The sequence below is a fragment of the Meriones unguiculatus genome (genome assembly GCF_030254825.1).
Source record: "Meriones unguiculatus strain TT.TT164.6M chromosome 13 unlocalized genomic scaffold, Bangor_MerUng_6.1 Chr13_unordered_Scaffold_28, whole genome shotgun sequence".
Classification (NCBI taxonomy): Eukaryota; Metazoa; Chordata; class Mammalia; order Rodentia; family Muridae; genus Meriones; species Meriones unguiculatus.
In genome coordinates, this window is record NW_026843644.1 from 9,448,859 (window position 1) to 9,520,947 (window position 72,089).

The window sequence follows — 72,089 nt, forward strand, 5'->3', positions numbered from 1 at the left end:
ATCTCCATCCCTGACTTCAAGTTGTACTACAGAGCAATAATAATAAAATCTTAAGAGACAAAATGAAAGCAGTGCTAAGAGGAAGTTCCTAGCACAAAGTGCCACCAGAGAGAAGTTTGAGACATCTCATACAAGCAACTTAATGACACACCTAAAATCCCTAGGAAAAAAAGTAAGCAGTCACACCCAATAGGAATAGACAATTGGAAATAATCAAACTCAGAGCTGTAATCAATGAATTAGAAACAAAGGAAACAATTCAAAGAATCAATGAGCCCCAGAGCTGGTTCTTTGAGAAAAATCAACAAGAGAAACTATCCAAATCAGCAAAATCAGAAAAATAAAGGGGACATAGTGACAGATACTGAGGAAATCCAAACAATCATTAGGTCTTACTACAAAAGACTACATGCCTTTCAGGATGGGGATTGACCATTTTAGTTAGGGTCCTCTCTCTTGCTTAGTTTCTTTCGATGCACAGATTTTAGTGGGTTTGTCCTATGTTGTATATCTATATGAGTGAGTATATACCATGTGTGTCTTTTTGCTTCTGGGACAACTCACTCAGGATGATCCTTTCCAGGTCCCACCATTTACCTGCAAATTTCATGATTTCCTTATTTTTCATCACTCCATTGTATAGATGTACCACAGTTACTGCATCCATTCTTCAGTTGAGGGGCTTCTGGGCTGTTTCCAGCTTCTGGCTATTACAAATAAAGCTGCTACAAAGATGGTTGAGCAAATGTCCTTTTTGTGTACTTGAGCCTCTTTTGGATGTATGCCCAGGAGTGGAATGGAATTTTATGTAAGAAGTGAGAAATAGTAAGAGCTGGGGAGGACAGGGTCTCCACAAGGAGAGCAACAGAACAAGAAAATTTGAACACAGGGAACTTCCCAGAGACTCATACTCCAACCAAGGACTATTCATGAAGATAACCTAGAACCCCTACACAGATGTAGCCGAAGGCAGTTCAAAGTCCAATTGGGTTACATAGTAATGGGAAGAGGGACTGCCTCTGACATAATCTGATTGGCCTGCTCTTTGATCACCTCCCTCTGGAGGGGGGGGAGCAGCCTTACCTGGCCACAGTAGAGGACAATACAGCCACTTTTGATGTGAACTGACAGACTAAGATCAGAAAGGAGAGGAGAACCTCCCCTATCAGTGGACTTGGGGAGTGGCATGCATGCAGTGGGAGGAGGGAAGATGGGATTGGGAGGGGAGGAGGAAGGGGCTTATGGGGGAATGCAGAATGAATAAAGTGTAATTGATGAAATATTTAAAAAAAAGGGAAAATATTTTAAGAACCTTAATGACTTTTAAAAGTGGAGGAAAACATGGAGTTAGTCAATTTACATGGAGCACGTCTCGCCCCTGGGGGCAATGGTCTCCTGAACCTACTCAGACCTCGGACACCACCACTGCTAGTTCTAGAACGGATGCAGGATGTTCCAACGAGGGGGTTAAGGCTTCTCATAATATTTCCTATAAGCCCACACCTGTTTGTTTATATCCCCCATTTCTATTCATTATTAGCCAGATAGAGCCAAGTAACTGTGGTAATGATACTTGCTTTTTTGCCCAATGCTGGAATGCTAGTGAATTTAAGTACGCCCTGGTTACTCGCATGCCTTGCTGGGTGCCTGTGCCCATTGATGGCCCTCACGCTATGACTCTCTTCAGACAGAAAAGGGATCTTGGAATTACAGCCGCCATTGTTACTGCCATCTCATTGGCGGCTGTTGGAGCTACCACCGCGGCATTAGCCAGGAGTCATACTGTGCAGAGTGCTCAGACCCTGAATAACCTTTTAGCCATGCCTTAGATCTACAAAAAGGAATTAATACTCAACTAACAGGAGGCTTGATGGTGTTCAATCAGAGGATTGACCTCGTGCAGGAGCAAATTGATACCCTATGGCAAATCGCTCAACTTGGCTGTCAATGGAAGTATGCTGGACTTTGTGTCACTAGCATACAACATGAGAATTTTCCCTGTGCTGCAAATCTGTCTAAACAATTGTAGATCTATATTTTAGGTAATTGGACTGGAGAATTCGATACTACGATGGAGCAGCTGAGAGTGGCCATTGTCACGGTAAATTCTACCAGAGTGGACGCAGGACTAGCCACAGGATTATCACCATGGATTGCTGCAGCCATGAATCATCTGAAGGAATGGGCGGGCATGGGAGCGTTAGCAGGCCTTCTGGTGTTGGTCACCTTGGTTTGCCTGTGGTATATATGCAAGATTAGAGCCTCACAACAGCGTCATGCAGCCATGACCATTCAGGCCTTTACAGCCATTGAAGCAGGACAGTCTCCCCAAGCATGGTTGGCTACCATAAAAAGTCAAAATGTTACGCTCAGGATACGAGGCTAAGCACTGCACTCAGGGTCAGCCGCTTTCGACCCAGAGAAGAGCATGTCTGATTGCATGCGGGTTGATGCCCCAGGTCCCGCCTCTGAGAAAAAGGTATCAGACGGGTCTGATGCTCTTTGGGTGGATGACACCTAAATGAACATCAGTACAAAGTCCAATTTATTTCTATTATCAGAGATCAGACCTATACTCTTGCCTGATTTATCTAAAACAAAAAGGGGGAACTGTAGAGAGCTGCGTAATGCCGCGCCTTAAAGATGGAGCTGGTTTCCACCTTCCACCTTCCCGATGGTGAGTGCTCTCTGTCACAAACAACTCCATATTTGCCTAAGGCTGAGGATCTGGCTTGCTTCCATGTATGTGGACCTATCTGCATTGCCCACGTGGCATGCTGGGGTTGGCTACCCAGAGGCTATTTAAGCTGTGGGCTGGCTTTCCCCAGGGTCAGATGATTGTTCAAGGTTCCTGAATAAACTGCATTGAAAAAAAAAGGCATGAGGCTTCTGTGCATGTTGAACCCTAACAAAGTATTAACATTTAATGAAAGAATGTTTAAAGATATGAAACTGAAGCAAACCTTTTTATAATTAGCCCTAGCTGACTATGCATTAACCTTTATCTCATCCCCTTGTTAAATGTCAAAATTCCAAATTCCAGGCTAAGTGGGAACACCCTCCTTTCTCACCAATGCCTTTAGTGATCTTTCTTGCTACTCAATGGAATTGTAATGTTTGACCAACTACCTGGATTTCTGCATACCTTGCTCAAGGAAGTAAGCCTCTATTCTCATTTAGATAACTCGTTAAAATTTTAGTAGATACATAATTTCTGAGAAGCCTTCTGACTGATACCTAAGATCCTCTTTAACTGCTGTGCTAGTCTGCTACATACATATGTTACGACATTGTATTATTCTTCCCGTGATTACTGAAGTTACTTCCCTGAGTGTATGAAAGAAAAACTATGTCTATTTATTTTCAAAACTTTGTTTTGTTGTAGAATTCTTTATCCATAGAAATAATCTAATAGCTATAGTTTGAATTAATGAATTAGTGAATAAAGAAACTTAAAGTCATACATGCAAGTACCTTAATGTGGCTTATTTTAACAAAACTTTAAAACAAACATTATATTTCATTTAAAGTTGCCAATACTGTCAAGTGTCCATCTTTCTTTTATTTTTTTTCTTTTTTATTATTATCATTTATTACAATTTATTCAATTTGTATCATGGATGTGGTCCCCTCCCTCATCTCCTCCCAATCCCACCCTCCCTCCTTCTCCCCTTATGCCTCTCCCCCAGTCCACAGATAGGGGAGGTCCTCCTTCCCTTCTGTTTTACCCTAGCCTATCAGGTCTCATCAGGACTGATTGCAGTGTCTTCCTCTGTGGCTTGGCAAGACTGTACTCCCCTACCACCAGGTGGAGGTGATCAGAGAACCTGTCACTGAGTTCATGCCAGAGAAAGCCCTGTTCTGTTTACTAGGGAACCTACTTGGATACTGAGTCTATGGGCTACATCTGAGCTGAGGATTTAGGTCTTCTCCATGCATTGTCCTTGGTTGGGGTATCAGTCTCTGCAGGGTTCCTTGGGTCCATGTTTTTTTTGCAATGTTGCTATCCTTGTGGAGCTCCTGTTGCCTCGACATCTTTCTGTCTCCTCCTTCTTTGATAAAATTCCATGCCCTCTGCCCAAAGTTTGGCTATCAGTCTCATATCTGCTTTAATACCCTGCTGGATAGAGTCTTTCAGAGGCCCTCTGTGGTAGGCTGCTGCCCTATTCCCTGTCTTCCTACTTCCAATGTCTAATTACATAGGGGGCAGGGAGGAGATGAGGGAGGGAGGATGGGATTGGGAGGAAAAGAAGAAGAGGGCTACAGCTGGGATACAAAGTGAAATGACATGTGATTAATATAAAAATAGACAAACATGATTAGCCATCTTTCTTTTAAATCTGTGTGTTTAAGATTTTGCCTGAAACACAAAGTTAGTTTAATCTTTTAAAAATTGTAATACATTTAAAAACTAAACTTAGAAACAGATAATATTCCTTAAAGAAAAACACTTCTGTAATCATAAATTCTATATTCATTAAAATGTTATTTTATCAAATGTCTAGAAGCATTATTTCTCAACACATTTCTGTTATTTTTGGATTATAAAATGTTAATCACAAGGAAGGAAGAGACTGGACTTCTAGGCCTCTTTCATTGAACTTCGTAAGCCAAGGCAAGTCATACAAAAGCTCACACTATACCATTAACACATGTTAAGATACATGAATTACAGTGAATTCTTTTCAAATGTTGAGGCTCTTCACATGATTTCTGCTTTTTAAAAACCAGTGTTCAAGTTTGGATTCTGGCACACAATATATTATTTTTCATTCACACGAGGAAAAGACATGTTTATGTCTTTAAAAGGAAAAGACATGTCTATAAAATTAAGAGCACTTTGCTACTGAAAGGGGGATCATTAATGAATTATGCTCTCTGTTCTCATTTACTTTTGTAATATTCATAAAAAAACAAGCTATTTATCCAGAAAAAAATACAGCCAACCATAAAGTGTATCAACCACATTTTCAATCTTCCTTACATTTAAGATGATTTAGTGATGTCAGGAATGGTGATGGGAAATGGTTCAGGTGACTTACAACTATTCCATTTTGTTTTTCCTGGTTTGGAAGTTGCTTAGCAGTAAACAGAATTATTCTGGGATAAGTGTACCTTATGGAAGATGGAGTTGGTAGGTGATGAAATCATAAGGTTTAACTATTTGTCACTTGCCAGACTGGTTGTTAATTATGTTGACTTTACTCTGTTATCAAGTGAAACCTGATTTTGAGCCCATTGTTACACTCTACAAGACAATGGGCCACTTGGTTATCTTTCTGTGTAGAATTTTATAAAGTCAGAAAAGATTCCTTACCCCAGAAGTTACAATTTCTCAGTTGGCCTCATTCAATACCCGACAGGCATCAGCATTTCTTCCTTAACTATTTTCTGTGCAGCTTTGCTATTGAAATGTTCTTTGACACCTCAGAAGAGTTGCTCAATGACATCTGGGCTAGTGTTTAAAAGTAGGACTAGTGCCTCTTCTGCTGTACAATCTTGTATGAAGCAATGAGACTGAATAGCTTCTTCTTTTCATGTAGACTAAGGGATCCACAGGATATAAAGCCATGTTGCCATCAAGGGACATATATGAAAGCTATGTCATTTATATCTTGGTCATTTATGTGAAAGATAGTTAGCTCTAGCAAGAACTGTGATCCATTATGGTTGAGCAACTGGACCTATGGTCTTCTTCTAGTGGGAAAGCTTATTTGGTACTTCCTGAGTTAAAAGGGGGAAAGAAAGCAGGAATCCAGAAAATATGCAGTGAGTCACACCCACAGCTCTGGAAGGAGACAATGGTGATACTTGTACTTTTCAGAAAGCTTCTTGCTTGCATGTATCTTCTTTCTCAGTTTAGAAACTTATTCAGCATATAATTGATAATGATGAAAAAAATACAAGCCAATAAATAAGTCACAGCAAAAACACACTCGAAGAGGGAAGCTCCACTCTTTAAACTCTTTTTTAGAGTACCTAGAAGTATAATTGCCTTCAATATGACATGCATGTGTTTCTAAACGTCTGTGGTGACTGCCAAGGGTTGATAGAAGATGAGGTCATCAGTGAAACAGAATCCCTTACTTTGATCCTGCACTGTATTTTTTTAAATCTTGTTTGTATGTTTGATACAGGTTCTTGATACCTATCCCACACTGGCCTGAAAATCTCTAGGCCATTGTCTACAGACTTATGAATATACAGTTTTGTCATGCTAAGTGGTGAGACTACGTGTACAAGTTACAGTGGCTGACAGTTTAGTGTCTATTGATAGCTTTATTTGAAGTTTATTGTTAACTGTTGTTGTCAATAAAAATCTCAATATTTTGATTTTACCAATGAAGACTCGGGAGACAGCTGCTGAGGTGAAAGCCTGCTAGCTCAGAGAGGTAGAGAAAGCACCTAGTTCATCTTCCTCCTCAGCCATCCCAAAAGAAAAAAGAAGCTTCCTTCCCCATGCCTTCTCAAAACACCCACAGATCTGAATGTCCTCCCCTTCTACTTACTGTGAGTCTCTCTGTCTTTCCTTCTGACTTCCTCTTACTTTCTGTTTGTTTGTTTGTTTCCTATGTTTACTCCCTGCCAACTGTTTGCTTCTTTGCTCTGCCTCTTTAACCTATGGTTGAGTTTTTTAAATTCAATCAGAAATGTCTTGGATTAAAGGTGTGTTCTAGTGCCCAATGACACCACAATTAAAAATGGGTATTTCCAGTAAACAGCACAATCTATAGGTTCACAGTGTGATCAAATATCCTGCAACAACAACAACAACAAAAATCTCCACAGTGATTCATGTTCATAACCTAGTGATTTCAAGTGACTTCTCCAGACACACAAACCATAACTGACAGTGACTGGACTATCTAGCTCTATTTCTGTATAAGGTTGCAGCTTTTAAGCATAAAAATGAAAAAAAAAAAAAAAAAAACAAAAAACAAAGCTATAATACAGATTCGCAGGTAGCTCCAAAACAAAAATGAGCACATTCCTTCAACAAAAGATAGAAGAGCAGAAGAGGAAATACTCCAGTTACTTTTTAATGGATAACATTATTCCAGTGTTCATCATAGTGTAGTTGTTTGTGGATAGTAAAATCTTCAGGTAATAGGGGCATAAAAAATGAGTGTTCCTTCATATACAAATATTCATATAATAAAAAAAAAACCTTACGTCATTCAAAAAAATAAAAAAGTTCAGCTCAGGTTTTGCACATAGGCTCTAGAAGTTCTAAAATTAGCTTTGTTCCTGAGGCATGGATCTTCATAATTTCAATTGCAAATGTGCCATTAAAGCTTCCCAGCACATTGCAGAGGTCATGCTATTTACCTGTACAGTAATGTAAAATTCTTCACTGTACATTTTCCTCAAAATTGGCTGATCCCTGGCATCAGCTCAGAAAATGAATATGGTTCTTTTATATTAAAATCATCAACTCACAGCATTTACCAAAATTACAAGAGAACTCTGGCATTGCTGATGATGGAAATGTAAACATATATGCAAAAATTATACTACAAGCAAGATAAAGTCATTCTTAGTACCTTACAAAGTATGAAAAGAGATGAAGCATAAATAAGCCTATGTGAAAAAAGACAATATTCACTAAAGAAAATTCTCTTAAAATAGTGGTTAGCTAGAACCCTTGTCACACTAGAGAATCAAGAGCTACCTTACTCAACAAGAGTTTTGATTTGAAATGCATTTTGAGAAGAACCTCATAGTGAAGAACCAGGAGATTTCATGTCCAAAAGAAAGACATACAAATGCTATTGTAGTCTTAAAGTTATACAAATTTTGATGTAAATTTAAAACCAAGATATAACTTTTGTTAGACTATTATACAAAGTTAAATGTAACTTTGGTAAAGTAACATTTATTTGCCTGCGTAATTGTCATCTAAAGACCTACTGCCTTTATCTGCTAACCTTGGCCTAGTCTTGAGAACTTCTAGTTTTTGCACAATCTAATCTAGGTCAAGAATGCTTTTAGCCTCTGAGAATTATGGCTGCATAAGCTTACCCTTTCTTGTACTTTCTGAGCTCTAGGCTGACTGGTTCAATTCAGCTGTTCTGGGTCAAATGCCTCTCAAACTGACTGATTAAATCTGGCTTCTCACAGTTTCTCACTGCATAGCTCTACTTGGCATCCAATTAATTATAGAAACCTCTTCTAAGCTTCTGGCTCCTTCTCATTCTTTGGCTTGTTCTGTCTTCACCCCTGTCTAGCTTGTTCTCTCTTCAACCTCTCTGCAAAACCCACACAGTTTAAAATTGCCTCTCAATTCCACAAACTGAACTGCCACAAAATGAACTCCACCATACTATTTCCCAACTCACTCTCACCCAAACTGCTTGAAGAGAATTGAGTAGAACTCAGAGATCTGCTTGTCTCTGTCTCATGAGTGCTGGGATTAGAGGCATGTACCACCACACCTGAACCAAAGCTTTTCTTTACTTTAAACTTGCTCCATACTACACTGGTCTTGAACTCAGAGATCGAGTAAGGTCTTTGGATGTGATGTCTTTTCAAAACAGCCATATTCTGAATTAAAATTTCCCTACCCCCCTTGGCTTTATTCAATCTCAAACCTTTATTATTAAGATTTATTTCTTGTAAAGAAAATATTCAAGTTTATGATTCATTTTTCCTCATTCACTTGGATAATTTTTGAAGATAATATGATGTCAGTTGCACAATTAGAGAGGCTTTTAACAAGCCTGTTTAGCAAATTTTTAGCTTACTTTGATTGGCTTTTTATATAACATGCTGTTAGAGGTATTTTTTAAATGCTTAACAGTTTCAGGTTTGCATGCAAATTGAGAATATACAAATAAACACATGAGACAAAAATGCAACCTTGATGGATAAATGTTTTGTAAGACTGATGCTTCCTGAATTAGCACAATTTGCATTTTCTGAGATTGTAAGACTTCAAGTGCACCATGATCTTCCACACATGTGAAGCAGGTGACGAAGCACTGATAGAATTTAACAAACCTCCTCAGCCTTCTTCTAAGTGTCGGGATCATGCCCCAGGTCATAAATCTGGTTGCCATCTATTTAAGAATACATGAAGAAATCCAGGAATGAGGTACTAAGTCAATTGTATCAATTTAGCTTCCAAATTTAAAAAGTGAAGAGGATGAGATGCCTAACATTATTATTAAGACAACTATGAAATGAAGTTCCTGTACTCATGACAAGACTCAGACAGCAAGATCGAATGGAAATCAGTTACTTTCCTAACTGTCTGCTTGATATCAGTGGTCTGCCCTTCAGACTATCAAAGCAGATGCTGAGCCTGATGGGCAACTGTTGGGCAGAGTGAATGGAATTTTAGGTAAGAACTGGGAAATAGTAAGAGCTGGAGAGGACAGGGTCTCCACAAGGAGAGCAACAGAACAAGAAAATTTGAACACAGGGAACTTCCCAGAGACTCATACTCCAACCAAGGACTATTCATGGAGATAACCCAGAACCCCTGCACAGATGTAGTCCAGGGCAGTTCAGAGTCCAATTGGGTTACATAGTAATGTGAAGAGGGACTGCCTCTGACATAATCTGATTGGCCTGCTCTTTGATCACCTCCCTCTTTGGGGGAGCAGCCTTACCAGGCCATAGTAGAGGACAATGCAGCCACTTTTGATGTGAACTGACAGACTAAGATCATAAAGGAGAGGAGAACCTCCCCTATTAGTGGACTTGGGGAGTGGCATGCAAGCAGAGGGAGGAGGGAGGGTGGGATTGGGAGGGGAGGAGGGAGGGGCTTATGGGGGGATGCAGAATGAATAAAGTGTAATTGATGAAAAATTTAAAAAATAAAATAAAAATAAAATAATCAAAAAAAAAAAAACCAAATGAACCACAAAAACCTTTTCAAAAGACTTCACACACAAGTTTGGCACTGCGCTGCCATAGGAATGCACAGAGGCAATGGCAAGAAGGCACAATAGCTGCTTGTCACAGACTTGTCCTCAAGTTAAAACTGTCAAAAGAAAATCTTTCTTTTTTAAAAGCGTAAGTTTCCATGTATCATATGGAAAGTGTCGGAAAGGAGGCTTCAGCAGTGCACTTGAAAAGTTCCTTGTGGTTGGTAAAATAGATCTGGCAAGACGGCAGCCGCATCAATTACCCCTGTCTCTCTTGAATGGTGGCAAGGCAAGTGAGTAGGACAATGATTTATAGAACTACTTAACAGCTGTCCAGCTGTGTGGGTAGTATCTATGGGATGTGTCCATGGAGAAGAAAGTAAAATCAATCCCGTAATGAAATATTTGGCTGTACTTGGTGAAAGACAAGTGGCCTGAAATGGAGTCCTCCTAACAATTTGGTGAGAAATGGGGGTGCACATCCTAGATTCTGGTGCAGGTGAGAAAACACATAAAGAAATGGTGGAGGAAATTGTCTGCTCTAGTGTATGGGGCTGGGGATCCAGCACAATACAGGTTTTGCATCCTTAGAAATCTTGACAAAAGATATAGATAATTAGATAAGTGTAAATTGTTTCAAAGCCAAAATTTAGGAATTTAAAAAAGAAACCAATAGCTGTGGCACATGCCTGTAACCCCAGTACTCAGGGAGGCAGAGGAAGGTGGATCTCTGAGTTCGAGGACATCCTGGTCTAGAAAGTGAGTCCAGAACAGCCAAGGCTACACAGAGAAACCCTATCTCAAAAAACAAAACAAAAACAAAAAACCCAAAACAACAGAAAGAAAATTTTAAAAATGAGAAGCCAAAATTTAGCTGTACATATGATCCTTTATAGCAGCTGAATTGCTATTCCCACCCATGAAATACCATCCAATCTTTTCTTATCCTAACCCAAACATTTTACCTCTGATTTCCCCTTCTCCACACCCATTTACTGTCTCTAGTTACTGAGTCCACATTTTCTCTTCAAATATTATGATCTTATGGAAAATAATCCTTGCTCAGGCAAGGATTACATGATATACATGATATCATATATCACATGATATACATGCTTTCCTCAGCAGTCAGTTTTGTTAGCAAATTTTAACTTTTCAGAAAATATTCTCAGACACAGCAAAGGACTTCTTTTGCTTAATTTTCTTTATTTTATTTAAATGTCAAAAGCAAGCAAGTAGACAAACACCAACACAAAAACAAAAGAAATTGTTTTTACAAGAAGCTTGGTGTTAGGTTGAAATACAGCGAAGTAGTGAACAGAAGATCCTGGACCACATTTCCCTTCCATGACCAACTAGAACCGATGTTCTCTATTTGTGGGTCACAATAATAGACATCCTGCATATCAGATATTTACATTACAGTTCATAGCAGTAGCAAAATTATAGTTATAAAGTAGCAACAAAAATAATTTTATGATTGGGAGTCATCACAACATGAGGAACTGTATTAAAAGGTTGTAGCAGTAAGAAGGTTGAGAACACTGAAATAGAAAGCTAGATGGTCAATGGGCAGAAGAAAAACTGAGCAGAGCAGAGATGTGGCTGGCTGCAAGTGGAGGTTATTATGATTAGAGTTACTTCTTGGCAGTCTGTGCTCATTATCCATGCACTGTAAGAATTGCGATATTAGCTCATTCCCAGCATGACAGCGGTACCCCACATACAGCAAGAATCAAAAACCTGACTAGAATAAAGTGTCCTTCACTCTTTTTTTTTTCTGTGAACCTTATTCCTTTTCATAATATTTCAAAAGTGTTTGGAATCCTATTACATGCTAATGCAACCAAATAATCTTTAAAGTACTTTAAAAAATGATTACTGTTCATCAGACATGTTTTCAAAATGTCTTTATAATTCTTTAAACATACCTTACAAAGCTATTGTAATGCCTTTTCTTATAATAAGTCCTTTTATTCTTTGAATGGTAAAAATCATTTAATATGAATAGAATATCACAACAAATGGTTGGATATCTGTTAGCTAATTTCTTTTTTTCTTGCATATGTCCTCTTGATTAATCAATTATAATGTTTTTATGTCTTTTTATCTACAGGAGTAGATGCTCCATGGTTTCCAACTAAGATTATATTCAAACAGTGAAAAATTCTGTGTGTCTTAAGTAAACATATTTGCCCACCAATTAAACACAGACTGTCAGGAAGTGTTACTTACCTGATCAAAGTATTTTGATATGACAACAGTCACAACTTCTTGCCGTGAGTCTATTAACCGTTCACCATTGGTATTATTTTTTAAATTTTTTTAATACATTTATTTATGTGTATGCTATATCATGGAGTGGGTGTGGAGATTAAAGGACAACTTGTTAGTCCTTCAGCCAAGTAGGTCCTAGAGATCCACGAATGTGGCACAAGCATCCATGAACTCTCCTACCAGTCATTGATATGATTTCTAAATAAAGTTCATCCCACCTCCTTAAAATAAAAATTATTTACAAAATATATTTATTTAATTTAACAAATAAATGTACCTAATTTAATAATATAAGATATTTAAAACTGACTGGACTAGTTATATTCATAAGGAATTTCATAATGAAACATTAGAGACTATTGAAATAACATTTGTAATATAAAAAAATAAAAAATAAAAATTGCTCTGATTTCCACCCCCAAGGAAAACTGATTCTGTAATTTTGGATTATTAAACCACTTTCTCTATTGATCTTTCAATGCACTTAAAAATTAATATATTTAATCTAGACAGAAAAATGGTACATAAAAATTCTACTATGCTATTCCTGTCTTTATTTTGTGAAGCTCTCCCTTGTTTGATTGTTTAAAGCAAATCATCCCTGCATTTGTTTTAATCTTTCTACTATTCAGTATAAATAGTACAAAAATCAGAATTTATTATTATGTGTCTCTACATGAACATGAAACCAGATGTAACTCTAATACGTAGAACAAAGCAAATCATTTACCTGGAAGTTTAGAACATTTGTTTTTGGTTTGTAATTATAATAGCCAAGGTATGTGTTTGAATATTTCCTTTTTATGCAAAAGAATAGCAAAAAAAAATTACACCTTTCCTCGTTTTCTTATGCCATGTGTCTAGTGATGTTGTTGTTGTCTTGTATCTGTAGCATTGTTGTCCATTGGATTTTTTTTCTAGAGTAAAAGTGACAAGACAAAGGGCCATTCACATGTCAGTTAGCTTTAGTTAGCCCCAGTCCTATTTATGGAGGCTAGCTAGCTTTGCACAGTCTGTAATCCAGGCTAGTTTTGAACTTGCAATGTGCCCACTGTCTACGTGTCTGAGATAATGAAACTGCAGCATTACGCTCTGATAGATTTTTTTTTAGCTACTTGTGAAGTGAGCATCTCTTATGTTCAATATTATGATTTATTCTTAGGATAGTGTCTCTTACCTTTGTTGTTTACTTATCTTATGTCTGTCATTTTGTTAAAAAAACTTTTGAGCAAATAAATATTAACCTTGTGCAGCTTTGTAAAATCAGAAAGCTTTGCAGCTTTCTGAATCTTTAGCAAAATATCCCAAGGAAAAATACTTTTTACTAGAATACATTTCACAAGGTGCTTGTTGATTTGTCTTTCTGGAAACTGATGTTTAGATGACAGGAAATCATTTTCTTCCTACTATTTGCTGAAATGTAAGGATGAGAATTTCCCTTGACCCTGTTTTCTGAGTGACTGAGTTCTGATTTGTTTGCTCTTCACAGTAGAAGCTCAGTACAGTTCTAACACACACATGGTTCTGACACACTCAGATGTGATTTTTCCCTGCTACTGTTTTACTTTTTACATTCTTTGCCTTTGTTGTTTGTTTGTTTTTACCAGATATCAATAATGTTACTACATCTACCATGTGACACTGGTTTATTCTGGGTATCATGAAACCCCCTTCCCCATAAATCACCTAGTGTACTTATTTCTCTAATGTCCTACATTTGCTTTGTATTTGTAAGTTGGAAAATTGCGAAGACAGTAAATTGCACTTGTAGGTGACAAAGAAAATACTTGCTCAGTTTTTATCCTTGAAGAATGCACTGCTGATCTGTGGCTGAAAGACCAACTCAAAACAGTAAGACGTGCATGTGTCAGCTTTGTAAAATTATGCACACTTGGGTGGCCATGATTATGCTATCTATTTGACATTTCAGAAAATAATTTATCAAAACACAAAACAACACACCCATTAAGGCAGCAGATTGTGAATGTCTTGGCTAGATCAAGTTCCTAGTACTTCTGAGTATCCATCGTTTTGTTTTGTAAGTTCTGTAGCTATTTCTACAAGAAGTTAGGGGAAATAATGCTTGGAACTACTAAGCATACTCTTTCATAAAGAAAAGATATAAAAACATATATTTCCTGGACTCTGACCACTTGATTTTATTCATGATATAGATCTCACATTTCACTCTAGTGTGTTTACTCTGAACTGAATCCTATCCTTTTGAGGTTACAAATAAGTGAAAACTGAGCATATGGAAAGTACTGAGGTCATGATGTAGGCTTAGAATAAAAAAAATAAGTGACACCATTTTTTAAGTCACCACAGTCCCTCAGGAAAGGGTAGGCCCCTATAAGCTCTGACCCCTTCTGTAATGAAATATTGAGGTGCCCAATCTTGTACAGATGATACAAGAACTAGTCCATACTCAGGTAAGCAACCTCCCATCCATGCGAGGCAGGTAACCTTTTTATATCAAAGTAAGCTACAAATACAAAAAGATGTGAAATTAGTAGGATGACTTATTGGAAAGAAGGTATTCAATGGGGGAAGGAAGAAAAGACAAAAATAGCCTTGTGTAAGAGGTACTAAAATTAATCAGATACATGTAGTGAATCTATCATAATAAAAAATGAGGGATTCTCTAGAAAGAAGGTGGTGCATAGAAGTAGAAAGAACACTAGCACAATAACCTCTAAATTTTCTGCTGGAATGAATATTGCAAAATTAAAAGACAAGCAGGTGTCTCTAAACCTTTATATTTAATGGGGTGAATGCATTTGTGGAGAATATGGCTTTGTGCATGTGGGTGCAGGACCAAATAAGACCAGAAGAAGGAGACATATTCCTAGCAGCTGGAGTTGTAGGTGCTTGTAAGCTGCCCAAAATGATTTCTGGAAGGTGAACTGATATTCTCTACAGTGTATGATTCTACTGCTGAACCAACTCTTCAGCAATACAGATATGTCTAGAAATTAGTAAATGCTGAACTGTTGATAATGCTGAGATACACAGAATCAGAAATTTACTATCTAGATTCTCACTTCTTACATAATCTTCTTCCCTTTAATATGGGAAGCACTTATCATGTGAAGATTATCTTCTCATGATTGGATTGTGATGTCTCACACAGATGTAATTCAATCCAGATGTAATGGTGCAAGACTCTCCAGAACTCAAGATGCAGAGGTATGTATATCTCTGTAGGTTTCAGGACACATCTATATAGCAAGTTCCAGGCCAGTAAGGGCTACTACAAAGTGAGACTCTGCTTTGATACATACATACATACATACATATACATGATACAATTATTTTAGGTGGAATTCTTTATATTTCAACAGAACTTGAAAAATATTGGGCAGAAAGAGAAAAAGCCAGAGAGCTTTTGAAATGAGAGTGATACAGACAATTCTCTGTGTAGCTGGGAGAAAGCAAAAAAGCCATTATGGTTGATACAGACTGAGAACTATGTAGCAGCGACCAACTTCTTCTGAGAGCACTTCAGCCACTGTAAGAGGTATGGAGGCCCATGTTCTCATAGAGAATCACTCAAGAAACCTGAGGTGTTCCTTCAACAGAAGGTATGGATAACCTCTTATCTTCCCTGAATGCTGGGAACAGATGTGCATTCTGTCTGGGTGAAGTTTGTGTTCCGAGTCCAGAGACCAAACTGGATATACCCCCAGACATTCATCATAAGCTTATTTTTTTCTATAAATCTATAGAACCTATCTTTATGGAAATCATCATATATAATTTATAAAGTGTTTTGATGTAGTCATATCCAATCTTTATTTAATTTACTTGTTTTTTCAAGAAGATATAGGTATGCTCTGTTGCATACACAGGATTGAGTTCATTATCACTGGGAATGATTGTTTATTTAGGTTAACTAAATAAACCCAATCTCTGTGTGGTGATTTGGTTATACAGCTGTTTAGGACTAACAGCAGCGTTACTAAAAGATGTATCAATAGTAAATATTAATCGCCACTTACAATATGAGAAGAATCCCTTTTTACAACAAGATTATTTTACTTGCTAATTACATGAACTTAAATGGATTTATTTATTTATTTATTGCATTAATATCTTCAACGAATTTTTCTTTTTTAATTACTATGTGTATGGGTACATATGTTCTTGTGGTCAGAGGACAATTTGTGTTATCAATTCACTCCACCATGTGAGTCTCAAGAATTGAATGCATATATGCTCAGGTGGAAGGCTCTTTTCTTTCTTATAGTGCAACATAGTTAAACACAATATTCAATATCAGTAAATACTGTCTGTAGACAAAGAAACAACAGAATTAGCCTAACCTTCATGTTCCCATTTGTAGAATAAGATCTTTTCTCCCCAAAACCCGCCACTACTATGAATACTCTTAATCTTAAAGGGGAACATGTTACAAGTTTTAAATAAAATAATATGTATATAAACATGTCTTAAATGATGTTTTCTCTTAGAATGCCTATATGTGACATATTGCAACTAGAAGCACGTGTTATAGGGCCAGAATTTATGAAGATGGTGTCATCTTCATTACAGTATGAATGCTCTGCAGTGCTCAAACTGTAAAATGTAGCAGGTAAGAAATCCACAGCAGATAAGAAACCATTGTCTGCATGCCAGAGGGCACTCCCAGACAGAGAAGGCAGCTTCTGATCTCCGTCCTGCTAAGGTTCATCCTGCTGCTGCATTTGCTGCTGCATTGACTGTTACATTTGCTACTGCTGACTTGCTGGTTTGCTGCATTGCTGAATATCCTGAAGACGAAGATTGGACTTGTCCCAGGAAACCTGGAAATAGCATAAGAGCTGCATAAACATCAGGAAATAGTCCATAGAAATCTATGGCCCTTTCCCATTTATCATTCTTTCTCTACTACCTAGTGTCTGGGAGTTGGAAGGGATTAGGTTGGACAATAGTTGGAAGGGAGGTAGAGTTATAAGAAACCCAACAAAACAGACAAATATTCCAATGAAGGCTTTGTTGAGACCAATTAGGTTTTACAATATAATTTAATTTTCATAAAATTTTGGAACCAGTTGTTATTTTACTACCAAATTATGTTTTCAAACAAATTTATCATGGTAAGTCTTACAGCAGTAGAATAGTAGTATCTTACAGGAATATTTGTACAGATATATTTAGGCAGTTGATAATTAATAAAGGCATTTAAACAAAAATTAATGATGGATTTTACATAATCTTACTTTATCAATTATTACACCTTGTGCTAACAGCAAATTCATAAAGTAGCTCCATTAGTGATATCAGGGGTTTAATTCATAAAATCAATGATGCCTGAAAAATCAGGAAACTTGAACTAAGTAAATGTGTTTTTTTTTTAGAAAAAGGATTCCCATATTTTTTTATTAATGAACTTCCTATTAAAAGGCACCCAGCACTTAGAAATACATCCATCTAAAAAAATCCAATTTTGTGAATCTTGAAATGCTTTTTCAAATCTGTAATCCACCTTGGAGTAATCGTTTACTTCTTATTTGAAGCTAGAATACTTCTAATAGTTTTATGGGTGTGAGACTCACATCTCATATAAACCTGTATGTCAGTTAAGACCCTTTCTCCTCTCACAATTTTAGATATTAAAAGGACTTCCTGCAGTTACTATACAATGAGAAAGCCTCTGAAAAACCACATCAAAACTGTTGCGGAGGAATATTGTGCCTGAGTGGCATAAACAGAGAATACAGATAAAGCTATGATATTGTATTTGTTTTCTAAATAGTTTTGGATTCGCTATAACTGTTATGTGAGTTCCTGGTGAGGAACCGTGACTTCATAGACTTCATAGACTCATGTGTGTGTCTGTGTATATGTGTGTGGTGTGTCTGTGTGTTCCTGTGTGTATGTCTCTGTGTGTGTTGTTATTATATCGAAATAGCTACTTGAAGCTACTTACCATTTTTTCTTTCATTCTGAGATATCCATGCAAATCAGATAGTCATGCATTCTATATCTAATGTAAGGATCATTCCATCCTCTCACCACTCCTGACTCTGTATCCACAGATCAAAATAACTGTCTTCATTACATGCCTTTTTGAACAAATACTTGGTGTTCTGGGTACCACTGAAATGGTTCCAGACAGCAGGGTGCAGAGGTCTATTTTATTCTGAAGTATTACCACCTTTGATGCTGTCAAAGCAACTGTAAATAATGAAGAAATGTATCATATAGCAGGAATACCTTTACTTAATATGTGTCAAAATAATGAATGATGGACTATTTATACTTTATTAAAATTTATTTAAAATATATTAAAACTATTATAATGAGACTAGTTCATGGGAATTATAATTATTTCAAAATGAGCTCCTGGAAAAACAGTGGGGGTTTCTGTGGGGTTTTAGCAATGATTTTGAAACGGAAGTGGAAAGAAACTTAGATAAGTTGGAGAAAGACAATGAGTTAGCAGTTGAATGTCTGTTGCCCTCATAAAGGACCCCAGATCAATTTCCAGCATCACTGTCTGTCTCATGATTTGATCATCCTTTTCAATCCCGATGGGCAGCTTATTCATATGTGCATGCCTCAACAATGCTATACACATGACATACACAATACATGACATAAACATATTTAAAAATACAGAAAAATGAAAGGAACAAGTTGGCTCTACAGGGCACTTTATGAAATCTATACCCCATAATAAACTAACTTCAATCAGTACTTTTCCAGAAAGCAGAAGGACAAAAGGAAAAGCAGGTGAATTGAGAAAAGACCCACACTGTTGCAAAGGAATACCAAAATTCTCCACCCTGATGCAGAGGAATGTCCAGATATGCAGTATGAGATAACATTGCCCAACAACCAGTCCAGAAAATCATAGCTCACCAAATCAGATAGGGGCAGGACTAGATGTACTGCTCACCTAAAATGATCAAATCATTGTAAACTTCGAACACCCTACAGCATCATCATCCAATAAATAGCATGTGGAACTTGAGTCCAACTTGGCAAAAAGCAAAAGGAATTAGCCTGGTTTGTTTGTTTGTTTGTTTGTTTTTGTGTTTTTTATTGTTTTTGGTCTGTTTGTTTGCTGGAGGAGGGAGGCAGTTGTAAAGGAATTTCAATCATGCTACCTGGCTGCTCTAGCAAGGGGTTACACCAAGAGATCTTCATGGGCTGCCTGCTGGGACTGACACACCTGAAAATCCCCCTGTCTGAAAGGCTGACACACCCTTAGGACACACCTTAATCCCAAACAATGTAAGGAACTCTAGTTTGGAAAGAGAGAGGGCCTTGATTGGAAGTGAGGTCTAGTGGAGGGGCAGACAAAGAGCCAATCAGAGAAGGACTCCTCAGCAAGCATCAGAGATAGGATCCGCCCACCAGGAAAGGGAGGCTTCTTAAAGAGAGTGCAGCACTCTAGAGCAGCTCAGTTGAGTTCTCACTGTGCAGTGAGGTGGAGCTGAGTGCTGGATCGCCACCCCACCCCCTTCCCTCCAGCAACCCACCACCCATTGTTGATTTTCTGAGTGCGGTTCTGTGCTGGTGAAGAGAGGCACGTGAATCCCGAGAGTCAGAAGGGACCAGAAGTGTTTGCAGTGGAACCCAACCTGATCGGGAAGGAGAGAACCCACCAAGATTGCAGGAGGCAGAGGACATCTGACAGAAAGGTCTCAGAGGAGAGCAGACGTCTGAGGGAGAGCCTCGGAGGAGGAGAAATTCCCTGGGATCCTCTGCAGAGGATGCATCTGTTTCACCTGGCTCCTGCTGGAGAACACATAGGAGGTTCCATTTTGGAGAGGGGGGAAACTGAAGGCCTAGAGGGGTTCCTCGGGAAAGCCATGGCGGCAGTTCTTTGGGCCTTGATCACCGTCGCGATCACCAGCCTGCTTGTACTTGGACTTGCAGCTGTCCTTCTCTACTTTCTCTCCGAGAAGCTTGGACCAATATGTGTCCAACAAGAACGTACCTCAATAGCCTCTGGAAAAGCAGCACTACTGCAAGAAGTGGTAGTCGTGCAACAAGCGAAATTAGCTGTGATGTTACTGAGGCTGCAGAGACACGAGAGAAGGGGAGTGAGAGAACCGAAGGCCCTCGAAGGAGAAACTAGGGTACGTGATGGGTCAGGGGGCCGGGATGGACAGACAGCCCATGGAACCTGAGTCGCCCCTGGCTCAGGAGGAAACCGAACAAGGGCAGCAACCCCCACCACCTTTCCCATTGGCCCAGGGAGGAATGCCTGACAAGGGTTTTCAACAACCCGCGGGACCTGTGCTTGCAGAATCTAAGGAGCCTCCCCGTGGAAAGCATTCACACTTAGGGGGCTTGCCTGAGCCTAAGCCGAGGTGCCCCCCAATTTCTGAGCCACTCCTGCAGCAGCCCCGGCTGTTTCCTTCAGAGACAGGATCCGCAGAATTGGGTGGATCCTATGAGGACCCCACTGCCTCGTTCACAGGGGTTCAGAGATTTCAAGAGGCCCTCAAGACCCCATACAGTCTGGCCTTGAGAAATGAGCCCAGCAGGGCAGATCTGAAGCATGTGGTGATAGACGGAAGTAACGTGGCCATGGCCCATGGCCTGAAAAAGTTCTTCAGTTGCCACGGAATAGCCCTCGCCGTGGAGTATTTCTGGAAGCTTGGCAACAGAAACATCACCGTGTTTGTCCCGCAGTGGAGAACGAGACGGGATCCTCACTTCATGGAACAACACCTGTTGGGCCAGCTCCAGGACCTCAGCATAGTGGCTCTGACTCCTGCCCGGATGGTCTCCCGAGAAAGAATCTCTTCTCATGATGACAGGTTCCTATTGCACCTGGCAGAGAAGACCGGGGGGGATCATCGTGACCAATGATAACCTGAGAGAGTTTGTGACTGAGTCGGCGTCCTGGAGAGAAATTGTTGCCAGGAGACTGCTTCAGTACACATTCGTGGGAGACATATTTATGGTTCCCGATGACCCTCTGGGAAGGCACGGACCTCGGCTGTAAGAATTTCTTCAAAAGGACCTCTTTCCTCCAGACAAGCAGCTGGTTGATGACAGCGGCCCGCCAGGCATGAGCTCTTTGGACTCTGTCCTCAGGAGCCCTAGCCCCAGCCCCAGCCCCAGTCCCAGCCCCAGCCCCAGCCCCAGCCACTGGCCACCACCCCAGAACCACGGAGCCTCTCCAAGCCCTGGGCTGCCTCAGCAACAGCTCTTCACTGTCCCGGTCACACTGCCTAGGATGCAGCAGAAACTGGGCAGGCCCGCACAGAGATCTTGGGCAGAGACCAGCGAGTTGAGGGAGGCGCTGATGAGCATCTTCCCGCACTCTGAGCAGAAACGGAGAATTGACCAGATTCTGCTAGCTCATCCATCCACGATAGACCTGAACACCCTCCCTGGCCTCGTGTTGGATGCAAAGCTGGGCTGAGACTGCACTCACGGTGTGGTGGGGAGAGGACAGGAGAGGGAACTAGGATCTGCCACCTGTTGGTAGTTCCTTCCCTGAGGGAACATTGCTGTATGGTATGGGAGAAAGGAGTGACAGATGTTTGGTGTACACAAAATGGAGATTCTAAATGAACAGAAACAGGGAGAAGTAACTCCCACAAATACAGACCATTGTGTTTTGTTTTGTTTTGTTTTGTTTTGTTTTGTTTTGTTTTAAGTTGAAATTTCCTGATTGGCAACCAGGAAGATAACTGCTGTTTAAAGTCCCTGGATTGTAGGAGAACGTGATGATGAGTGTGAGCTTCCATTCTTCAATGGGATTTTCAAAAGAGTGGGATGGGTTTCAGGTAATGGGACACTCAGAGAAGCAGCTTTTGCCTATATTTCCACAGGTGAGCAGAGCCTAAGGGTTCCATCAAATTGCAAAGGAGCCCATCCCCAGTGAGAGAGGATTCCCCATGAAAGCCTCTACTCAAGGAAGGAAAGGAGGCAGATAGAGGGCAACCCGGAGCCATGGTCCCACCCGGAAAGTTGATACCACCCACAGCCCCTGCACAAACACACACACAATACCAACACCAACACCAGCTCCACAACCGCCATGCCCTTGTGCAGGAAGAGCTCATCGACCTGACTGAAAGAGGACAGTGAGTTCCTGAAACAGACAGACGGGAAGACCTAGATCCTGAAATGGACATTTGCTGAGGTTACAGATGTTCGAGGGGAAAGTGGCATGAAGGCATGAATCTTCAGGTGGATTTTTCCACTGTTTAGTTTAGGGGAGTGGGTGATAGTCTGTGGTGGAAGTCTGAAACCCAGCACAATGTTTCCATTCGGCTGAAAGATGCCAGGAATGAGAGAGATTGAATCAGAGGGTCCTTAGGACAGCCTGGTGAAGGGGGTCGGGGGAGGGTTTGCTCCTTCTGTGTCCTCAGTTGAGTACAAGGTCAGCTGGGTGCTCTCCATGTCTCTCTGAGCTAGTGGGATTTCCCCTGAGCAGGTGGCTCTTGAGTCTTCCTTGCTAAAAAGCAAAACGGATTGGTGGAGGGAGGCCGTTTTAGAGGAATTTCAGTCCTGCAACCTGGCAATGGGGGGGGGTCACACCTAGAGATCTTCATGGTCTGCCTGCTGGGGCTGGAACGCAGACACCCCTGAAAAGCCCCCTGGCTGAAATGCTGACACACCCTTAGGACTCAACCTTAATCCCAAGCAATGTAGGGAAGTCTTGTTTGGAGAGGGCAAGGGCCTTGATTGGAAGTGAGGTCTATTTGAGGAGCAGACCAAGAGCCAATCAGAGAAGGACTCGTCTACAGGAGTCACAGAGTGGAGCTTTTCTAGATTCCACCATTTGTCTGCAAATTTTATGATTTCCTTTTTTTTAATTGCTTAGTAGTATTCCATTGTGTAAATGTAGCACGATTTCTATATTTGTTCCTCTGTTGAGGGACATCTGGGTTGCTTTCAGGTTGTGGCTATTATGAATGAAGCTGCTACTAATGTGGCTGAACAAATTTCCTTGTTGCATGCTTGAGTATATTTTGTATTTATTTCTATGCAATATTAGCTGGAACTTGAGGAAGCACTATTCATAATTGTCTGAGAAAGCACCAGATTGATTCCCAAAGTTTTGTACAAGTTTACATTCCCACCAGCAGTTGAGGAGGTATACCCTTTCTCCACAACCTCTCCAGCATGTGTTGTCACTTGAGATTTTGATCTTAGCCATTTTGCTGGGTGTAGGGTGAAATCTCAGCATTGTTTTGTTTTGCTTCTCTCTGATGACTAAAGACATTGAGCATTTCTTTAAATGTTTCTCTGCCATTCTATATTCCTCTACAGAGAATCCTCTATTTAGCTCTGTACCTTATTTTTTAATTATCTGATTTGTTGTTTTTTAATTTCTAGAGTTATTAATATATTTTCTATATCAGCCCTTTTCAGATATAGAGGTGGTGAAGATTCTTTTTCCCATTTTGTATGCTAGACCAACAAATATAAAAAGTTTCAGCCCAGGTGGTCCTGCAGGGAATGGTGCACCTCCAGGGTCCAAGCATGTAGATGACCTAGACCCCCTGCTCTGATGTAGCTGATTGGTAGCTCAGTATCTATGTGGCTTCCTGAGTAAGGGGAGCAGAGGCTGCCTCTCTCATGAACTTTGTTGCCTACTCTGTGATCACTTGCCCTTATTGATGTGGCCTCGGTAGGCCACAAAGGAAGAGGATCCAGGTGGTGCTGATGAGACTTGATAAGCTATGGGCAGATGGCAGGGGACTCCACCTTTCAGTGGGCCTGGGAGGAGTTTAGGCAGGGGGCTTCAATCAGGGTATATAGTGAATTAATTGTAAAAAAAAATAATTAAAATTTAAAAAAAGAAAATAAAGGACCAAAGCATAGTGACCTTATGCCTTGAAATTGAGCTGCTCACTGAGAGCGTACTTTCAGCTACCAGTGATTCTAAATCTTCCTAATGTTGCTACCCTCATGATTTGGAGACCCTCGATCATAAAATTATTTTCATTGCTACTTAACAGCTGAAATTTTGCTGCTGTTATGAATCAAGTGAATATCTAAAATGCAGAATATCTGATATGTGACCTCTGAGAAAAGTTCTTTCAAACCCCAAAGCTATTGCAATCCACAAGTTGAGAAACACTGAGCTAGACTTTCAAGCTCCATTGCTGTTGACTGTATGGGTCTGAGGACATGGTCGTTAGAAGTTCAGCTTCCTGTGAACAAATTTTTTCCTCATCATTATTGACCTCTCAATTATTAAAGAGGTATTTTGGCTCCTACATATCTCTACTTTTAGTTTATGTCTAAGCTGACTTGGAATTTGGAGAGGAAATTAGTTGCTGATGAAATCCTCACTAAAGGGATTTTATATACCTCAGATTATTTTTCTTTTTAAAGTAGTGAATTTACATAGAGCTCCACATTAAAGTGAAAGATATGAGCACCAAATTATTGAGTTTTCTCAAGCAAAATGTTTCTCCCATTGTAGCTAAAATCCATGCAGCAAATGATTTACTGATTTCACCTGCAACTTAGACTAACACAGATAAAGAGTCATTTGCTGTGGTTTTCAGCTCTCCTTCTGGATGGCTTTGAGAAGGAGAGTTCAGTGAAATGTGATATATTTGTGTACACAAAAAAGAAATTCACTGGGCAAAGTCTGATTTCAAGAAGGGACCAATGTTTCTTTCATTTATAACTGTCTGAATCTATACTGTATTTCCAAGTTAGAGACTGACTTGATAAAATCAATATTCTTGAGAAAATTGTCATCAAATTTACTAATTCTCCATTCTAAGTCAATCTTGCCACAAACATATCCACCATATCTTCTACTCCAGTCTTAAACTGTTCATTCCAAATAGATACTAAAGCACCCACCTGTTCCCATAGAATTATGAATTTAACTTTTTATCATATAGTGAAGGTACTTTTGCCCTTTGCTTTTTAGCACATGAGAGAGCAATGGTAAATTATTATCTTGGAAGTAGAAACTACTTACATCAAATCTGCTGACCCTTGGGTCTAGGTTTCCCCTCCTCAGAACTATGAACAGTAAAATCCCGCTCTTTGTAAGTGATGCAGTATCTAGAAATTTTTTTTTGTATGTTTTGTTTTGTTTTACAGCAGTACACATAAACTTAGACTGCTTCCATATTCTTGTGGGACTCCTAACAGTGGGTGCAGTGTGTGACACTTTTGCTTGTTCTTGGATCCCTTTTTCCCCTACCAGAGTGCCCCATCCATCCAGCCTTGATTTGATGGCATGTGTTGAGTTTTATTGTAATTTGTTACACCATGTTTGGTTGCTATCCCTGGGATGCCTGCTATTTTATGAAGGTAAATGTAGAAGTGAATCTGGGGAAAGGGAAAATAACAAGGAGGAAGTCAGAGGAGATGAGGGAGGGGAAACTGTAGTCAGGACATATGAGAGAAGAATATATTTAGAAAGAAAGGAAGGAAGGAAGGAAGGAAGGAAGGAAGGAAGGAAAGGAAATGCATTGATTTTAAATGAACCTGAATCTCCATGAAAAAAAAATGCAGTGAAAAAAACTACATTCTAGTTCATAATTTTGTGAGAAAATCTTGGTAAATTTTCATAAGGTTGAAAATTTTAATTTTATATGCAAGTATGTTTTTCTTACATTGTTTTAACTTGACTCTTTTTACCTGGGATAGATAACTGCTCTTATGTGCTTGGCTTTTATTCTACTCTAGCAAACAATTTGGGTTTGGTCATATGGTTATGATTTTTATGTTTATTGGTTGAAGAGTGAAGATTAGTTCTCAAGTCCAGTCCAGGTATTTTGAAATATAATCTACACAACTGAATTTCTAAACCTTGGCAACTGTTTAGAAATATATGAAAATAATACAGCAGCCAACACTTATATAGAAGAGTTTTTCATTGTAATATTTGAATGAATAAAAAAGGTGATTCAAATTCTATGCCACAAAAAAGCAGTTTTTAAACATGTCCTCCCTGTAATTTCAACTTATATTTTCTGACCTATTGAATGTTCCCACATTCTACTTTGGGAATTTCCATGACATGGTCACTCTCAAAACAATGCAAATAATGCAAATTAATATAATTCAGGAACATTCATGAGGGAACTCCTCAGTGCATTGCTTAGTCTTTACTGTTAACACGGTTGGGTAGAAAACACACCCTTTGGTGTGTTCAAAGGCTATTTCTAGAAGTAATTAGATTAACAAGGCATTAACCCATGCATAGTTTAATCCATTGAGTGATTCAAAATTTGAACAGACTGTTGAGAGTCTGTGGAATTGTATTAGAGGGAGCAGGTTAGAGGAATTGGGTAGATGGAGATGAGCCATCCAGGGCTAGAGCCAGTATGGGTCTTCTTTGTTGCCATTCCACTCTGCTCTCAGTGTTTCTTGAGGTGAAGAAACTCCACTTTCTTGATCCCACTGATAGGCTCTGTCCACTCAAAGGAAGTAAGCAACCAGTGACAGAAATATCTGTAACCAAGAAAAATATAGAGATGGCTAAGCACTTTAAAAGTGTTCTCCTTCACATGAACTCAGTGGAGGGCTCTTTGACACCCCCCAGGGGAGGAGTAGCCTTTCCAGGCCACAGAGGAGGACATTGCAGCCATTCCGGATGAAACCTGTTAAACTAGGGTCAGATGGAATGGGAGGAGGACCTCCTCTACCAGTGGACTTGGAGAGGTTCAGGAGGAGATGAGGGAGGGAGGGTGAGATTGGGAGGGAATTAGGGAGAGAGTTATGGCTGGGATACAAAGTAAATAACCTGTGATTAATATAAAAATAAAAAAATATATAAAAATGTGTTCTCCATCCAGAAGACCCAAAATCTATTCCCAACACCCAAAATTGGAGACTCATAACTTGTGTCTCCACAGGCAGAAGCATAGATATAGTACACATAATCTCATGCAGGCACAGACAGACACATAAACTTACAAAAATACCTTTCAAAAGAGGCATAACTAACAACTTCTTCCTTTAAATTGTGTCTGAAAGTGTAGTTAATGCATATGGCACTGTATTCTGTTAAGGCATTCACATGTCTTCACATGTTTAATGTTCAGTTCAGACTGTTTCTTGGCTCTGCCACTGTCTTCCTTTTTCGCTTCACTAACCTCAAACTACAAATCTTGAATAGTTGGTTGTAACCTATCTGACTATTTTTCATCAATTCTTACCTGTTCTTTTTTTTTCAATCAGTGTCCATTTCCTTTATAAGCCACAAGAAGATATATTAATAACTAATTCTCCAGTCAAGCAAAGGGATCAAGAAAATGCCAGAATCCATGGTGGGTTGGAAGCACAATGGCTGCAACAAAATAGGGCCTTGACTTAACTGCACTTTGCCTAATGTACTCAGTACTTTAGAATGAATTTAAAACAAATACATCATAAATAAATACATGCATATGCATGAATTTTTAGAATATAATTTAATCAATATAACATATTTTAAATGTTTTTAAATAGTTTATTATTATAGATGTTAATGAGTGCTTTGTGGAAATGAAGCTACGAAATCTTGCTGAAGTATACATATGCTATAATCCTTTTATATTTATGTACTTTACTTGAGTTTAAGTATAAATTAAATTCTTATATATAAATATTTTACATAATAGTTTTCTAATTCTTACTCTTTTTTCACATAAAATTTAACCATTTATCTGAAAAAAATGAATCCATTTAATTGAACAATAAAAAAAGACTAGGACTTTTTTAATTTTGACCTAATTAGAATCATAAAGTTGAAAACACTCATTGTCTGTGATATAATTTAAAAATATATTAGTATTTCTGAGTTGTCACTGGTCAAGTAGTTTGTGAAATCCTACCAGGTTTGATTGTAGGTATTGTTTTTTTTTCCATTTTTTTATTAATCACATTTTATTTACTTTGTATCCCCCCATAAGCCCCTCCCTCCTCCCCTCCCCATCCCAACCTCTCACCCCCTTCTTCACGAATGCCCCTCCCCAAGTCCACTGATAGGGGAGGCCCTCCTCTCCTTCCTTCTGATCTTAGTCTATCAGATCTCATCAGGAGTGGCTGCATTGTCATCTTCTGTGGCCTGGTAAGGCTGCTCCCCCTTCAGGGGGAAGTAATAAAAGAGACAGTCCCTCTTCCCATTACTATGTAACCCACTTGGACAATGAATTGCCATGGGCTACATCTGTGCAGGGGTTCTAGGTTATCTTCATGCCCGGTACTTGATTGGAGTATGAGTCTCTGGGAAGACCCCTATGTTCAAATTTCTGGTTCTATTGCTCTCCTTGTGGAGTTCCTGTCCTCTCCAGATCTTAATATTTCCCACTTCTTACATAAATTCCGTGCACTCTGCCCAACAGTTGGCCATAAGTCTCAGCATCTACTTTGATAGTCTGCAGGGCAGAGCCTTTCAGAGGCCCTCTGTGGCAGGTTCCTAGGTTGTTTCCTGTTTTCTTCTTCTAATATCCATCCTCTTTGCCTTTAGGGATGGGGATTCAACATTTTAGTCAGGGTCCTCTCTCTAGATTAGTTTCTTTAGATATACAGATTTTAGTAGTTTTATCCTATATTATATGTCTATATGAGTGAGTATATACCATGTGTGTCCTTCTGCTTCTGGGACATTCACTCAGGATGATCCTATCCAGGTCCCACCATTTACCTGCAAATTTCATGATTTCCTTATTTTTCATTACTGAGTAACATTCCATTGTGAGGATGTACCACAAATTTTGCATCCATTCTCTAGTTGAGGGGCATCTTGGCTCTTTCCAGCTTTTGGCAATTACAAATAAAGCTACTTCAGACATGGTTGACCAAATGTCCTTATTGTGTACTTGAGCCTCTTTTGGCTATATGCCTAGGGGTGGTATGGCTGGATCTTGAGGAAGCACTATTCCTAGTTGTCTGAGAAAGTGCCACGGTGATTTCCAGAGTGATTGTACAAGTTTCCATTCCCACCAGCAGTGGAGGAGGGCTCCTCTTTCTCTACAGCCTCTCCAGCATGTGTTGTCACTTGAATTTTTCATCTTGGCCATTCTGAGGGAGTAAGGTGATATCTCAAGGTCATTTTGACTTGCATCTCTCTGATGGCTAAGGACAGTGAGCATCTTTTTAAGTGTTTCTTTGCCATTCTATATTCTTATGCAGAGAATTCTCTGTTTAGCTCTGTTCCTCATTTTTTAATTGGATTGCTTGGTTTGCTGCTTTTCAGCTTTTTTAGTTCTTTATATATAATGGATATTAGCCCTCTGTCAGATAAAGGGTTGGTGAAGAGTCTTTCCCAATCTGTAGGCAGTCATTTTGTTTTGATGACGGTGTCCTTTGTTTTACAGAAGCTTTTCAGTTTCATGAGGTCACATTTATTGATTGTTGCTCTTAGAGCCTGTGCTGTTGGTGTTCTGTTCAGGACGTTGCCTCCTGTACCAATGAGTTCTAGGGTCTTCACCACTTTTTCTTCTAACTGATTTAATGTGTCTGGTTTTATGTTGAGGTCTTCGATCCACTTGGACTTTAGTTTTGTGCAGTGTGATAAGTATCGATCTATTTGCATTTTTCTACATGTAGACATCCAGTTAGACCAGCACCATTTGTTAAAGATGCTATCTTTTTTTTTTCCATTCTATGGTTGTGGTATCTTTGTCAAAGATCAGATGTCCATAAGTATGGGGGTTTATTTCTGGGGCTTCTGTTCAGTTCTATTGATCCACCATTCTGTTTCTACGCCAGTACCATGCAGTTTTTATTACTGTTGCTATATAGTACAGCTTAAGATCAGGGATGGAGATATCTCCAGAAGATCTTTTATTGTAGAGGATTGTTTTAGCAATTCTGGGTTTCTTGTTATTCTATATGAAGTTGTGCAGCAGACTGGCCCAGCTGGGGCCCCACAACTGTGGGGAATCAGTTGTTTGGATTTTCAGGTTAGGCACAGGTAGGCAGATTAACAGTCAGAGACCAGACCAAGTAGTGTTTTGAATCTGCTGTGCTCTACTGACATCAAGCCAACACTTTTATAGTGAATACATATAGAAGCACCTGAAGTTGACATATTTCTCAGAACATTTACAAAGTTTATATTTTAACCGAAAGGCGATCTGGTAAAAGGCAGTGTCTACAAAAAACCTTGGCCTAAAAGCCTCTTAAGCAGAGCAAACATAGGACTAGTGACTATTTACACAGAGTTATTGCTGCTAATTTAGTGAGTAGAGGGCCAGGGGCTGTTAAACTTGTGGTTTGCTTATGTAGTTTATTGTTATTAGCTAGGGGCTGTTAATAGTCCTCCAAGATAAGTCGCCTAAAAATTTACAATTCTTCCTAGAGATAAGCATCAGGAGGAATTCCTCCTGTTTGTCTTGCTAAGGATTTAAAATCTCTTTAGAGATAAGGCACCAAGGCATACTCGCTCTAGCCAGTCTGTCCATAACATCCATAATATAATATAAAACCTTCTGAAGTCCTATGATTGCCTATCTTCTTTCTGCTTCATCATAAACACTTGTGTTTGGTAATGGTTTTATAGTAGTTTTACTGCAGTGGTAATATCCAGAGCATTCATCCTAACAGATCCTGATTAAATATTTTCTTAAAAAGCCCTAAAACTCTTGTCCTTTTATTACCTACAATGTTTGGTTTTTCCACAAGCAATTCCTGATGGTGAATCTTATTAATTACCTCTCCTAAGATTTTATTTTCCTTTTACTCATATTTGCTAAATATTTTAGTAATCTATCAGAAATGTGTTTCCTTGAATAGTTAACTGTGCTATTCCAAGAATCATAGAGAAACAGCAAAAAAAGCTCATCAATCCAACCCTGTAATTGAGTAAGCATGGGACTCTCAGAATAAGTCTTTCTGGCTTAGGTGGCCATGTTAGGTTTCTTGCCAGTGACCTCCAGGGAGCTTATTTCTGAAGAAAACGTATCTACCGTCTAGTAGCAAAATCTATTGATGTGTTACAGCGATGATGCTGGAGAGGGTGTAGCAAAGTTGAGAATTTCTCTTTCCATGTCTGTAAAGAATTTTGTTGGTAATTTGATGGGAATTGCATTGAATGTGTAGATTTCTTTTGGTAGCATGGCCATTTTTACTATGTTAAACCTGCCAAGCCATGAGCATGGGAGATATTTCCATCTTCTGATATCTTCTTCTAATTCTTTCTTCAGAGACTTGAATTTTTTTTTCATAGAAGCCTTGACTTGCTTGGTTAGGTTTACACCAAGGTACTTTATGTCATTTATGGCTATTGTGAAGGGTGTTGTTTTCCTAATTTCTTTCTCAGCCCTTTTCTCTTTTGTATACAGTAGGGCTACTGATTTTTTTGAGTTATGTTTCTATCCGGCCACTTTGCTGAAGGTGTTTATCAGCTGTAGGTGTTCTCTGTAGAATTTTTGGGGTCACTCAGGTATACAATCATATCGTCTGCAAATAGTGATAGTTTGCCTTCTTCCTTTCCAATTTGTATCCCCTTGATCTCCTTCAACTGTCTAATTGCTCTAGCAAGGACTTCCAGCACTATGTTGAAGAGATATGGAGAGAGTGGGCAGCCTTGTCTTGTCCCTGATTTCAGTGGGATTGCTTTAAGTTTCTCTCCGTTCAGTTTGATGTTGGCTATATTCTTGTTGTATATTGCCTTTTCTATGTCTAGATATGTGCCTTGTATCCCTGACCTCTCCAATACTTTAAACATGAATGGATGTTGGATTTTGTCAAATGCTTTTTCAGCATCTAGGGAGATTATCATGTGTTTTTTTTTCTTTCAGTTTATTTATATGGTGGATCACATTGATGGATTTCCATATATTGAACCACCCATGCATACCTGGGATGAAGCCGACTTGGTCATAGTGGATAATATATTTGATGTGTTCTTGGATTCTGTTTGAAAGTATTTTGTTAAGTATTTTTGCATCAATGTTCCTAAGGGAGATTGGCCTGAAATTCTCTTTCTTTGTTGAGTCTTTGTGAGGTTTAGGTACCAAGGTGACTGTGGCTTCATAGAATGAGTTTGGTAATGTTCCTTCTGTTTCTATTTTGTAGAATAGTTTGAAGAGAATTGGTGTTAGCTCTTCTTTGAAGGTCTGGTAGAATTCTGCACTGAAGCCATCTGGTCCTGGGCTTTTTTTGGATGGGAGACTTTTGATGACTTCTTCTATTTCTTTGAGGGATATAGGACTATTTAATTGATTTACCTGGTCCTGATTCAGCTTTGGTAAGTCAAATAGATCAAGAAAATTGTCCATTTTCATTTAGATTTTCAAATTTGGTGGCATATAGACTTTTGAAGTAAGTCCTAATGATTGTTAGGATTTCCTCAGTGTCTGTAGCTATATCCCCCTTTTCATTTCTGATTTTGTTGATTTCGGTGGTATCTCTCTGCCTTTTAGTTAGCTTGGCTAAGGGTTTGTCGAGCTTGTTGATTTTCTCAAAGAACCAGCTCCTGGTTTCATTGATTCTTTGAATTGTTTTATTTGTTTCCAATTGATTTATATCAGCCCTGAGTTTGATTATTTCCAGCCATCTACTCCTTCTTGGTGTGTCTGCTTCTTCTTTTTCTAGGGTGTTTAAGTGAGCCATTAAGTTGCTTGAATGAGCTGTCTCGCATTTCTTTTTCAAGGTACTTAGTGCTATGAACTTTCCTCTTAGCACTGCCTTCATTGTGTCCCACAAGTTCGGGTATGTTGTGTCTTCATTTTCATTGAGTTCTAGAAAGACTTTAATTTCTTTCTTTATTTCTTCCCTAACACAGCTGTCATGTAGTAACAAGTTTTTCAGTTTCCATGTGTGTGTAGGCTTTTTGCTATTTCTGTAATTGTTGAGGTCCAGCTTTATTCCATGGTGATCAGACAAGATACAAGGGATTATGTCAATCTTCTTGTATCTGTTGAGGCTTGCTTTGTGACCAACTATATGGTCTATTTTGGAGAAGGTTCCATGAGGTGCTAAGAAGAAGGTAAATTCTTTTGTGTTTGGATGTAAAGTTCTGTAAATGTCTGTTAGGTCCATTTGATTCATGACCTCTGTTAGAGACATTGTTTCTTTGTTTAATTTCTGTTTTGTTGACCTGTCCTTTGTTGAGAGTGGGGTGTTGAAGTCTCCCACTATTAATGTGTGGGGATCTATATGTGGTTTAAATTTTATCAATGTTTCTTTAACAAATGTGGGTGCTCTTGTATTTGGGGCATAGATGTTCAGAATTGTGATGTCTTCCTGGTGAAATTTTCTTTTGATGAGTATTAAGTGTCCTTCCCCAATCTTTTTATTAATTTTGGTTGAAATTCTATTTTATCAGATATTAGAATGGCTACTCTTGCTTGCTGCTTGGGTCCATTTGCTTGGAAAGTCATCTTCCAACGTTTTACCCTCAGGTAATGTCTCTCTTTGTGCCTTAGGTGTGTTTCTTGTATGCAACAGATTACTGGGTTTTGTTTACGTATCCAACCTGCCACAGAGGGCCTCTGAAAGCCTCTGCCCTACAGACTATCAAAGCAGATGCTGAGCCTGATGGCCAACTGTCAGTCAGAATGAATGGAATTTTAAGTAAGAAGTGGGAAATAGCAAGAGCTGGAGAGGACAGGAACTCCACAAGGAGAGCAACAGAACAAGAAAAATTGAACACAGGGAACTTCCCAGAGACTCATATTCCAACCAAGGACTATTCATGGAGATAACCTAGAACCCCTGCACAGATGTAGCCCATGGCAGTTCAGTGTTCAAGTGGATTACATAGTAATGGGAAAAGGGACTGCCTCTGACACAGTCTGATTGGCCTGCCCTTTGATCACCTCCCCTTGAGGGGGGAGCAGCCTTACCAGGCCACAGAAGATGACAATGCAGCCATTCCTGATGTGGTCTGATAGACTAAGATCAGAAGGAAGGAGAGGAGGATCTTCCCTATCAGTGGACTTGGGGAGGAGCATGCATGCAGAAAGAGGAGGAAGGGTGGGATTGGGAGGGGAGGAAGGTGGGGCTTATGGGGGGATACAAAATGAATAAAGTGTAATTAATAATAGTAATAAAAAAGAAAGAAAAAAGTGTTCTGTGTATATTTTTTAAATTGCAATAACCAAAATGTTTTAATTTATGTAAGAGATATTAATTTATTTATATATTATTATTTATTCTTACATCATTTTTCTTCCATTTTTCACCCTCCAGAGATTTAAGCAAATACTCTTTGTTCTTTTGAAAATTCAAGCCACTTTTTCATAAACTTTTTATATGCTTAACATGTCAAATTTTGATTTGTAATATATTATGCTATATTATGATACCAGGAATATATAACAAGCCACTGAATTTTATCAAGGGTATTTATTATAAATAGTATTACAGGAAAAGGAAAATTTGTAGAAATGAAATAGTATTCTTTTCAGTTGTTGTTAGGAGACAGTTGCCTAAGTCCAGTCACCCCAGGAAAAAAAAACACATTTTTATTGATTATTACAGTTAATTCACTTTGTATACTGAATGTAGGCCCGTCCCTCACCTTCTGCATGTCACAACCTACCTCCTTCTTTTCTCCCTATACCCCTCTCCTAGTCCACTTATGGGGAAGTCCTCCTCCCCTACTATATTATACTAGACTATCTTATCAGAACTCACTAGGAAGGGCTGCACCCGCTTCTTCTATGGCCTGGCAAGGCTGCACCTCTCAGGAGTAGGTGATCAAAGAGCCAGCCACTGAGTTCATGTCAGAGAAAGCCCTTGCTACCCTTACTAGGAAATCCACATGGAGACTGAAATACTTATGGGCTACATCTGAACAGTGGCTCTAGTTGTCCTCCATGCATGGTCCTTGGTTGGAGCAGGAACCCCAGGGCCCATATTTATTTTTGCTCTGTTGGTCTCCTTGTGGAGTGCCTGGTCCATCCAGATCTTTATCTCCTGAATCTTCCATATGATTCTGTGCTCTCTACCCAAAGTTTTGCTATCAGTCTAAGCATCTGCTTCAATACCCTGCTAGGTAGATTCTTTTAGAGGCCCTCTGTGCTAGGTTCCTGCCCTGTTCCCTGTCTTCTCACATTAACAATGTCTATCCCATTTGCCTTTCTGAATGAGGATTAAGCATCTTCCCTAGGGTCCTCCCTGTTGGTTAGCTTCCTTAGGACTATAGATTTTCATATGCTTCATTCTATATTACATGACTTATATCCACTTAGAAGTGAGTATATACCATGTGTGTCTTTCTGAGTCTGATAATTCACTGAAGATGATCTTTCCTAGTTGTATCCATTTGCCTACTGATTTCCTTGTTATTAAATACTGAGTAGTACTGCACTGTGTAAATGTGCCGCAATTTCTGTATCCACTCCTCAGTTGTGGGACATCATCTAGGTTGTTTCCAGATTCTGGCTATTATGAACAAAGCTGCTATGAGAATAGTTGAGCAAATGTCCTTGTTGTATGGTTAAAAATCTTCTGATTGTATGCTCAGGGGTGGTATAGCTGAATCTTGAAGTAGCATTATTCATAATTTTCTGAGAAAGCACCAGTCTGATTTCCAAAGTGGTTGTACAAGTTTACATTTCCACCAGCAATGGAGGAGGGTTCCCTTTTCTCCATATCCAATCCAGCATGTGTTGCAGATGATGTGATAGTACATATGAATAAGCCTAAAAATTCAACCAGGGAACTCCTACAACTGAAAAACACCTTCAGTACGGTTGCTGGATACAAAATTAAATAAAAAATATATCTGAAGCGTTCCTGTATACAAAAGACAAAACTTTAAGGAAGATATCAGAAGATGGAAAGATCTCCCATGCTCCAAGATTGGTGGGATTAACATAGTAAAAAATGGCTGCTCTACCAAAAGAAATCTGCAGATTCAATGGAATTACAATCAAAATATCAACACAACTCTTTACAGACCTTGAAAGAAAAATTCTCAGTTTCATATGGAAAACAAAAAACCCAGAATTGATAAAAAATATGCATGTACAATAAGAGATTTTCTGGTATTAATTTCACCATGGATCTCAAGTAGTACTATAGAGCAACAGTAATAAAAAATGGCATGGAACTGGCACCTGTACTTTAAATCTTAAAGGGGTGTGCATCTACTCATTAATCATTTTTATTAAATCATCAAGAAGCTGAGGGGAAAAAACAAATATAGGAGAATCTCAGTTTTAGAGATTCTCAGTTTTAGACCCAGTTTGAGAGTACCCAGACTGCCAATGCTACCTTGGACTATTGTTTCAGCTCATCAGCCTTAAAACCTCCCTGCCTTTACTATTAATAGTGTACTTTTATTAACTTTTAAATTGTTCTCTAAGATTTTTACACCAGAGCCATAAGCAAAAACATCTTCCCTGACCTTGTTAAACAATCTATTTTTCCAAATTCTTTCTAAGTATAATGGTGATTGCTAACAATCTACATCTATGGCTCCTTTCAAGGGCAGTGGTTAATTCATTAATCTTCTCCAGTAAACATGTGAAAAGAGATCAAGCATTGTTAATTTTAAATGCCAGTGATATTGCCCAGTGATGGGCTAGAAGCCTCCTTATAGTTTTCATGTTCCTCATGTTTTGAGGAATATGGGCATCATAAGGACAATGAGCAGAGATACACTACATAAGAGTTCAAAGTCCTCAGAAAAAGCAGTTCTTGGGATTATGCTTCTCCAAGACAAACTCAACATGACTATGCTAACAGGAGAGCCATATTCCATGAGTTCTACAGCTGTTATGCTGTTGCTCCTGCATGGCTCTTGACAAGACCAGGTAGCCAAAATAGTTTGCCTATATATGGGTGGGGGGGAGTAAGGTTAGCTCAGGCCCTGGGAAGGAGAATTCAGGGCATTTCATGGGCTATACTATCCTGGAGGAACAGATAACATGGAAGGACTGAAGGATTGCTGGGAGAAAATGGCAGGTAGATTTGATTTGATATGTTAACTAGGAACCTCTGCCATTAGTTCCAGGTTTGAATCCTACTTCTATGGTAACCTAAACTTCAGAGAGAGAAGCATGGTCTCCATTGGATAATGATCTTCAAGTGAGCTCACAGGGAAGAAAGGTGACAAAGACAAAGATTATGTTTTTTCTTTTCTTTCTATATATCTTCTTCTCTTTGAGGGAGGACGGTTATCCAAACTAGACTCAAATTTTTGCTTTTTTGTTTTGTTTTTCTTACTATGTTTTATTTTATTAATTGTTTTTATTTTTCACAATTTATTCATTATATATGCTGATTGAAGTTCACTCCCTCAACTCCTACTGGTCCCACCCTCCCTCCATCTTCCCCCATCCCCTTTCCATACACCACTCAAAAGGGGAGTTCCTCTCCTCTGCCATCCACCCATACATTATAAGAACACTACTCAGCTATTAAAAACAAAGAAATAAAATTTCTGCTCTTATTTCTTTCCCATAGGCCACTGTACTCACCTCAGAAGATTTCATACCATGAAGCTTGCCTGCAACCTTACTGTGAATAAAACACTAAGTATAACTCATTTTAAAGAGTCCTATTCCAAGACACTGTTGATTGACCATCTCACATCCAGAAACATGTGAACTTTGAAATGCTATGATGTCTGATACATTTTATCATAGGCATTTCAGAGAATGTGATTCTCTTGCTGCCTGGAGGGTTGTTTCCCATCAGCCCAGGAAGGCATAAGGGGCAGAAGATGATTAGCATAAAGCTTGGAAAGCCCACAAGGATAACTGTGGTAAGCCACTCTGGGAACCACCTTAGAAAGTAGGTTCAACTTTAATTCCAGAAAACAGAAAACAGAGGCTTATATTCCTTGGGGAGTGCCTGGGATGCTCCAAGCATAGGTGTAGATAATTGTTTAATGCTAGGCAATTCAAGGATGCCCGATTTGCATTAAACAGCACATTCCTATTATATGAATAAGAACAAGGACACAGATCCAAATTATCCTATATTTGAAGGGAGGGGAGAATTATCAGGGATCTGTGTCAAAGGCCATCTATCAAATTTGATTGGTGGTGTCTATGTCTAAAGACACTCTCTAGATGAAGTCAGGCAGAGAAAACTCACCCGACATGGTTACACATCTACTCTAGAAGCAGGTTCATACATGGAAAAGAAAGCCTCCTCCCTCATATCTCAAAATTCAGTGTGAGTTGTGATGTTTTTCAATAGTACCCCTGGAACAATAGGTATGTGTACACAAAGAAACTTCTACAGGCTACCACTGTTGTGTTACTCTCAGAGAACTTCCTGGCTGGTGTTAGTTCACCATTCCCTACATATTCATCCACTGGACTAAAAATTCTTGTGTAAAGTGAGGCAACTGAAAATAGTAAATGTTGAGAATCAGGATTATCAATAAGTCTTCTGTAAACACATTATATAATACTGTTGCATGTAATTGATATTCACCATTCATTGTATTCTTTTTAAAAATAAGTTTATTTACTTTAAATTCCAATAGTAATCCCCCTCCCTTCTCTGCCCATGACTACCCTCCGTTCCTATTGCCCCTATCCTCTTTCCCCTTCAGAAAAGGGAGGTCATTTCCATTGAGCTAGTTTTACAGTTCTGTTGCATCTCAGTGGACCAAAGTACACAACGGCCTTTCCACCTTGCTTATACTCACAGAATTCCTCTCCAGTAAGGATACTTTTATGTTGATGATGACTCTGGATTTGTGCAAGGCTTCACCATTTTAACACATTCATAAGTTTTTCCTCTATTATGAATCCTTTCATGATGATGAAGATTATACAAATGTGGAATGGTTTCACCATGTTAAAAACACTCACAGGCTTTCTGTCCATTAGGATTTCTTTCATGAGTGTGGAGATTATTCTGAAGTCCAAAAGTTTTTTCACATTGGTTACAGTCAGACATCTTTCCAGTATGTGTTATTTTATGTATTAGGAGATGTTATGTGCAAAGGCTTTGCCACATAGTTATATTCATATGTTTTCCCTCCAGAATGTGTTGTTGTCTTAGGAGATGATTGTTACATGCAAAGGATTTATCACACTAATTACCCTCACAAGGCTTCTCTCCACTGTGTGTCTTTTCCTGTTTTCGGAGACTACTCTGCTGTGCAAAGGCTTTATCCCGTTGGGTATATTCATAAGGTTTCTTTCCAGTATGTGTTCTTTTATGTCTTATGAGTTGACTGTTTTCTGCAAAGGCTTTACCACACTGGTTACATTCATAACGTTTCTCTCCAGTGTGTGTTCTTTTATGGCTTAAGAGAGTACTGTTTTGTGCAAAGGCTTTACCACACTGGTTACATTCATAAGGTTTCTCTCCAGTGTGTGTTCTTTTATGTCTTATGAGAGTACTGTTTTCTGCAAAGGCTTTGCCACACTCATTACATTCATAAGGTTTCTCTCCAGTGTGTGTTCTTCTATGGCTTATGAGATGATTATTTTGTGCAAAGGCTTTACCACACTGGTTACATTCATAAGGTTTCTCTTCAGTGTGTGTTCTTTTATGGCTTAAGAGAGTACTGTTTTCTGCAAAGGCTTTACCACACTGGTTACATTCATAAGGTTTCTCTCCAGTATGTGTTCTTTTATGCCATATGAGCTGACTGCTTTTTGCAAAGGCTTTTCCACATTGATTACATTTGTACGGCTTCTCTCCAGTGTGTGTTCTTTTATGCCATATGAGAACAGTGATATAGGGGAAGGCTTTACCACATAGAGTGCATTTAAAGGGTTTCTCTCCAGTATGACTGCTTTCATGCCTGCAAAGAAAATTGGCACATGTGAAAGTTTTACCACAGTCATTTCATTACACTAATAAATATTTTTATCTATATGAATTAATTTCATAATTTGGTCTAATGGTAAAGAAGAATCAAATTTTAAAGTTTTATCACTTTATTTACATTCATGGTATTCCCCTTCATTATGGGTATTTTTGAAGTTCCCTGTGGTGCTAAGAGCATTTGTTAGGTGGATCACTTTTATAGCATCATTTTTCTATAAGAGGTTTTCTCGTGTATATGAAGAGTATTGTAGGAATTCAGAGTTTTACCACAGCAATCCCATTCACAAATTTTTGTACTGTATGAATGATACTTCATTTACAAAGTGAGCCAAGACAAGCAGAAGTTCCAAATTCCTAGTATTCATTGGTATTTTCAGCAATATGTGTTTGCTAATGAATTCTCAGTGAAGTTGCAAAACCAATTAACAGTAACCATTTATCCCATTCAGAAAATTTACTCCTAGTGGGGACTACTACCAAATCAATTGTTCTTGGAGAAAGACAGGGACACTGCTTCTTTCAATATCCCTATGTTTATGTGTCTTAGAATGATTTTGACATATGATATACCAGTTTAATTTACAAAAATAGTAAAGATTCCCACATTGAATTAACACAGTTTGTTTTTTGTTCATCATAGACATGTCATATAGGGATTAAGGTTTCTCCACAACAATATTCTTGATTCTCATAAACTGCACCTTTCACTAAATTTTACAATGTTACTGCACAAAAATGAGTAACACTGGTTCTATTATGAAACTTTTGCTTATTAGAAGGTTTTGGACACATACTATCACCAATTCAGTGTGTATACCTCTTACAATATCTGACTAGATAGAATGAGACTAAACAGATTGGCAGTTCAAGTCAGTAGCTGTAATGTCCATATGATTCAAATGTTATTTTTGTTAAAATATTATTTTATTTTCTTCTATCTTAGGGGAGTGCCTTGTAAACACAAATCAGATACCTGACATTGAAGTACATGGAATTATGAGATTTTAATGATCATCAGTACACTTAAATCAGTGCTGTTTTTACACTGTTGCTTTTCTTTAAAACTTCCAGGATACAGCCATGTGTGCTGGTACATGCCTTCAATCCCAGCACTTGTGGAGGCAGAAGCAGGCAGATCTCTGTGATTTTGAGGTCAGGCTGGTCTAACAAGCAAGTCTAAGAAAGCCACAGGTACCCAGAAAAAAAAACTATTTCAAAAACAGAAAATAAAATGCAACCAATAAACAAACAAACAAGAAACACCAAACTTCCAGGACACATTAAAATTTAAGATTCATATCTGTATAAACATGCACATAAAGTTACCTTTTATTACTTGTAGAACTTTGAAAATGTTCTTCAATATTATGGTCATCGCAATTGTAGCCTAAAATATAGTACGAGAAAATATATATTATTGGAAATAGCATGTTATTATTAAGGCAAAACTTAAATCACTATGATCTGTGACCCTTAGAACCATGCCTGATTTATTTACCTCATTCCTCCTCATTCTCAATTGGAATAACAGAAGAGGATCAATAACAAAGTAAGAGTTGTCTCTTTATTTTAAAAGTGAAAGAAAAATTGCAGTCTTACCTATAGCAGTGAGGTTTTCACAGGTCTCTAGCATCACACCTTTGTAGAGTTGCTTCTGGGAAGGTTCCAGCAAGGCCCACTCTTCTTGGCTGAATTTCACATGCACATCAGTGAAGGTCACTGAATTCTAAAATATACCATACATTTGTACAACAGAAACAGTGGCAACAATATAAATTTATACTTCATTGTCAATATAATCATATAATTCTACTGTTTCTTCCATTTATTTTCTGACACAGAAGTGCTAATGTTATACAGTTGGGTGCTATGCATGATGTGAAGTAGGGGAGATGAAAAAGCCTAAAGGTTAGATTCAAAACAAAACAAAACAAAACAAAAAAACCAAAGGCGTGCTTCAAAAATCTGTGTTTCATCAGTTTGTAAGACATGAATGTAAAGTAGCCATTAGTTGGGTTCTAGAGCAATCTATGAATCATCTTCAGTTACTTGGGTGAGTAGGTCAGGACCCTGTCATGAGACAAGTGGAAGGACAAAACATAGTCATGATATTTTATATAGCAACAAATGAGATGTGTTGATCAGGGGACACTGAACAGATGGGTAACATCAGTCAAAAGACAACATGGTACTGAATATTATGTTTTGACCAGGGCTCAGGGATGTGGCATATCAGTATGTGAAGAGGGGGGCTCATATATTTGTGGAAGGGAAAGTGGACTACAGTGAATACATGGATAAAAATAATGTGAGTGGCAAGCAACAACAATCATAGCCAATAACATCATATTTCTGAGTGACCAGACAAAAGAAAAGGAATATAACACATGATTATTCTCTGATCATTGTTTTGTATATCCTCCTTACTAAATAATGTAGTCTATAGATTAAAAATAAAGATTAAAACTTTTCTATTAAAAAAGAAGTGTTAATGTTATCACTAAGTCATTTTAGAAGAAAATGGAATAACAAGTTTTAACTGTATCATATCTGAACTTTTTGAAGAGGATATAGCTTTGGAATAGACATGACAATTAATGTGGACAAAGGCAAACATAGAGAAGAGTGTGAAATAGAGAGACAGAGACAGAGAGACAGAGACACACAGAGAGAGGAATTAACAGATGAACAATACTAAGTACAGATCAGAGAAATTTATTAACAGTTACTAACTACAAAAAAATGGTGGACAAGCTGGGTGTATTCTGTCATGCCTTCAATTCCATCACTCAGGAGGCAGATGCAGGTGTATCTTATTGAGCTAGATGTCAGCATTACCTATTCAAAGAGTTCTAGGACAGCCAGACCTATATAGTAAGACAGAGCCTCCTCTAAAAGTCAATCAAACAAACACAAAATATTGAAAGAACTCAGAGGTCTTTACTGAAGCTTCTACAAGAAATTATACATTCACTCCTGTTGTATATTTGTTTTCCAGAAATCTGCACTGCCCCAGCTTAAACTGTAACTTCAATGATATCTTACTAAAAGGGAATGCATGTTTAAACAGCTAAAAAGAGAAAGATGAAAATATTACCAATGTAAATGCTGATCATAAATAAGCAACATAAAACAGGACAGATGGCTCAGCAGTGAGGAGTTCTTGCTGCTCTTTCAAATTACTGGGCTCAATTGTCAGTGATTTCCTGGGACCCACTACTATCAATTGCTATAAGTTCATGAGTTCTGAAGACATCTTCAGACTACTGTGAGGATTAGGCACACAAGACGTGCATATTCATGCATACAATCAAAATACTCATATTCGGTAAAAATTAAAAATAGATCCCAGATGGTTGGGCTGATTGCACACTGTGTCTGATAAGCTGGGTAGCAGAGACTGCATGGCGTCCAATAGGTGGATTTGTGGGTCCCAACTGACTGTGTTTCAAATGTAAGAAGAAAACCAATGATGAGGGAAACAATCGGTCCAACCTCAGAGCACCCAGCTAATCTCTGGGAAAGTTCCTGGGATGTTGCAGCAGGAATAAGGTTTTCAAGCAAGTGGACCCAAGAAGCAATCAGGAGTAGCTATTCTAATATCTAATAAAATAGACTTTCAACCAAAATTATTTGAAAGGGATGAGGAAGGGGGGAATCCAAGATGGCAGTGCCAGGAGGACATTGGGTCTGAGGAGTAGGACAGCAATGTTGGTACAGCAACTAAAAGACTGAACTCTGGGCCCTAAAACAACAAAGATCCTTTTTCCCAGGTGAGAGGAAACTCCACGGTGTGGGAGTCAGTCAGGTCCACTCTCAGGTCACTTAGCGAGAACTTGGAAGATATCCTGGGTCGCAGGATACACCTTTGTGTCCTGATAACCTTTCCAGACTAAATTATGTTCTCCAGAGCACCAGAGACTGGGAGCCCCAGTCTAGAAAAGAAACAGGGAAGAAGAAAGCAGGATTGACCTCAGATCACCCAGTCTATCCATGGAAAGGTCCTGCAGACTGGTGGGTGCACAGCTGTCAGGCCTGAGTGCGCCTCCAGCCGCTAGCCCTCCATACCCTACTCTGCATCACAGAACTGTGTGCGCCACGACTCTAGAGGCTGGGTTTCCCCGTCTGGAGAAAACCCCACAGGCAGGGAAACAGCAGATCCCAGATTAGAGAACTCAGCCAACTCCCCCCACACACACTACATCCACCATACACAGGAACATTCTTGGAAAAGTTCTCAGATTCTTTCCCAGTCACCAGCTTGGAGCCATCATTGGCAAGTGCCTACACATTCTACATACTATGTCAAACATGACAGACTGAGTCTTCCCATTGAAAGAAAACCCAAAGGTGGGAGAAATATCTGGCCCTACCTCAGGACACCTAGCTCCAGAAAAGTTTCTGGTTATCCACAGGCTCCTACTCTAGCCTCCTGCTGTACACATGAGAGTGGTGCTCACCTGCCACAGATTACCACTTGGGTACTGGGGCACAGAGCTCCAAACTGAGACCTACAGAAGCCTGGGTTTCCTGAGATCAACCCCCAGATACTGCTCCAAGGAACAACCAGTTATCCCTAACTAAACTGACCAAGCCACAGGGCACTCAGGTTACAGCAGCAGCTCACTACATTTACAGCAAGAAACCCAGTAGCAGGGCAGCTGTCTCCAGAACTTCTCTGGGTGAGAGAATAGCCCCTTTTACTAACAAAGGCAACAATTACTACTCAGGTCTGTATGCCTGAGATGAGCTGTGGCAATTCCTGAAAAACACCTGTCATTCAGTGACCATACCGAAAAAACGGAGGAGAGCTCCTTTGGGAAAAATCATCTTCCTGCCAAGGGGATTCGACCCACCACAGGATTCCAGGAAGTACCAGAAACTAACATCCAAAACCTAGGATATCCCAATGGGTAGAGGCCAGTATAAAAGCTCAATCAGCAAAAGACAAAGCAATATGGCATCTCCAGAACCTAGTTATTCAAGAGCAAGCAGCCCTGGATACCCCAGCATAAAGACTATTTCACGCCAATCTCCCTTATGAACATTGATGAAAAAATACTCAACAAAATACTTTGCAAACCCAATACAAAAACACATCAAATGTATCATCCACTACAACCAAGTAGGCTTCAGGCCAGGTATGCAGGGGTGGTTCAAGATGCAAAAATCTGTCGATATGATCCACCATATTAACAAACTGAAAGAAAAATAAACACATGATAATCTCCTTAGATGCTGAAAAAGCATTTGAAAAAATCCAGCATCCATTTATGTTTAAAGTATTGGAGAGATCAGGGATACAGGGCATATACCTAAACATAGTAAAGGCGATATACAGCAAACATATAGCCAACATCAAACTGAATGGAGAGAAACTGAAAGCAATCCCACTGAATTCAGGGACAAGGCAAGGCTGCCCCCTCTCTCCATATCTCTTCAACATAGTTCTCGAAGTCTTTGCTAGAGTAATAAGACAGTTGAAGGAGATCAAGGGGATACAAATGGGAAAAGAAGAAGTCAAAGTATCACTATTTGTAGATGATATGATAGTATACCTGAGTGACCCCCAAAATTCTACCAGGGAACCCCTAAAGTGGCCAAATACTTTCAGCAATGTGGCTGGATACAAAATCAACTAAAAAAATAAGTAGCCCTTCTGTACACAAAAGACAAAAGTGCTGAGAAAGAAATTAGGTAAACAACACACTTCACAATAGTCAAAAAGGACATAAAGTACCTTGGTGTGACCCTAACCAAGCAAGTCAAAGACTTGTATGAAAAAATTTCAAGTCTCTAAAGAAAGAAATAGAAGAAGATATCAGAAGATGGAAAGATCTCTCATGCTCATGGCTTGGCAGGATAAACATAGTAAAAATGGTCCTCTTACCAAATGCAATCTACAGATTTAATGTAATTCCCATCAAATTACCAACACAAATCTTCACAGACCTTTAAAGAAAAATTTCCAACTTCATATGGAATAACAAGAAACCCAGAATTGCTAAAACAATCTTCCATAATAAAAGATCTTCTGGCAGTATCTCCATCCCTGATCTCAAGCTGCACTATAGAGCAACAGTAATAAGAACTGCATGGTACTTGCATAGACATCAACTAGTGGATCTATGGAATCGGATAGAAGTCCCAGAAATACACCCACACACTATGGACTCCTGATTTTTGACAAAGATGCCAATACCATACAATGGAAAAAAGATATCATTTTCAACAAAAGGTGCTGGTCTAACTGGATGTCTACATGTAGGAAAATGCAAATAGATCCATATTTATCACTCTGCACAAAACTAAAGTTCAGGTGGATCAAAGACCTCAGTATAAAACCAGACATACTAACCCTGTGAGAAGAAAAAGTGAGGAAGAGCCTTGAACTCATTGGAACAAGGGACACCTTCCTGAACAGAACTTCAACAGTACAGGCTCTAAGAGCAACAATCAATAAATGGGACCTCATGAAACAGAAAAACTTTTATAAGTCAAAGGAAACTGTTGTCAAAATAAAATGACTGCCTGCAGATTGGGAAAGGATTTTCACCAACCCTATATCTGACAGAAGGTTAGTATCCAGTGTTTATAAAGATTTCAAGAAGTTAAACAGCAACAAATCAAGTAACACAAATTAAAAAAAAAGGGGGGGGTACAGAGCTAAACAGAGAATTCTCAATAGAGGAATATAGAATGGCAGAGAAACACTTAAAGAAATGTTCAAAATTCTTAGTCATCAGGGAAATGCAAACCAAAACCACCCTGAGATTTCACCTTACACCCATCAAAATGACTAAGACAAATAACTCAAGTGACAACTCATGATGGATAGGATTTGGAGAAAAGGGAACCCTCCTTCATTGCTGGTGAGAATGTAAACTTATACAACCACTTTACAAATCAACCTGGCACTTTCTCAGACAATTAGGAATAGCGTGTCCTCAAGATCCAGCTATACCACTCCTAAGCATATATCCAAAAGGCCCTCAAGTATACAACAAGGATATCTGCTCAACTATGTTTGTAATAGCTTTTTTGTAATAGCCAGAAGCTGGAAACAGCACAGATGGCCCTCAGTTGAAGAATGAATACAGAAATTGTGGTATATCTATATGATGGAATATTACTCAGCAATAAAGAAACAAGGAAAACATGAAATTTGCAGGTTAATGGTGGGAAGTGGAAAAGATCATCCTGAGTGAGGTATCCCAGAAGCAGAAAGACTCACAGAGTATATACTCACTCATAAGTAGATATAGGATATAAAATATAGGATAAAAATACTAAAATCTGTACACCTAAGGAAGTTAATCAGGAAGGAGTATGCTGGCTAAGATGCTCAAACCCCATGCAGAAAGGCAAAGAGGATGGACATCAGATGAGGGAGAGAACAGGGACAGGACAGGAGCCTACCACAGAGGGCCTTTGAAAGGCACTACCCTGCAGGGTCTCGAGGCAGATTCTGAGACTCATAGCCAAACTTTGGGCAAAGTGCAGGGAATCTTATGGACGAAGTAGGAGATAGTAAGACCTGGAGAGGATAGGAGCTCCACAAGGACAGATACAGTTCCAAAAATTCTGGACACAGTGGTCTTTTTGAAACTGGTGCTCCAGCCAAGGACCACTCATGGAGATGGCCTGAAATCCCTGCACAGAGGTAGACTATGGCAGTTCAGTATCCAAGTGGGCTTCATAGTAATGGGGACAGGGACTGTCTCTGACAGGAACTTATTGGTCTGCTCTTTGATCACCTCCCCCCGAGGGGGGAGCAGCCTTGCCATGCCACAGAAGAAGACAATGCAGCCACTCCTGATAAGAACTGATAGATTAGGATCAGAGTGAAAGGGAGGAGGACCTACCTTATCAGTGGACTAGGAGAGGGACAGGGGTGGGGTAGACCTAGGGTCAGATTGGGAGGGGAGGAAGGAGGAAAGTACAGGGGGATATAAATTGAATAAACTGTTATTAATAAAAATTAAATAAGAAAAAAGAAAATAGTAAAATGTTGAAAGATGTTTTTTTAAAAAAACTATGCTGTTACACATATGTTCAAACTTTGAAAATATTGACTGATATCAGTTATTGCTCCTAAATTAAAAAATAGTAAATAAATAAATAAAAAGAAATGAGGAAGGATACTTCATACTCATTGAAGGAAATTTCCACCAAGATGGCATCTGTATTCTGAGCATCAATGCCTTAAATACAAGGACACCCACATTTGTAAAAGAAATGTTAATAAAGCTTAAAGAATATATTAATCACCATTCATTAATAATGGGAGATGTCAATATGTCACTATCATCAAGGGACAGAGCAATGGAACAGAACTTAAACTGAGAGATAATGACACTAATGGATGTCATGAATCAAATGGACCTAATAGATATCTAGAGAATTTTTTAACCCAAACAGAAAAGAATATATCTTCTTTCAGCACCTCATGGACCCTTCTCCAATACTGACCATACAATAGGTCACAAACCAGGCCTCAAAAGATACAACAAGATTGAAATAATGTCTTGTATCCTATCAGACCATGATGGACTAAAGATAGACCTCAACAATAACAGAAATAATAAAAAGCCTACACACACGTGGGAACTGAACAACTCCCTACTCAATGAAATCTAGGTCAGGGGAGAAATAAAGAAAGAACTTCCTACAGTTCAATGAAAATGAATGCACATCATACCCAAACTCATGGGATGCAATGACAGCAGTCCTAAGAGGAGTTTTAATAGCATTAAAGGCCTTCATAAGCTATTGGAGACATCCCATACAAGCAACTTAATGGCACACCCGAAAGCCCTTAAAAAAAAAGAAGCAAACACACCCAACAGGAGTAGACCACTAGGAATAACCAAACTCAGGGCTGAAATCAATAAATTAGAAACAAAGAGAATAATTCAAAGAATCAACAAAACCAAGAGAAAATCAAATACATAGACAAACTCTTAGCCAAACTAAGTAAATGGCAGAATGACACTATCCAAATCAACAAAGTCTGACAGGAAGAGAGAGAGATAACAGACACTGAGAAAACCCAAAGAACCATTAGCTGTTATGTCAAAAGCCTATATGCCACAAAATCTAAAAATCTAAATGAAATATACAATTCTCTTGTTAGATTCCACTTACCAAAGTTGAATCAAAATCAGGTAAAGATATGAAATAGTCTTATACAGGCAAAAAAAAAATAGAAGCAGCCATTAAAATCTTTCCAACCTAAAAAAGCGAATGGCGAGATGATTTCAGAGCAGAATTATACAAGACCTTCAAGGAAGAGTGAAAACCGATATTCTTCAAATTATTCCACAAAATAGAGATGGACACGACATGACCAAACTCCTTTTGTAAGACCACAGTCACCTTGATAAATCCTCAAAGATCCCCAAAAAGAAAGAGAACTTCAGACCAATCTCTTATGAACAATGATGCAAAAATTCTCAATAAAACACTAACAAACCATATCCAAGAACATATCAAAGATATCACCCACCAATACCAAGAAGGCTTCATCCCAGGCATGCAGGGATAGTTCAATATAAGGCATATTAATTCATAATATAAACAAATTGGAAAAAAAACACAGGATCATTTCCTTAGATGCTGAAAAAGCATTTGACAATATCCAACAGTTATTCTTGTTTAAAGTCTTGGAGAGACTGGAGACAAAGGCACAGATCTACAAGTTGTAAAGAAAATATACAGCTATCCTATAGCTAACATCAAATTAAATGGAAAGATAGTTAAATCAATTCCACAGAACTCAGGGACAAGAAAAGGCTACACACTCTCTCCAAATCTCTTCAATACAGTACTCAAAGTCCTATCTAGGGCAATAAGACAACTAAAGGAGATCAAGGGGACACAAATTGATAAGGAATGGGTCAAATATCACTATTCACAGATGATATGACAGTATAAAAAATGACCCCAAAAATTCTACTGTAGGGAAGTCCTACAGTTGAAAAACACTTCAGCAAAATGGCTGGATATAAAGTTAACTCAAAAAAAAATCAGTAGCACGCCTGTATATAAAAGAGGGAGGGGCTTATGGGGAGATAAAAAATGAATAAAGTGTAATTAATAGAAGTTAAATAAAAAATTAAAAAAGACAAATGGACTGAGAAAGAATTAGGAATATAACACCCTTCACAATCACCAGGGAATAAAAAACATAATGTATCTTGTAATAACTGCCATCTTACCAAAAACAATCTACAGATTCAATGATATTCCCGTCAAAATATCAACACAGTTCCTTAAGGAACTTGAAAGAACAATTCTCCGCTTCATATGGAAAACTAAAAAAGCAAAAATAGCTAAAACAATCCTGTACAATAGCAGATCTTCAGAAGGTATCACCATCCCTGATCTCAAGCTCTACTATAAATCAATACTAATAAAAACTGCACAGTACTCTAATAAAAACAGAATGGTGGATCAATGGAATTGAAGTGAAGACCTATAAATAAACCCACACACCTACAAACACTTGATTTTTGAAAAAGAAGCCAAAACCATTCACTGGAAAAAGTACAGCATCTTCAACAAATGGTGCTGATCTAACTGGAAGTCTACATGTGGAAAAATGAGAATAGATCCATATTTATCATCCTGCACTAAACTAAACTACAGTCCAAGTTGATCAAAGACCTCAACATAAAACCAGATACACTAAATCTGTTAGAAGAAGAAGTTGGAAAGACCCTTGATCTCATTGGCATAGAAGATAACTTCCTCAACAGAACAACAAGAGCACTGGCTCTAAGATCAAGAGTTAATGAATAGGATCTCATGAAACAAAAAACTTCTATGAAGCAAAGAACTCTGTCAACAGAACAAAATGACAGCTTACAGCCTGACAAAAGATCTTCATACAACAGAGAGGGCTAATAAATACAAAATATAAAGAGCTCATGAAATTAAACTCTAACAATCCAAATAATCCATTTTAAAACTGGGGTACAGAACTAAACAGAGAATTCTCCACAGAGGGATATCAAATGGTGGAAAACACTTAAATAAATGCTCAATATCTATAGTCATCATGGAAATGCAAATCAAAATGATTCTGCTTTCCATCTTAAACCCATCATGGCTAAGATAAAAACCTGAAGTAAGAATGTGGAGAAAGAGGGACACTCCTCCATTACTGGTGGGTGTGCAAACTTATACAACCACTTTAAAAATCAATCTGATGCTTTCTCAGAAAATTGGAAATAGTGTTACTTCAAGACCCAGCTCTACCATTCCTGGGCATATATCAAAAAGATGCTCGACCATTCAACAAAAATATTTGCTCAACTATGTTCATAGCACCTATATTCATAATAGCCAGAATCAGGAAACAACCTACATGTCTTTCAGCTGAACAAATGCTTTACAGAAATTATGGTACATTTACACAATGGAATGCTACTCAGGTATTTAAAAAAAAGGAAACCATGAAATTTTCAGGCAAGTGGACGGAACTAGAAATGATCATCCTAAGTGAGTTATTCCAAAACCAGAAAGACATGCATGGTAAGTGGATAATAGCCATAATACAGGATAAACATACTACAATCCACAGGCCTAAAGGAGCTAAATAAAAAGAGGACCCTATGGAGGATGGTCAATTGTTATTCAAAAGGGCAAATAGAATCAACATCAGAAGTGACTGAGGAGAGGGAACAGGATGAGAGCCTAACATACATGTCCTCTGAAAGGCTCTACCCAGCAGGGGATCGAAGCAGATACTAAGATTCACAGCCAAACTTTGGGTAGAGCACAGGGAATCATAGGAAAGCATGGGGGATAGAAAGACCCAGAGCTGGTAGGACCTCCATAAGACGAGCAACAAGGACAACAAATCTGGGCCCATGGGGACTTGCAGAGATTGATGGACCCACCAAAGACCATTCATGAAGAGGAACCAGACCCCTGCTCAGATGTAGCTGATAGGCAGCTCAGTCTCCATGTTCGATCCATAGTAAGGGGAGAAGGTGCTGGCTTTGACATGGACTCTGTTGTATGCTATTTGATCATTTCCCCTTGGTGGAGGGGGCATTGCTATGACACAGAGGAAGAGGATGCAGGCAGTCCTAGTGAGACTTGATAGGCTGGGTTCAGATGGTAGGAGAGGAGGGTTCCCTGTATCTGAGATATAGGAAGTGGGATAAGGAGGGAAGAAGAATGGAGGGTGAGACAAGGAAGAGTCAAGGGAGAAGATTAAAATTGGGATGTTAAGTGGATAAATTATTTTTTAATTTAATTAATTTATTTATTACAATGTGTTCACTTTGTATCCTTGCCATAGCTCCCTCCCTCATCTGCTCCCAGTCCCACCCACCCTCCTTCTTCTGCCCCTATGCCCTTTCTCTAGTCTCCTAATTGGGAAGGATCTCCTCCCCTTCTAGCTTATCAGGTCTCATCAAGGATGGCTGCATCATCTTCCTCTGTGGCATTGCAAAGCTGCATCACCAAGGTGGAGGTGATGAAAGACTCGAGTTTATGTCAGAGCATAAATAAAAAAAACAAATTTAAATTAAAAATAAATTAAATGTGAATAAAACAAACAAAATTAAAAAAAACAAATACAAAAGGTAAGAAGAGCGTCACACACCTACAATTCAAAGACTTAGAAAGCTCAGATAGTGTTTGTGTCATGAATAAATGCCATCCTAAGAAATTAAATATACTCCCTGCCAAATTTCAAATGGAAGATGTGGATGAAGATCAGCACAAAAACCTATGCTTACATATACAAAACCAAACAAAACAAAGTAAAATACCTAAAACCCTATATTCCAGGCTCAGCAGCCAATGATGATGATGTTGATACCAGGCATGTTGGCCTAAATTTAAGCCCAACACTAGATTGGAGTTAGAGCTGTAAGTTCCAAACCTGCCTGGTCTACATACAGGACAGGCAGGGCTACACAGAAACTTAATCTTCAATGTCAAAAAACAGAAACATCATTTTCTCTGGGAGCTTTTATGATTCAATCAAATAAGTTCTGACCAAATTCACTAAAGGATTATTGTCATCCCTTGATGAAAATGTAGTCTAATTTCAAAGATCCTAAAATTCTGAAATAGCTCATACACTGTTCAAATGTCTGAAGTCTCCTCTGACACACAAGAAAATCTCTTGGCTGCTACATCTTGTAACATCAGAAACAAGTTATATCATTCCAACATAGATGCACAGAATACCTTTTCCCATTCCAGTATAGAGCAATGTGTACATAGTTGGGGAAGACTGGACCAAGGAAAGAAGATCAGCAAGGAAAACAACAAATTCTGATGCTGTTTCAAAAGTCTTAGATGGTCCTATCCCTGCAACACCTCATACATCTCCAAGTTTGGTTACTTCCACTCCCTACAGGAAGCATTCTATGGGAGGTGTCTCATAACTTAGATATCTCAACACCTTGTAGTGTCAAGATGCAACTCAGGCTTCACCCTCACAACTTCATGCAATGAACTTTTACAGTATCTTTACTGGGGATCTGACTGTGTCAAACACAGACGGCTGGCACAGTGCTGAACTGAAGCTACAAAGAAAGAATATATTACCTTAAATTTTGCATCTTTCTTGTTTCTAGAACCAGCACAACATGGGTGAGCTTGTCAAGTTGGATTCTAAATTGGGATGGACCGTGCCATACTTGGACCAGTTTTGGAGAACGTTTTATATGAAGTTCATTCCTGGCACTAGGAATCAATTTGCTTACTCCTTCCATTAACAGAAGAATTAGCAGTGGGGAGCATTACTGTATGGACACCATCTTAGGCTTCAAATCCAGAGCTAGGATCTTCTCTTTGATGGTGATAATCTTCTTGATAATTACTGTCTTTGTTTCAGAATGTGACTGCCATCTGAAACTACCTAGTCACACTTTTCTCAAGAAACCAAAGATTTTACATTTATTTCTGCTCCACTTGTCTCTTTCTTTCACTATGGTCTTGACTGTCTCACTAACAATAACCATTCAAGAGATTTAGTGTTCCAAGTAAGAAATCCAGGCCATTATTATTTTTTTTTAATTCTGCCTTACTCAATTTCTCAGGGCATAGGCAGAATAAGTATGATTTTCAGCTAAAATATCACACAAATGACCTCTAGCCTAATTTTCCATGGAGTCTATTTTCCACTGAAATCCTATGGCCTGGACTTTCTCTGTCTGCATTACTCTCAACACTCTGATCTTCTAGGTCCTACCAGAATAGCTGATGAAGCTATTTATGCAGCTTCCTAATGCTTTTGCCGTCTTAAATCATGATGATTTCCACATTCCTTAAAAAGAGAACATTCCAAGATTCTGTGCCACAGCTAAATCACTCTTTGCATATGATTTTTGTTCTAATTTGCTACTTTATTGTTGTGACTAAATCCCCTAACTAAAAGCACCTCAGGTCATGAATGGGTTTACATGTTTAGTTTGGTACTGTCAGATCACAGTCCATTATTTTGGGAGTTTAGCATAGAAAGTCAATCTTGAAGAAAATTAAGGCAAAAGCCATGGGCAAATGTTTCCTGGGTTGGTCTCTTACTTCATCACTGTCTTATGCTCAGGTAGTTATCTTATGCAGCCCAGGCCCACTTGCTTAGGGATATTCATCTCTCAGTGGAAGAGCCTTCCCACATCAATCATCTGTCAACACAATCTCTCATAGATATAGCAACCACCTTCTCTGATGAGGGCATGCCCTTAATTGAGGCTCCCTCAGATAACTGTAGGCTTTGAAATGTTGACAACTGAAGCTAATAAGGACAAGGAGAGAACCATATATGTGAAAGTTTTAAAAACACTCCAACAACATGTTAATTCTATCAGTCATTTAGGTAGTAAAAATCGAGACATTGATGATTTCAACAACTTGAAAACACAGATATACCAAGAAATGAGGAGAGGCAAGCTTTTAATATCAAGAAGAGAAAAGTAAAGCTCTTTCATTAAATCAAGTTTCTTAATCAAGAAAACTAAAGGAATTATAGCATAATATAATAAATTTTCAGAAGGCAAAAATATGTAAAGGTCTATAACTTTCAAGAGAAACAATATAGTTAGATTATATCTAATCAAATCTCTCAATATACAAAGCACCCCTGTCAAAAACAAACACAAAGATAGGCCTATAAATATAACACAGTCCTATAAGCAAATATAATAGGCTTATAGTCAAAATCAAAATCAAAGAAATCACTGGGCATTACTCAACTTGTGCAATATGGTTATTTCTTTTGGCAACAATAAAAAAAATGTATTGGAGGTGGAGGGATATTCCAATGGAAGAGATTCCATTAAAGCATACAAATGTTTCAATATTAGAAAAAATGATTGTGACTACTAAAATTATCTCATACTCTTAAGATAAAGAAAAAGATATCTGTTAGAATCACTTGGAAACCATATTATTTTCTGACTGATGATGGGATATATGTATGCATTGGTGTAAGAAAATGTAAACTTCTAAGCCAAGTGGAAGAAAGCAGAATTTTAAGAAACAGTGAGTTTGTATTATACACTTAAACATCTTTTTTGCACTAATTGCTTTAACAACCAATATCATCTTCATGTAGTTTGTTTTAAGATCTTTTCTTGTGCTTTCAGCTATGTTTGTATATTCAGGATATGCTGTGGTATGTGGTATGGATAAATTCCATACAGAAATCCAGGCAGAACATAATCAAACAATTGGAGGAAACAAATAAATTCCTTAAATAAAGCCAAGAAACAACAAACATTTAAGGGATGTGAGGCTTTGCTGGATTAGGGTGAAGTCTGACATCTCTGGATAGCCACTTGTTTACACTCGATCTATGATGGTGAACTCTGTTTTCTCAGTGAAGCGCCTACAAATCTGCCTCCTGATCTGTATGACCCTGGGTCATGTAAAGAGCTCACATAGCCCTCAGGATAGATTATTAGGTAAACCCTTTCCTGAGAAGGAAACTGCTCCAACAAGCTTCTGGAAATTCCTAGAAATGCATCACCCTGCTAAAGATCTTAAACTTCAGCAGTGACTTTCAACTGCACTTGGAGATTTTCCCATCACATATAGGATAATTAAGTACTGCATTCTAATTCTTGCAATAAGACCATGCTATTACATGAAAAATGAGGCATGGTACCACTATATGTAAGCCAAGTATCCTTGACCCTAGACTCCAACAAATCAAACATTCATACTCAAAATCTTTTCCTCTGCCCAAGGTTTATAAATCTCTGACTTCAAATAAACATGTTGGGGATGCATTCATGCTGGCTGGTCATATGCTGCCTGATACTATCATCCTTCCATCATGGCCCCACAGAGTCATCATTTATCCCTACTCTCTGGGCCTACTCTCTGGCCCACTGGGCCTAGGCCTCACTGAGCCTTGGTCTCACCATGCCTGTGTCTTGGTTGCACACCGCAGGCATGGACTTTCACCTGCACCTCTGGGGTGCTTAGCACAGCAGCTTAACCAAGAATGGAAATACTTTGATATTGCCATAGGCTCTGAAACACCTGTATTTCCACTACCACTCATGATCTCATTCTAAAAGAGCTAGCTAGCTGTAACAGTCCATAGAAAATTCTTTCCACACCCCAAGCTAGTGAACACGGGTGTCACTATAAAGTGCTGCATCCTCCCCTGAAAGAAATGGAAGCACTGTTCTCTATATGGAAGCTGATTTCCAGACCCTTGTTAGAGAATAAGAGAATGAAAACATTCTTGAAATATGGAAGTAGGAACAATAAAGAAAGCACAAACAAGCTGGACACTGTGGTGTATGCCTGTGTGATCCCAGCACTTGGGAAGGCAGAGGCAGAGAAATCTCTGTGACTCTGAGGCTGGGCTGATAAAAAAAGCAAATACAGGAGAGCCACTAATATACAGAGAATCCCAGCCTCAAAGGAAAAAGAAGAAGAAGAAGAAGAAGAAGAAGAAGAAGAAGAAGAAGAAGAAGAAGAAGAAAAGAATAAATTTAAAGCTTTTTAAAACAGAAAATTAGGAAATCCAGAAAATTAAAATTATAATGAATACAATAAGGAACTACAGAGGCAAGGTTCACACAGAAAACAGAGATGAAGGAGAGAAATTTAGACACTGAATACAAAATAGAAGAAACGGAAGAGAGGTGTGTTTGCATATTCCTTTAATACCAGCACTCAGGAAATCAGAAGCAGTTGGATTGTTGTGAATTTGAGGCCAGCCTGGTCTACAAAGTGATTCCAGTATAGCCAAGGCTATACAAAGCAACTGTGTCTGAAAACAAAACAAAACACAAAAATATTGATACATATGTCAAAAACAATGTTAAATATAAAAATCCCCTACCACAAAACATCCAGGAACTCTGGGACATTATGAAAAGAAAAAACCTGCTAATAATCAGATTAGAAGAAGAATAATGAGAACAAACAAAATATTTTCAACAATATCATGCAAGAAAAACTTCTTAACCTAAAGAAGAAGATGTCTATCAAGGCACAAGAAGCATACAGAATACCAAAGAGGCTGGACCAGAAAAGAAAGTCTTCTTACCACAGAATAATTAAAATGCTAGATATGCAGAATATTAAAAGCTGCAACTGAAAACAAACAAACCAAACTAACCAACCAATCAAACAGACAAACCAACCAAAGAAAAACCAACCAAGAAACAAATAAAGGAAAATCTATTGGAATTATTCCTGTATTCTCAATAAAGGTGCTAGAAGTTGAAGGACACAGACAGTGTGCTTTTGACTCTAAAAAATACAGAAGCCAGCACAAATTACTAACTATGCCCAGAATCTTTCAATCAGCAAATGGAGAAAATAAAATGTTCCATGATAAGGTCATATTTAAACAATATGTATCTGTAAATACAGATCCACACGAGGTACTAAAACCACCACCACCACCACCAAAATACCAGGATTAACAGTCACTGTTCATTGATATCTCTTAATAACATTGACCCAAATTCACCAAAAAAAGACAGGCTTACAAAAATGGATGATAAAACAGAATCCACCCTTCTTCTAAATACAAAAAACACAGCTTCACATCAAGATAGACACTATCTCATGGTAAAGTGTTGGAAAAAATATTCTATATAAATGGACTGATGTATCAAGCTCATATAGCAATTTTAATATGTAACAAAACAAACTTCAAACAAAACTGTTCAAAAGATGGTAAAGGACATGACATATTAAAAAAAAAAGATCCAGCAATATAACATTTCCATATTTAACATCTATGCCCCAAACATAAGAGCACCCAAGTTATAAAAGAAACAATTCTGCAGTTTGCATCACATCCTGGCCCTCATAAACTGAGAGGGGAAGACTTCAATATATTACTCTCACCAATGGACAAGTCCTCCTGACCAAACTGAACAGAGAAATGATCCAGTTAACTAACATCAAAAAACTAAATATACCCAAATGATGTTTACAGAACATCCACCCAAACACAAAAGAGTATTCTATCTTCTCAGCAACTCATAGACTGTTGTCCAAAACTGATGATATACTTGAACAGTGGAAGTCTCAAAAGTTATAAGAAACTTGAAATAACATCCTGCATTCTATCAGACCACTATATATTAAAATATCACTTCATCAGTAACAGAAACAACAGAAAGCTTACAAACTCATAGAAACTGAACAGCTCTCTATAGAATAAAAAAAATGAGTCTAGACTGAAATAAAGAAAGAAATGAAAGACTTTCTAAAAGTCAATAAAATGAGTACACACCATATAAAAACTCATAGTACCCAATGGAAGTGTTGACCAGAAAACAGTAAAATAGTACTAAGTCCATACAGAAAAAAAAAATCAGCGAGATCTCTTACTAGCTATGCAACAGCACACCCAAATCCTCTAAAACAATAAACCAAAAGTAAACACAACCAAAAGGAATAGACAGTGACAAACTATTAAAAAAAGCCTTCACTGGAAACACTGAATGATTAAAATTTTGTTTTTTTTTTTTTAATACAACATTTTGACACTCCAACCTCTGGCAGGAGAACACAGACAAAGAGATTGCTCCAGCTGCAAATAATCTGAGAAGCCATCATATTTGGTAAATCATCTGTGGAGTCCTAAAAGAGAGAGTTAAGGATTGGTAGTACCATAATAGAAGGATTTAGTGCCATGTACGGTGCTATTTTAGATGGCTTTTAAATAGAAGCAGAAAATGGAAAACTAAATAACTTAACTGAAATTGGCTCAATGCTACTTATGATTATTACCATTTTGATAATTTACTTTATTCTTAATATCTATATTGGCTTTTTGTGCCCACCCAAAGAGGAAGTGGATTCCTAAGATACAAGCTTTGTAAGAAAAATTACAGATATTTAAATATAAAAATGAAGAAAATAATCAGACACAGAAAGTAATTTAGACAAACCTTAGAAAGACAAAAGAAATATACTCAGACACAAACAGAGGATTTTAGACAGGAGCCTATCACCTATCATGAAAGTGCATAATGAACCTGGAAGGAGACAGCACAAGGTTGTTAGAAAACCAACTTTAGTTTATCCAAATAGTACATGAGACATCAGGAAAGGATAGGCACCCCAAGGTTAAAATGAGATTCAGTGGAATTATATAGGCATATTAGACTTGTGAATAAAGTAGTTGTCAGTTCCTATGATATGAATTTATTCTTTATGAATCAGATATTAAATTGTTGGGTAACTTATAACAGAATTAATCCCCAAGCCTGGAGAGATTTGGCAACCACAATATTGAAAGCTCATTCTCAGTTACAATGGCAACAATGGTGGAAAGACAAAGCTAGACTTATAAACCAACATATCCAACCAGTGGTATTGATATTTCCCAGGATCAGTTGCTAGGTGAAGGTCAATATGCTGAGTTACACAGGAAGCTGAATTTGACAATCACATATTGGTGTGATATGGTTAACAGCTTCAAATGCTTGGGATAAGGTTAACAGCTTCAAATTCTTGGGATAAAGTTAAATAATGCATAATTTACTAAAAGTATAGAAGCCCCACTCCCCAAAAAAAAGCCTTCAATGATTTTTTTTACAAAGATTGACTTTATCTGTAAATTAAATATTATCAGATTCAGAAGCCAGAAAAATACTGATTGAATTTTTGGCTTTTGAACATGCTAATTAAAAATTCAAAAGGGTGATTAGACCTTTAAAGGCAAGATCAACAGGAAGAAAGGAATGGATTAGAGATACAGTGGATTGGATCTCAGTTTTATGATGCTAACCTGAAAGAAGTAAATTCTAAAAATCTTGAGAAAAAAAATGGCCAATGTTTTAATTGTAGTAGGCAAGATCATTTGAAAAGGGATTGTAGTCAACTTGAACCAATGATTTTTGTTTTTCTTTTTGTTGTTTTCTAGAAATCATCCAAAAAGAAGGCCACAGCCTTCTGGAATATGCAGAAGGTCTGGCAAAAGCCAGCTGTGAACTAATGTATGTAGATCACTAAAAGATAGAAAAGGTAACCCTTTGACATCCAGAAATGCCCTGGGGGGACTTTATTTGATACAGTCCCCAGTATTAAATACAATTCAATCATTTCCTGTCAGCTTTGGAGAAACTCATCCACAGAGAAATTAAAAGATTACTGTTGTTAAAAACACTATTGCCACCACAACTTGCCAGCGCACAGAGGAAGATGATGCAGCCAACCTTGGTGAGATCTTCTAAGCTAGGGCCGGATAGAAGGAGAGGAGGTCCTCCCCTATCAGGGACTGGGGGAAATTCATAGGGGGACAAGAGGGAGGGTGGGTGGGACTGGGAGGATATGAGGGAGGGGCCTGCAGTGAGTATACAAAGTGAATAAATTGCAATAAATAAATAGATAAATAAAATTAAAAAAACATTTCTCTGGATGTAATCACATATAGAAATCCTTCAGTAAATAAAACAAAAAATTCAGGAGAGATCACAAAACAAGTTTTCTAGTAAACTGATGTAAATGACCTGAGACCAAAGCTGAAGTTACACATCATTGGCATTGATAAAGAAGGATTAGTAGACACAGGAAAATATGTAATTAAAATTTCACCAAACATTTGACATCCAGATTCGCCTCTTCAAGAGGTAAATATTCAACTTCTAGGGACTGGAAAATTATCTCAGATAAAACAAAGTACATGATGGATCAAGTGTATAGAGACAGACAGGCAAATAGAAAAATTAAAGCCATATGTAGCTAATGAATTTATGGGGATGTAATTTTTTTGTAGTAATGGAAAACATAGATTAACATTCCTGCAATCTCAGAAACAAACCATAAAATACAGAGTACTTCTGAGGAAAATGATATCATTAAGAACAGTCCCAGTATGTTCAGGTTGCCTTAAGCAGGACACAACAGCTGTGAAGAGAATTGGATAACAGGAGAAAAACTAATGAATTAAATCAGCTTGTATATTTTTTTTTATTTTATCAGTTACATTTTATTAACTCTGTATCCCAGCTGTGTCCTGATCCCTCATTCCCTCCCAGTCCTTCCCTCCCTCCCTCATCTCCACTGTGCCCCTTTCCAAGTCCACTGATAGGGGGGACCTCCTCCCCATTCATCTGATCCTGTTTTATCAGGTATCTTCAGGACTGGCTGCAAAGCCCTCCTCTGTGGCCTAACAGGACTGCTCCTCCCTTCGGGGGTGGGGAGACCAAAGAGCCAGTCATTGAGTTCCTGTTAGAAATAGTCCTTGTTTCCCTCACTTTGGGAAACCAATTGGTTACTGAGCTACCACAGGCTACATCTGAGTGGAGGTTCTAGGTTATATCCATACATGGTCCTTGGTTGAATGTCAGTCTCAGAAAAGACCCTGTGCTCAGATATATTTGGTCCTTGTGGAGCTCCTATCCTTTCCCCATCATACTAACTCCCCTTCTTTCTTATGATTCCCTGTACTCTGCCAAAGGTTTGGTCATGAGTCTTTGCTTTGAAAACACTGCTAGTTAGAGTCTTTCAGATGAAATCATGAAATTTGCAGGCAAATGGTGGGATCTAGAAAAGATCATTCTGAGTGAAATATCCCAGAAGGAGAAAGAGAAACATGGGATATACTCACTTATATAGACCTATAAGATATGATAAACATAATGAAATCTATACACCTAAAAAAGATAATCAATTGAGCGGACATGGGGTAAGATGATCAATCCTTAGGGGCAGAGAGGAGATGAGGGAGGGAGGGTGGGATTGGGGAGGGAATGAGGGATACAGCTGGGATACAGAATTAACAAAATGTAACTAATGAGAAAAATAAAATTATGGAAAAAAAGAGAAAAAAAAAGAAAGAGAGATGGGATGTGCATTGAACGTATGACAGGAGTCTACTGACAGCTTGTATATTTTAAAGAAGTTCTGAAATCAGCATTGAAACCAAGATATGTGCTACATTGTGAAAGAGGTTTTGCCTTTGTTTCAAAAAGTAAAGAATAGTGGACAACATCAAAATTGATAATGATTAGATATGAATAGGAAAGATCTCCTGAATAAGCAGAAGTAACTGTTCATTGGATAGCTTGGTCATTCAGTCCAAACTGACTTATAAAGACTAAAGTTTTCTTCTTAAATAAAAAATGATATTTTTATTGTTTCACATTAAAAAGTTAAGAGATTTTAAATGTTTTAAGTAAATTCAAAAGGTACAAACTTGTTTGAGTTGGAATAATTTCGAGTGAAAATAAAATATTTGAGCAGTGTGGTAATAGACCATGTCTTTAATCCCAGCAGAGACAGGCCATTCTCTATTAATTAGTTGTTTTCTAAATTCAGGAGTTACAATGAACAGGGTGTGAATGGTTCATAGCCTTAACCCCAGCATTCAGGAGGCACATGACTTTTACATACCATTAGGGAGTCAGAGACAGGCAAATAAGATTTACAGTGATTTCATTTAAAAGCTACTTGTAAAAAGCAGGCTGAAATTCAAAGTGAATATCTTTTGTTATTTAAAATTAAATACACTTGAAGATATATTTAATTGTAAACTTTTAAAAGATTTTTAAACTTTAATTGAGAGATTATACTTTTTCTATTTCCAAAAAAAAACAAACATTTTGCCCTATAAAAGATATAACCTGCCTAAAAAGGAACTACCCTCTCCCCAGAATTAGGGATGGGGCAGGATTTGGATTTTATGTTTCTAGGAGAATAAAAACATCCAACTAAAGAATATGGAGACCACTGGACAAATGAATCTTCTGAAGAAAAAGGACAGATCACCAAAAGATGCCCAAAAAAGGAGTAAATTGGACAAGTGGTATCATCCACCTTCATGTTGTCTCTTCTGCCTTCTGCTGACATAAGAGCAAATTGTCTTTATGTGCTTGTTAAAGGACAATCCAAAATCTCTATCTATTATCAGGAAAGCCACCTGGTAAGAAACAGAGGAAAACAGAAAACTAAGTGACTATTCTATTGCCACTAATTTCATAATCTTCCAGCATGATGTGACTTCTGTATTTATCACAAATTTCAAGAATGTGTACTGTGTTTGTGAAAGAATGAGGGTATGAGAGAAAATGCCAAAAACATATAGCCAAGTTTACGTGAAAAGACCTAAGGAAACTCTAACATGAAAAAATGTACACTGGACCAGAGATACCTTTGATGTTTTTTAATACAAATTAAATAAACACAGATTTCACAACTCCTACAAGACAAACACAAAGTGACACCTAAAAATCTCCTCTCAGGAAAGTTGGGTCTCTCCCATGAGTTAGGTCTCAGGTTGTGCCAGTCCTTGGCTGGCCATTTCCTCAATTTCTGTTCCATCATTTATCCCTGCAAATCTTATAGGGGGACAAATTTGCATCTAAGGTTTTGTGCATTGGTTGGTGTCCCCCTCCATATTCTGGCTACAGGATGTATCTACTTGTCTTAATATCCCTGCATTAGGAGTCTCAGCCAGGGTCACCCCCATATCTTCCCAGGTGCCTCCAAAATTCCAGGTCTTCCTCTGGTCTCAGAGATGCCCCAACACCATTTTCCCTCTCCCCCAGCCATCTCACCCCCTGCCCCCTTTACCAAACCTGATACCCTCTTCTGTTCCTCTCTTCACCCCCCTCTCCCACCCACTTCCTCTCTCCCTCCACTTCCCATGTCTGTGATGTCTATTTTATTTCCCGTTCTTAGTGGGATTCAAGGATCCTCTCTTCAACCCTCCATGTTACTTAGTTTATTTGGGTCTGTGGGTTGTACCATGGTTATCCTGTACTATATGGCTAGTATGCCAGGTTAGTTATTTTTGTAGACTCTCTCTCAGCTCTCTGTGTTGTCATGGATAAATATATAAACTTGGACAAGGTTTTCACACCAGTGTAACACACTGTGTCCTGTCAGATGTTACATACTTTAACTTTAATTACTTGTAATCAGTGTCTGTCAGGCTTTTCTACTACAGAGTTAATACCCTGGACTCCCATGACACTGTCTTGGTCCTCATCAGAATGTTAATGCATTTGCCATACACTTACATCAATATGGATTTATGTGCCTTCTGTAGTGGACTGTACTGTTATTGTTTTGTTTTAGCTGTGGGGGTTTCTATGACAAATGATTTATAAACAAAGAGTTTATTTTTCATAGTTGTCAACTCTGGAAAGTCTAATGTTACAATATGAAGTCTACTTGGGGGCATGCTTGTCTACAGTCCTGTTTTCACTTTAATCTAAGTGGCCTAAAAGGCCACATGATTTTATAGGTTATGAACCTATTTATCTATTTATAAGGACTTCACCCCCAAGACCTGAGTACTTCCCAAAGATATCATGCAGTTCTGTTACTTTGTGTCTTAGGACTTCAACATAGGAATTTTGGGAGGACATAGATATTCTAACCATTCATTTTGATGTTTAAATTGTTTTGTCATTTGACCAAGAGCTCAAATATCCAGCTTCTGTGTCTACTGGAAAAGATCATACTGAGTGAGTTTTCTCAGAAGCAGAAAGAGACACTGGGTATATACTCATAAGTGGATATTAGTCATATAATATAGGATAAACATATTAAAATCTGTATACCTAAGGAAGCTTATCAAGAAGGAGGACTCTGGCTAAAATGTTTAGTCTCTATTCAGAAAGGCAAAGAGGATGGATATTGGAGGAGGGAGAAAACAGGTAACAGGACAGAAGCCTACCACAGAGGGGCTCTGAAAGGCTCTACCCTACAGGGTATCAAGGGAGATGCTGAGACTTATAGCCAAACTTTGGGCAGAGTGCAAGGAATCTTATGAAAGAAGTGAGAGATAGTAAGACCTGGAGAGAACAGGAGCTCCACAACGAGAGCAACAGATCCAAAAAGTCTGGAAAGAGGGGTGTTTTCTGAGAGTGATATTCCAGCCAAGGACCACACATGGAGATGGCCTGGAACCCCTTCATGGAGGTAGCCCATGGCAGTTCAATGTCCAAGTGGGTTCCATAGTAATGAGGACAGGGATTGTCTCTGACAGGAACTGACTGGCCTGCTCTTTGATCAGCTCATCCCGAGGAGCAAGCAGATTTCCCAGGCCACAGAGGAAGACAATGAAGCCACTCCTGATGAGAATTGATAGACTAGGGTCAGAGGGAAGGGGAGGAGGACCTCTCTTATCAGTGGACTGAGGGTGGGGCATGGGTGGGGAAGAGGGAGAGAGGGTGTGGTTGAGAAGGGAGAAGAGAGTGAGCTACTGTGGAGAGCCGAGATTCAGACGCCACTAGGTGGCGCTGACATCTCCAGGGCGCATGCGCGGATTGCGTAAGCATGCTAAGGATTGCGTAAGCACGCCGGGTAAGAGTGAGCAGCCAATCAGGGTATTGACACGTCACAAGCCCGCTAAGCATGATGGGCCCAAGTCATCAGGCAGGGTAAAAGTGAGCAGCCAGTCAGGGTATTCACAAGTCACTCAGGTGTGACCTGGGCTTATATAAACAGTGCCACATCGGGGGCTCCCTCTCTCCTCCCCTCTCCTCTTTCCTCTCCTCCTTCTCCATTTCCCCGCCTGGGGCCGCGGCCTGCGGGATGCCGCCCGCGCCCGAGAGGTGGCCGGGCGACCTCTCTCCTCTCTGTTTTCATGGCGTGACTAATAAAGATTTTGTTGCGGAAGAATTCCTGTGGTCGCGTGTGTTTCTGCCGGCGAAACGCTCACGCGGCTCCCAACAAGCTACAGGGGGATACAAAATGAATAAATGGTAATTAATAAAAATAATTATTAAAAAGGAATTTTTATTATTTATATAGGGTTCTGCCTGCATGTATGCCTGCAGGCCTGAAAAGAGTAACAGATCTCATTATACATGGTTGTAAGCCACCATGTGATTACTGGGAATTAAACTCAGGACCTTTGGAAGAACAGACAGTGCTCTTAACCTCAAAGCAATCTCTCTAGCCCCTTCTGTGTCTTTTTAACATGTCCCATTTCCATCATTCTTTGAGCATCATTACTTTTTGATCTAAGGTATTTCTGGCACACATGCACACCCATTTCTTCTCCTTTGTTGTGTTAATCCTCTGACATAGGGCCGCTTACACAATAGGCCAAGTGCAGCCCTGTAATCAACTATTTCTCTAGGGATCCCTGCTTTCTCCCGGTAGAGGCTAATTTCTCATCACTAGTATCATTATTACTGTTGGGTTACAAGTATCCCCAAGTTCTCTTCATATGGAGCTAGAGGATCTATTTATCCATATTTTCACATATATCAATATTTCTGTCTCTGAAAATTGGAAACTGTGAACTATTTCAGTACTTCTAACTTCAGCCCAGAAATCTAGCATTTGCATTTTTGATGTTGTAATGGTCTTCTCAAACATTGAGAAATCAGGCTTTGCACACATGCACACACACACACACACACACACACACACACACACACATCTTGTTTATTTTTTGCTCTTCTTTATAATGACTTGTTTTCTCTCCCTACTGAGGCTATTTCTTCATTTCATATCCTCCTCCATTACTTCCAGCCCTGTTGGAACTAAGAACCCATGTTATGATGCCACCACACAGGGTTCCCCAACTTGCTTGTGGTCTGATGTGCTTGGGGTTAAGATGGTTTCTGTGGACACACTTCCCATTCTGCTCATCCTCTGACCTCCCACTTAGGCATCTTCACTCTCACTCCCTTTGTATCGTAATGCTCCAGGCCAGTTTGTTCCTCCAGATTTGACCCACAGTCTCTGATAAAATGTGTTTGGCTTTGGCCATTCTCTGACCACATGGACTCTTCTTCCCTTTCCCAAAGCTTGCTGGAGATTTTGTAGTTCCCACCTCTATCCTCTGGCTAATGTGACTACCCTTCTTCCACACTGAATAAAGAGGAGATTTCTTTGTTTTGTTTTTTAAATGAAACTCTGAATGTTGCATAAATTATAATTTGAAGTAGGAAATGTATACTTTTTTCATATTTTTTGTGTAATTTATGTAGTTTATTCAAGTATAATTTAGGTGTGAAAAAATTAGGAAAACAGTTCAGTGGTTTTAAGGAATTATATACACTAGTATAATCACTACCACAATCAAGATATAGAACACTTACTTGCCCATAAAAAGTCCTCTAATAAAGCTGGACATGGTGGTGCATGCCTGTAATCCCAGCACTCAGGGAGGCAGAGGCATTTGAATCTCTCTGAGTTTGAGACCAGCCTGTTATAGAAAGAGATGATTGGCAAGGCTACACAGAGAAGTAGTCTTGAAAAACAAAACAAAAGTCCTCCTGTACTCTTTTGAAGTCTGTTTTCTTCTTACCCTCTGGTTGCAGATCTGCTTTCTGTCTGTATGATTTTGTTGTTTGTAGAGTTGCATATAAATGGAATCAGACAGGTTTTTTTTAAATGTTTGGCTTATTTTCCACTTAGTTTCATACACTGAGATCAACCAATGTTGTGTAATTGTACCCTTGCACTGCTCCCCTTTCCCTTCAGTGCTGAGTATTGCACTTAGGTCCGCACTCATGCTAAGCATATACTCTACCACTAAACTATACTCATTTCTGTCCCTTCCTTTCCCTTTACTCCCTTCCCCTCCCATCTCCTCCCCTCCCCTTTCTCAATACTTTTAATCACTGACCCATCCCCAGCTCTCTTTAAATTTTTAACAGATATAATCATGTGACTATGTCTGGATTAGTGGAATAGAAATGGAACGACTATAGTGTTTCAAAAGTGTTCTAAGGAGGTGATGGTGTATATTCCCAGCTATTCTTTACCTGAGACTGGAGATCAGCTGGATGGTGGTGGCTCAGGCCTTTAATCCCAGAGTTTGGGAGGTGAGGTAGAGGCATTTGGATCTCTGCATTAAAGGTCAGCCTGCTTTATAGATCTAGTTTCAGGACAGCCAGGAAAACTACACAGAGAAACCCAAACCAAACAAGCAAGCAAGCAAAGGACTAGAGATCTAGCAGTCATCTTGGGTAGGAATAATAGAGCAAAGAGCTAGAAGGAACTTTGATAGCTAATGACTGACAATAGGATTGCTTTAGCATATCTAGATAGCTGCTTTGTGTTTTTGTTTGTTTTTAACATGATAAATAATAACATTATATGTTTAAGTCACTGTAAATCTGAGTTTTTAGTTTCATGGTGACAAAACAGGTACAAGGTGACAGGATGGGGTTATCAGGATCCAAGGTCATAGACAGTGAAAGAATGTTTCTCATTGTCATGTGTAGCCAGTTGAGGCCACTGAGAGAAGCAGTTATTGAAGAACTTTGTGGTTGAATGTACAGATGATTTATTAATATGCAATGTACAGATAAAGAGGAGACAGTAAAGTCTCCTTCCTCCCTGTGGCCTCTTATTTTTTTCTTGTGAGTATTTAACTCCATCATTGAAATGCAAATCATGAACTGCAAGTTTACTCTAGTGAATGATGTACTCTTTTGAGTACATTTTATACAGGGCTTTTTTTTTCCTCTTTGGTTTTTTAATTAAAATTTTAGTTTTTTTACATTAATTGCATTTTATTCACTCTGCACCCAGCTTATCACCCTCCCTCATTTACTCCCAATCCCAACCTCCATCCCTCATTTTCCATACCCCTCTCCAAGTCCACCAATAGTTGAGGCCCACCTCCCCTTCCATCCAACCCTAGCTTACCAGCTCTCATTAGGACTGGCTGCATTGTACTCCTCTGTGTCCTAGCAAGGCTGCTCCTCCCTCAAGGTGTTGGTCAAAGAACCAGCCACTGAGTTCATGTCAAAGACAGTCCCTTTTTCCCTTACTAGGGAACCCACTCGGATACTGAGCTGCCATCAGCTACGTTTTATTGTTGTTTGTTTGTTTCCCCAAGACAGGGTTTCTCCATGTAGCCCTGACTATCTTGGAACTTCCTCTGTAAATTGAGACTGGTCTCAAACTCAGATATCTGCCTGTTTCTGCCTCTTGAGTGCTGGGATTAAAGGCATGTGCCACCACTGCCTGGCATATAGGATCATTTTTAACTCTGCCTTTTCTTAGTTGATTATTGTTTTATTAACCAAATTGCAGAATGTTGGTAGAAGAAATGATAAGAATTGAGGTTAGTCAAATAAACACCCCCATGTGAGAAATGTCATTGTGATAAAAATGAATATATACTTGGAAAACTTTGAATCTATTTTATTAAAACTTAAAAAGACCAGCTCCATGTACTAGTGTGGTCTAGCATTTTACTTTCTTTGCTTTGCTTTCTTTTTCTTTCTTTCTTTCTTTCTTTCTTTCTTTCTTTCTTTCTTTCTTTCTTCCTTTCTTTCTTTCTTCATTCCTTCCTTCCTTCTTTCCTTCTTTCCTCCTATCCCTCCTTTCTTCCCTCCTTCCCTCATTCCTTCCTTTCTTTTGAGACATGATCTCTGTAGCCTAGATAGGCTTGTCAATCACTAGGTAGTTGCCACAAGTACTTGCAAACTATACGTTATTTTTTTATTTTTTATTAATTATACTTTATTCACTTTGTATCCCCCATAAGCCCCTCCTTACTCCCCTCCTAATCCCACCCACTCTCCTCCTTCTTCACAAATGCCCTTCCTCAAGTTCACTAATAGGGGAGGTCCACCTCTCCTTCTGTTTGATCTTAGTTTATCAGATCACATCAGGAGTGGCTGCATTGTCATCTTCTGTGGCCTGGTAAGGCTTCTCCCCCTTCAGGAGGAGGTGATCAAAGAGCAGGCCAATCAGATTATGTCAGAGGCAGCCCCTCTTCTCATTACTATGTAACCTACTTGGACACTAAACTGCTATGGCCTACATCTGTGGAGGGGTTATAGGTTATCTTCATGCATGGTACTTGGTTGGAGTATGAGTCTCTGGGAAGAACCCTGTGTTCAAATTTCTGGTTCTGTTGCTCTCCTTGTAGAGTTCCTGTCCTCTTCAGATCCCACTTCTTACATAAGATCCCATGCACACTGCCCAACAGTTGGGCATAAGTCTCAGCATCTGCTTTGATAGTCTGCAGGGCAGAGACTTTCAGAGGCCCTCTATGGGAGGCTCCTAACTTGTTTCGTGTTTTCTTCTTCTTCTGAGGTCCATACTCTTTGCCTTTTGGGATGGGGATTGAGCATTTCAGCCAGAATCTTCCCTGTAGATTAGTTTCTTTAGGTGGACAGCTTTTAGTAGGCTTATCCTATATTATATGTCTATATGAGTGAGTATATACCCGGTGTGTTTTTCTTCTTCTGGGATAGCTCACTCAGGATGATCCTTTCCATTTCCCACCATTTACCTGCAAAATTCATGACTTCCTTGTTTCTCATTGCTGAATATTATTCCATTGTGTAGATGTACCACAATTTCTGTATCCATTCTTCAGTTGAGAGGCATCTGGGTTGTTTCCAGGTTCTGGCTACTACAAATAAAGCTGATACATACATGGTTGAGCAAATGTTCTTATTGTGTACTTGAGCCTCTTTTGGATATATGCCTAGGAGTGGTATAGCTGGATCTTGAGGAAGCGCTATTCCTAGTTGTCTGAGAAAGTGCCAGATTGCTTTCCAGAGTGGTTGTACAATTTTCCATTCCCACCAGCAGTAGAGGAGGGTTCCCCTTTCTCCACAGCCTCTCCAGCATGCGTTATCTCTTGAGATTTTGATCTTAGCCATTCTGATGGGTGTAAGATGAAATCTCAAGTTTGTTTTGATTTGCATTTCCCTGATGGCTAATGACATTGAGCATTTATTTAAGTGTTTCTCTGCCATTCAATATTCCTTTATCAAGAATTTTCTGTTTAGCTCTGTTCCCCATTTTATAATTGGATTACTTGATTTGGTACATTTCAACTTCTTTAGTTCTTTATATATACTGGATATTAGCCCTCTGTCAGATAGAGTGTTAGTGAAGATTCTTTCCCAATCTGTAGGCATTTGTTTTGTTTTGATGATGGAGTCCTTTGCTGTACAAAAGCTTTTCAGTTTGATGAGGTCCCCTTTATTGATTGTTGCTCTTAGAGCCTGTGCTGTTGGTGTTCTGTTCAGGAAATTGTCTCCTGTACCAACGAGTTCAAGACTCTTCCCCAATTTTTCTTCTAACCAATTTAGTGTATCTGGTTTTATGTTGAGTTCTTTGATCCACTTGGACTGTAGTTTTGTGCAGGGTGATGAATATGGTTCTATTTTCATTTTTCCTAGGACAACTCTTAAACAATGATTAGGACATAATACTTAAAATGTAAGTAGATCTGTCAAACTGTGATCAAAAGGGATAGAGTTGATAAAAATGTAAGAGTACTATTCTGAAAGCCAATTTTAGGAGTTAAAATTCAATAGCAGCAGGCAAAAAATGATATAATTACATTACGATTACAACAATAACAAAAAAACAGAAAGAAAAAAATACCATTCAGTTGCTTTTTCTAAATATGAAAATTAAAGATAAATTGATAAAATTAGAAAAAGTATTTTGCTTAGTGAGATAACACAGATGCAGAAATACAAACCTGTATATTCTCTACCTTTGAGGTGCCTAGCTCCAAATATGAGTACATTTGGGACTATATATGAAGGCTTTGCCTTATTTGGTTGTATCTTCTTTTTCCTGTTTAACTGACAGAATCTTACAGGCCTGTTCTTTTCTAAAGAGGAAATGAAAGAGAAGTGGATCTAGAGTAGAAGGGAGGTTATGGAGAGCTGCTTGTTTGGCAAACAGTGCAAAACATGTTTCCTTCCTAGCCTTTACCTTGCCAATAACAGGATGTTTTGCCAAGCTACTTTATCTTGTTTGTGTGATCTTGCACTATTTCTGCTATACAGAGATATGGTCTAAGAAAACGAGTTTGAACCCCTTCCTTGTATTGATATATTTTGCTCTGACTATAAAAATGAGGTGTGAAGTAAACCAGGAGGCTACAGTTTT

General features: G+C 38.6%; 2 pseudogenes; both read left to right on the forward strand.

The window, feature by feature from the left end:
* Nucleotides 1–20,366: 20,366 nt before the first annotated feature.
* Nucleotides 20,367–21,540, forward strand: LOC132650597 (NEDD4-binding protein 1-like; annotated as a pseudogene).
* A 20,206-nt stretch (nt 21,541–41,746) lies between these two features.
* Nucleotides 41,747–42,158, forward strand: LOC132650679 (single-stranded DNA-binding protein, mitochondrial-like; annotated as a pseudogene).
* Nucleotides 42,159–72,089: the final 29,931 nt, after the last annotated feature.